This window comes from Excalfactoria chinensis, chromosome 6 (assembly GCF_039878825.1).
Source record: "Excalfactoria chinensis isolate bCotChi1 chromosome 6, bCotChi1.hap2, whole genome shotgun sequence".
NCBI lineage: Eukaryota > Metazoa > Chordata > Aves > Galliformes > Phasianidae > Excalfactoria > Excalfactoria chinensis.
Window position 1 is genome coordinate 24060506 of NC_092830.1, and position 60779 is coordinate 24121284.

Sequence of the window (60779 nt, forward strand, 5' to 3'; positions counted from 1 at the left end):
ACGTAAATAGAGCTGGCACACGTAAACTTTCATGTGATGAATTGAAAGCACAATCACAGATATTTTTTTTTTCCCTTATGAGTTATTCATAAACTTGCATAAATGCATTAATTTGCATTGCTCTATAGGGTGAAGTCTTCATCCGCAGTCCCTTGAGGCATGCACAGCCCAACGAGCCCTCAGAGAAACATTTCTGCCCATTGCCAGCCTTACTCAGGAGGACTTTGCTTTTTCTCTATGGTAAACTCCCAGGATGGAATCATTCCTCAGTAACTTGCATACCCCACTTAGACACAATTCCATCTGCATCCTGACCACCGCTGTACTTTGTATAGTTCTGTAACAGAGACACAACTACATGCTACTCCTGGCACTCGTGTCCTGCCTGCACCTGAGTCCCCCAGGAAGGAGCCCCCACAGAGCACTGGGGAGCAGAACGGCTCTCCCTGCCTGTTCTGTCCTTTCCTTTGGAAGGAGATCGGTGCTGATGAGGAATAGATGTTGAAAGCAGTGATTCCAGAAGTACCAACCACCAGCAACGTGAGTCAACCAGAGGCCCCACACCACAGGGCGTGGCCAGAGCAAACCACAGGCTTCATTTTCTGTGGCAGAGACAGTTTTTTGTCACAGTGCTGTGCTCAGTGACCCAGATAAAGTCTTCCCTCTTGCAGAGCTGAGGTAAGAACTACCTTTAGGTAGTACACTATACATCCCACAGCAGAATATAAAGAAAAGCACCTCTAGCTTTAGGTGGAGGTCAGGAACCTCATACTGAAACACTACTCCCAAACTACCCATGCCTCCCACCCTGCCATCAAAGAACCAATACATGTGCCTCTCTACTCCCAGAACCAAGGGCTCTCTCATGGTGTGTGTGAGTGCCTGGGTCCCAATGCATGACCTGAGGTACACAACACCTTCCCCTGTGCATATGTGACATCCAATGGTGGGCGCTTGGTATTCAGACACATGATGGGGAAGAGCAGTGAGGAAGTAGAACAGAGAACAGCAAGGGTAAGGGTGGATGTTTTTCTTGTATGTTGGATGCTGTTGACAATGATGTATATAGCGAACATCCTGAATAATATTTCTGCTTCTGTTTAGCCAGGAGCCAGTAACTGTTCTTTCCTGCCATGCATGTTAAGGAAATGACCCTCAGGTGCTATTTCCAATATCTATGCAATTCTAGCATCCCATTTCCAATATCCACGTAACTCTAAGATCCTATATCCTCTTTAGGTTCCTTAAAAACATGTTATGCATTGTTCTAATAGTACCCATCAAGAATGCTATAAAATATGTTTTGAACAGCTCCATAGTAGTTATCTTACCTCATAAAAAGAAGTGCGAGGAAAACACTGGTGATGGGTCTTACAGACTGAGTACTTGCTGAAATAATGATAAACCACAGTCCATGTGAAACAACCTGCAAGAGACAGAAAGAATGATGTAAGCATTGTGGACTAAAACACAATTCATCCAAGTTTCACACCATATATTTTAATACTTTGATGTGACATTTATGAAAAGTAAAACCTTTACTTGACTGTTCACCTGTATCTTCAGTAGTTCAATCTGTATCCTATATATTATATTATATACCAATTCTTCTTTATTCATTTTTATGCAAATTATTTTTGCACATTTGTTCTATTTTTCCTCATTTTTTTCTCAAGAAATAGCTACACATTCTTTCCTGTTTCCATCTGTGTTTACTAGAAGAATCTGCCCTCTTTGTCCTTTTTCTTTTAATATGTATTAAAAGAATCTCCCCTGTGTAGATCTGCTGTGTGCCAGTATACTTTCTCAAATCTCTTCCTAAATTAGATGGAACTTAGTAATTTCTGGTTTGGTGGTGTGTTTTGATCACCATTTCTTGCATTGATCTCAATTATTTTTAGTTTGTGTGATCCTCCTCCTGCCAGCTGTGTCCACTTGTGAACTTTTGTTGTTTTCTCTGCAGTTTGGCAGCATATGAAACTGTCTTATTTACCAGGTGTGCCCACAGAGTCTGGGAAAAATACGGTGCAGTCTTCAAGTATTCTAGCTGTGCAGATGGGAGCTGAAAGCAGCGTTGCTGGTGAAACCCCTCCAGATTAGGATGTGACAAACAATATTCTACATATTCTAGACTTCTAATTTCACTTTTCCAGTTGACTTTTCTTGTCCTGAAAGTCTGTCTTGCTTAGGATCACAGCAACCTCTCTGTAACTGTAGGTATGACATTTGATACCTCCTAGTTTGGTAGAAACACATAATTGCATAGAATTATAGGATCATTGGAGTTGGAAGGGACCCTTAAAGGCATCTGGTCCAAATCTGCAATGAACCAGGACATCCACAGCTCCATCAGGTGCTTAAATCTCCCTCCATCCTGACCTTGGGTGTGGCCAGGGATGGAGCATCCACCACCTCTCTGGGCAACCTGTGCCAGTGCCTCACCATTCTTACTGTAAAACACTTTACCTTTAATTTCTATCTACCCTCTTTTAGTTTGAAACCATTTCCCCTTGTCCTACAACATCAGACCCTGCTAAAGGGTCTGTGCCCTTCTTTTGTACAGCACCCTTATAGATACTGGAAGACCACTCTCAGGTCTCCTGAAGCCTTCTCTTATCTAGGTTGATCAGCCCCAGCTCTCTCAGCCTGTCCTCACAGGGAGGGTGTTCCATTCCTTGTGGCCTTCCTCTGGATGCACTCCAACAGGCCCCTCCTGTACAATTTTCTATTTGCATGTATTTTAGTGGCTTTCAATTTGTTTTTTGTATTCTCTTGAAAATATTGTCTGAATAAAAGCTAGTATTGGATTAGTTGCATGGCCTTCCTCAAAACCTCCTCAAAAAGTAGCAACATGCACACAGCCCTCCTTTGAGGTCTTCACCATGAGCAAAGGCATCATACCAGAGACTGAATGCTGACCGATAGCTCCTGCAGTCCAAAAGGTGCCTCAGAGATACCCATGAAACGATCCCTGAGGGACATCCTGACAGGTACTACAAATTAGGACATTGCCATGCACAACATTGGTGAAAAAAGTTTGAGGCATTCCAGTTCCTCAAAATCAAACAGCATTATAACCAGTCGTTTAGTTAAAACCATCAACACCCAAAAGGTTCCAAATGTCACCACATTTACATTATGAAATCCAATGACTTAACATTCATTTACACACTTCATATCTATCATGTGGAAATTTCTCATTTTAGTCTAGCTGATATCCATGCTCCTGTTTTAAACAAGCATTTAACATTTTGGGTAGCTTCTTGTTCCTATTCCATGGCTTTTAGGAAATAATCTAACAATTTCATATAGCCGCTCTTTTTTTTCCCCAAAAGCCAAAGTTTTCCAAAAGCTTTATGTTTACATTTCAATCTTTCCTCTTTTTACCTCTGTCTAAGCAGTGTAAGTAGTAACTATATTGCCTCCTCTGTCAAGAAAGTGACTGAACTATACGTACATTCACTAAACAGTGCAAGGTTTGTTAACAGTAGTAATTCACATAGATATTTAGGGGAGCAGTGAGCTCAATTTATATAAATAAATGTATGCATATGCTTATAATATACATACATTTAATGTGTACACACACATACATATATGATTCATGTCCAGAACTAAGACTGACAAGCTCCTCCCAAATACCTGTTGGTTTGTTCTGTGGGATTTATTGGAACAAGGCAGCAGGCAAAAATGAGCCATAGAGTCAAAGAGAAATGGAAATAATATGGTCAAACTCCTATAAATCTGCAGGTCTTTCTACATAGACCTGTACACACAACATGAAAGAAACAATACTAGAAAGAGACGTTTTATTATGTTCTTCCATTGCATAAGCTTGTGTAAGTTTTGTTCTGTTTAATTTAATCTTAGTAGTCAAATTTCATTTATTTTTTTTTTAATTAGATAAGGCAAGAGGGACATTATTCTGTGCAGTTTAAAAAGGAAAAAAAGTGCATGTAATACCAGTGTGCACAAACTGAGTACAAACAACATAAATAGAAAAGCAGTGCTGTCATCAGTGATGTACAGATGTAGAAACATGCTGTAATGCTGACTAAACAAGAACAGAGGTTTCACATCTAGTCTAGCTCTTTCCAAAAGCTGTTGCTTTATAAAGATAGAAAAGAAGGCTTATCTGTAGGCATTGTCACAAGTTCTGCTACAATTACTGAGCTTATATTAGATTTAAAAACAGGTTGGGTGAATACATCCTTTACTGTACCAAATGACAGAAAACAGTATTTTTCTTTTAATTTGTAAACGCTTCTTCTCAGAATATACTGAGGCCTTTTAAAGATTTATGGTGTGTAACTATTGAAAATCAGAACTCACCACACTATTAAATCACTCAACATGATGTGGAAACAGTCCACTTGAGACAGGATTAACAGTTAACGTTAGCCATTATCAACATGTAGTCTGTTACCTTCTCCTTAAAGAGTTAATGTTGTTTTATAGGCTTTAGCTTGGCAGTATAACTTCCAAAGTTAAAAAAATCTCTGTATTTATGTTAAAAGAGGTTGTTTTGAAGAACTGCATGAAAGTCATTGTCATCTGTGTCAGCTTTTAAGTATATTTATTTTGGGGGCTCTTTCATCTTCCTTTGTGGAACATTCAGGCTTGAACACTGCTTACAAAGAAAGAAAATGACTCCTGCTTCCAAGTGGGAGTGTGCTGGCTTACTTCCTGTCCTTGGTGAAGCTGTTGCTTCAAATTTCTATGTTACTCTAATTCATAACTGTAAATTTTATGCAATACGCACAATTACAGTAACTTTATGGTGCATTTTGATATCACCCTTGGAGCGTGCAATAAGTCAGCTATACACTTGCAATATACAAGTTGGACTGGATTCTCAAATTCAAACAATGAGATTGTTTTCAATGAATGAAACAGATTTGTGGCAGTTTCATATCTGATTGTCTGAAATTCTCACTGGATTCTGGAGGGTGTATCTTCAGGCTATCATTCTACACCTAGATTATATTTAAAGCTTAAAGGAAAGCTTTAATTAGTTTTAATCTCCCACGTGAATTTGTTGAAGGATTAGAGGCCTGAATGCTGCTGTGTTTGGTAGCTTACACAGGCAAAGTGCTCACGCTGCTGGAAGACCCAGGTAAGAAGTTAGTAGGATTCTCTAGTCTGTGTCCACTTCTTATAGCCAGCAATCTTTCACCAGCTTTTCACATGTACATCTTTTGCACATTCCCTTCTCTCACACTGTTAACTAGCCACCTCCTGACATTTTCCTTTTCACTCCTCTGTTCAATTTTCTCTTTTTAGTTATTTTCTGTCTGTCCTCCCTTCCCCCTCCCCATTGCCTTTTCACCTCAAGAAAAAGGGCAATATTGTGGCCTACAACCAGGTTACTTTCTCACCTGCTTCTCTGGTGACTGGAGCAGAAGAGAAAGATCTATGGGTTTGGTGCTTGCTAGCCACTGGGATCAGGAAGGAACACTCCACTGACAGCTGAAGCAAATATGAGTCAGCCTGGAGAGGAATCATATACCAGTAGTTGGTGACAGCATGAAAGCAATTCCTTTTTGTATTCACCTGTATGTTTTGCTGCCTGATGAGAATCAGGCTGCCAATTAAATATTCACTTCAGGGCAGTAACAGAGAAGGAAGTTTTATATGAAGTCAGGGTTTAGTAGTTATTTATATTAAAACTATTACAACTTCTCTTTTTCTTCAAGATTTCTCACTTGATGCCATAGGAAAACAACACTGTCCATCGAAGTCCTACTTCTTATTGCTATGCCATATTATAACAGGTATTTCTAGGTTCCCTGGGAAAATCCAAAGATGAGGTCAACAACATTTTATGATATTTTTGTAACACTATGAAAGATATAAGAAAAGAAGGAAACCTATTTTAGTCAGTGCCACTGAAATACAATATTCAGCTAAAAAGAACAAAAAGCATTCTACTTAATTCCAGTTTCCACCATGTGGATCAATTAGTAATTGAATACTACAGAGATTAATATGCAGTAATGACTCAGCTGTGGAACGTGAGATATTTTCAGTAATATTTTATGTGGATTTAGCTCTGACAAATTCTGTTAAGAACAATGGGGAGGGAAAGCCTTGTCCTAAGCTCTACAAAAATATTTATAAAACCACCCTTGGTTATTTCCACCTAGTCATCACAAAGCCCTTTATGGAAACATCACATCTATTAATTTTGCTTGAAAAGAGGAATCCGACATAGTTATAAAAGTGGTATTTATTTTATCAGACAGCAGGAGCTGCACTCTGTGACTGTACCTATAGTACTGAGCTCTGGAGTGCTTTATATCCTCCTCACATGCCAACTTTCAAAGGTTGGGATAAGGACATGTCTTAAATCCATTGCAGTCTTTATGGCTGGTCTTGAAAGGGCACTGCAGCCATCACCGATTCCATTATATTTGTCCAAGTGAACATGATTATTCACTATAAATTTCAGTTTCCACCCACCTTGGGGAGTCACCATAGGCTGGCAGTTCATAGTTGGGTAACTTAGTGGCAATAATCATTTGCAAACTGGTGTGGCACAAGCATCATCTGTACATTATCATTAGCCTGCCTTATCAGAGTCCCGTTTGAGTTACAGTAAACTCCTGTTGTGCTTTGAGTGATGAGCACAATTGTTAAGTACTGCACCAGGGCTGCAAAAACATCTTCATATCAATACTGAAACTATACCTGCCTACAAGATGCTCCCTGACTTCAGAGGCAAGTTGCTCAGGGTCCTGCATGTTGTCTTCTACAAAACATCCTGTAGTTTTAAGAGTTGCCAGGAGTATACAAGTCCTCATTATTTACTCTAGGGAAAATGACTGGACCAAGAAATACCAAGCATCACTGTAGAATTACAGAACTACAGGTTTTTGCAATGTTTATAACCAAATCATTTTAGACACTAAAATAGTAACTCCTTATACCAGCTACAGTCTAGAGGGAAAAGACACGCTTCTAAACAGTTTTCTTTTACCTGCTACATAAAGCAGCCAAAAAAAAAGTAAATCCTAAATGAGATCATGCATTATTGTATTGAAGAAGAATATCCTTACTGGTTACGTTTTTAAGCCTCTTGCACCAATGGCTCTTAATCTGAAGGCCACTCCATCAAATTATTAATGTTCACAGTTTAACAGATAATTTTTATTGCCAATGCTGTGATTGCATTTACAGCTGTTTTAGGCAGCCTGGGCCCAGCCATTAGGTGCAATGGAAGCAGTGCATGTGGCATGGAGCTGATTCCATGTAGAGCCACTTCAGATACATTTACGCATAAATTTCCAAGATTGGGAGTACCTAGCACATCATTTCATTGAACTGAGCATCAGTTGTACTCCTGCCAAGCCACTAAGTTTTGACTGAAGGTAGCCAGCAGTAGGTCACTGACTACTACCAATTGCTACGTGGTGAGCTGGGAGGCTTTCTGCATTGCAGCACCACAAACAGACCATGTGCATTTGTTATAGCTTTCTGTGGGTGCTGTATTTGGATTGCTGGAAATTACCTGCAATGGTTACAATACTAAGAGCCATTCTCCGTACCTGAGGATGTCTGCTAATATCAGTGCATTCCCTGGCAATGGAATAGGATCTTCCATGCTAACCAACTCAGGAAGGTTTTAATCTGTGCCACTGACACTCTTTTAGCAATTCCTAGCATACTTCTGGAGGTAAGATACATTTCAGGGACCACTCCCAAATGGAAACTATCAAACAGTCCTGCAGGAGCTGACTAAGGTCTACTAAAGGCTATCATCCATCCTAATTCCTAATGGAGCTGCCACATTTCTCACTGTATGAAACCTTGCATTGCACCAGCTCTTCAGCCATTCAGCAGCCCTGGACTGAAGCAAGAAAAGATTGAACGTAGGCTCACTTCAATCCTAAAGATTTTCTTCAAATCCAAAAACATAAAGAGCAAATATTTGCTCTTTATTCACTTTATGAATACTACATACATAATGTAAGAAGAGAACAAATGCTTTAATACCAGTCCACAAATCTTAATTCTCTCAAGGAGAGCACCACAAACATTTTTTTGTGTGTGTGTTTTGTTATTATTTTACGAATCTGGCTATATGGTACCCCAAGTTTCAGATCTTCCTTTCCCCTAAATAAAGAAGCATGGATAAAGACTTCTGTTCTACTCTTCATTTTAAAAGAACAAGTGAAGGAAGAAACGTTCCTTTTCCTTTACATTTAGTACTCAGTTCCAAAATTGCATTACATTGCATTACAGCTTCATTCCTGAGAATACATGAGTGAGGCTCACAAAGCTAGATTTAATGGGAAATACTATTGGCTAGTTGCTCTAAAAATGAGGGAACGATTTACTTTGTATAACGAACAAAGCCAAAGTTGTTCTACCAGTTGCACAGGCAATGGAATATTTGCACTTTGAATTTATAAGCGTGAAATCCTTTGACTTTTAGAACTTTTTGCATGTGTTAAAAATCAACAAAAGTTGCCAGAGGTTCCGAACTTCCTAAATCTAGTCCTTATGTAGTAGAGTCCTAGTCCCTTGAATTCAGAAATCTGTTTTCTGCTGCTAGTTAAAAGGCAAAACAGGTGGAGTTCTTGCTATGAACACTGCAGAGTTCTAGTGTACGGTTATATCCTCTTGCTTTGCTTTACAGCCGTGTTGCTTTAAGGCAGTTTCTTAACTGTTTGACTTGAGCTGCTGCTGTACATCTGCTATTTTTGTTATTCTACTCTCCTGAGGCCCAGGTGCAGTGGCACTTCAGAAGAGACTGTTGCAATACACCACTCTAAAAGCAACTTACCTGAGGAAGTTACTCTTCCATTCTGATTGCTTTGCTCTGCTGTAAAAGGAAGCCAGTAGAAAAGAGAACTGAAGAATGAGACACCTTTGGCTGACAAACGTGGAATTGTTAAGAACACAGATAGAAGCAATCTTGGATAGTTGAGACAGGCAGTCTGTTAGTATGTGAACTGCCTTGTTTGGATACATTACTAAGAAAACTGTGAAATTCACCTGCGTTGGGCTATTCTGAAGCATTTATAATTGAGGGGATTAGGGAAAAAACCCAAACCAAGACAGCACAGAATATTCAGGTTGCTGAAAAACAAAGTTTGACATTCGCACTGTTACAAATCCAGTCACTTCCAAGTTCTCAGCAGTCTGGGGAAAAAAAAAAAATAAAAAAAAAGATTGTACACCTAGGTCAGTTCAGTTGATGGAACAGAAAAACTGGAATTAAACTGCAGTGTTGCAATAACTGTTAGCAATAATAACAAGCTGCTGTTATTAAAAGATGAACTTGACATAAATTTGTTTCATTCATTCCATAGTACTTTTTTCTATAACCTTAATGGTAGTTTACCTGATGGTACATTATTTTATTATGACTTTAGCATCCTACTATTACATACATTTTAAATAAATGTAAAACAAAAGACAATTATAGTCACCCAATCACTCAGAAAGTTGTATAGTTTAGAGTACATGGCTTCAGTTTTGCTAAGAGGAATGACTACTTTCATCCATGTATACCGAGACCTGGTCTCCAACTACACTTAACTCATACACCCTAATAAATATAGAAGTAGAAACGAATCTTACAGTAGAGATCAGTTCTCTACTACTGCAGTTTGCGTTTTCCCATCATATAAAAAAGCCAAAAGCAAAACCAACCAAAGAACTGTGGCCCACATACAAAGTAGAACTGATTGATGCAAGCTCAAGCTGAGGAAACAGTGCCTTTTGCTTTTAAATTATTTAGTTCCAGCTGTAATGCTCTCTTGGAGGTACATCATAAGGTGTTCTCTCTTCCTCTTCAGGTCCATAATTTAATGGGAGACCGTAATTGTAATCAACTGTTACAACTGGTAATCTTCTGCCTTGTTCCATCTCTCTAGTAGTTTCACCTTCAAAAGTTTTTATTTCATAGTCTAATGAACTATCTTCCTGGTGCACAGATGAGGATGGATGCATTGCACATGAAGAATATGGTGCAAATCTGTTTTTTCCCTTGTTAAATTCATCTGAAGGATACACTCTCCTACTGTCTTCAGGACAGCTTGCTCGATTACTGTAGGAAGAGTAAACACGAACAGTGAAACCATTAGAAATTAAAATTGCCTAGCCCGAAAAGAACAAGAAAGCAGATTTCTACTTTTGTTTTTATCCTCCCAAACTAAAATCTTCTCTACTAGGTGTTAGAAATATTTACCAATTTAGTAGGTAAATTAACTAGAAAATGCTTTGTGCTCCAACTGCTGTTTCTAATTAAAATTAAAACCTATTCACTGAAGGTTTCTTTACTTAGGAACCATTTTTGTTCCTGAACCCATGTTTTCATTTTGTGAGCAATACTTAACAGTGTCTGTCTGTTACACAGTCTCAAGCAACAGTATACTTTGTATTTGTATTGCAAAATGTTTTCCTATTCTTCTGCAACAGATGAATCTACAAAATATCATATATATTTACTTTTTGTAAGTGATTCCCTTTACTCTCAAGTACAGTATGCACTTCATAAAATAAATGGCATATAAAGCTGATTGAGAACGATCTTTCCCATTTTAAATGTTTGTCTTCACTAAACCATAGATGAATGTTATTGTAAGGGATCTCTAGTAGTGTCTAGTCCAGCCCCTGATCAAAGTCATTCTTATCATGAGGTCGCACAGAGGCCACATCCAGCTGAGTTCAAGTTATTTGAAAGGATGGAGATTCCACAGCTGTTCTAGGCTATGCATTCCTGTATCCTCAAAGAAATGCCTCTTTCCATATAGACCATCAAAAATTCTATAGCCTAACAAGAGTCTGTTGCCCTTACCCTATCGCTGCATACCATGAAGAAGAGCCTGCCTCACTCTCCTTTATCCATGTTGTTAGACATCAGCTAAGAGTTAAATATAGTATCAGCACTTAAATTTTTTACTTACCAAACATGGGCTTTTTTTGTATTTTGTAAGTTAGCTAAAACGCTCCTTGTCATACGAATGGCTTAATTGAGGAACTCTCAAACAATTTCATAACTACTCTTATCCATATAAAGCCTGATACAGATGGACTGCAATTTAGTCACGTTATTTGCTCAGTGTTCAAATTCAATGGTTTAAACTGTATTTAAGCAAAAAACAAAACAAAACAAACAAATTTTTACACCACAGTTAATTTGTATTTTTTTAGTTGGATACTGAAAGAGTAACATTGTAAGTCAGAAAACAACATATAAAACCAGATATTTACCTATAGCTTCTGCTGAAGTCATCATTATCAGATCCATAATCTCCGTGAAGTGAAGGAGATGAGGGGAACTGAGGTTCTGATACGTTTTCATGGGAAGAAAAAGACTGACTTCTGAAGAAAATCAGAATAATTATACGTTAAGAGGAGTACAAACGACTGCAGGCTTTTGAAATGTACCAATTAAAATTACTTCAAATAATTTAATAACAACATTTCTTCAAATGACATTTTATTAGGAATATCTTAGTTGTATTAGTTTAACACATCAAGAAGGTGTGCCTCATGGTGATTATAGTATCTAGTTTCACCTGTACAATGAAAAAGATTAAATTAAGCTCTACTAGCCCTGCAAATTTCCAAACTATGTTCTGAAAGATCTAATAAATATTTTTAAATGTATTTGCAAGAAACTTAACTACTGAATCCAACTTACTAATAAGTGATATATGCTTCTGGGAGAATGACACATGTTCAGAAGCAAAGGAATTCCTAGCAAATAATTTATCAAATAAGAGAACATCAAACTTCCTTGTAACAGTACTGTTATCTGAGTTTAGATGGGAACATAAACAAAGATTTATATCTTCCGTCTTGATGAGTGCTGTTTAAATTTGTTTTGCTTCAAGCTGAATCTAAAAAAGGTGAAACATGAGCTTTAAAGAAGCACAATCTTTTAGTTTAGGCAATGTGCTTTCATATTTGCAACACTGAAACTTAAGTCAAATACATCCATAGTTCAAAATAACAAGTTAACTGTTAATTAACTGACCATTCATGTGTGATTTTAAACAGATGACTGTTTCAAATAAGTGTATTACAAAAGAGCTTAAAACTTAATTTAGAAGTGCTGCTAGTTCTGTTCTTACAGTTAAAGGATAATCAAAAAAACTATATACTAAGAGCAAAACAAACTACTGAAGGCTTTTGAAAAATATCAACTAAAATTAGTTCAAACTGTAGTACTTTCAATTGTACCTGTCTGAACACCATTCATGTGGCAGGTCATCTTGAACAGGATGATCATGGAAAGGTCTTGACCTTTTTTGTCCTTGCCCTTTGTTAACATAATCAAAATTTTTTAACTGAGGCTGCTCCTGTAAGTCATCATAAGGCTGACGGTCGTGAAAAGATCTGCGCCTTTGCCTAGGACCTTTATTATCATAACCTTTTAGATGCATCTCTGTATGTAAGTCATTGTGAGGTTGGTGATGATGGAAAGGTCTCGATCTCTGACCACGGCCCCTATTAACAAATTCAAAACCTTCCAGTTGCATTTGGAGCTGTAAGTCATCATGTGACTGATAGTCACGGAAGGATCTCAGTCTTTGGCCAGCACCTTTATTGACACAATCTAACTCTTTCAACTGCACTGGAGCCTGAAATTGATCACAAGATGGATGACTGTGGAACAGTCTTTGCCTCTGGCCACGGCCCCTGCTACTAAAACCAAAATCCTTTGACTTCTTATCTTCCTGTGAATCATTGTGGGATGAACCGTCAGGAAAAGATCTCTGCCTTTGCCCACGGCCTCTGTTAAATTCAGAGTTCCTTGATGGTCTCTCTGTCTGTAAATCACCACGAAACTGGTGTCCATAAAAAGGTCTCAGCTGTTGCCCACGTCCCTTGTTACTGAAGTCTCGGTCTTCCAGATGTACATCTTCTTGGTAATCATCATAAAACTGGTGATCACAAAATGGTCTTTGCCTCTGTCCTGGTCCCCTGTTGTAGTCCCAATTGCTCATCTCCATTGGTGCTCTTAAATCATCCTGAATCTGATGGTCATGAAACGGTCTTCGTCTTCGTCCAGGTCCCTTATTAACGAAATCAAAATCTCTCAGTTGTGTTTGTCCTTGCAAATTATTATGAGAGTTGTCATCATAAACTCTTAATCTTTTCCCAGACCTGTAAAGAATTTTTTTTATCTTAAATAGGACATCTGTACTTGTAAGTACAACAAGTTATTAATTAAAGCTTTTTTTTTAATCCAGTAACTGATATGAAACACATTGCAAATAAAATACATACGTATCAAAGTTGCTAAGAATCTAAACTCTAAGCAAAACTCTAAAACTTTCAAACAATATCAAATCAGAATCTATGACATACATTCAACTATAATTCTATAGTGCTTGTTCAACAAGCAAAACTGGTGATATGAAATTAATTAATTAATTGCAGAGTGCTGTAGAATAATAAAGAACAGCAGGCAAAGCTCTTTTTCCCAAAAGAGCTTACTGCTCACCAGTTCCTAATAGCACATGTTCCCTGTCTTCCCTTTATCTTCTCATTACTTTTTCTAATGCCGTAAATATACTTTGCATGAGTTGGCTACATTAAAATCAAATCTCTTTTAAATTAGAATATTTCAGTGCTGCCAGTGTTTCCAAACACTGCATCTAATTGTTAAAGTCAGCTGATGTGCTCCTGTAACATTGTAATGGATTGCTACTGTAAAATCATCTCATGGTAAGGAAAAATGGAGTTTTTGGCTTTTCATTCCAGGTTTCAACTTCTTACCCCTGAAAATCTTCATTTGGGAATTGTTCCACAGGTCCTTCAGTTGCATTTGGTGGGGGAATGATATCTTCATCCGAATCCCATACATCCATTCCAAGGTTACTATGAAGAACAAAAACATTTCTCATAAGCTTCCCTTTATTCCCCAAACATACTGAGAGAGGAAAAAAAAAAAAAAAAAAAGAATCAGAAGGATCCTTCAGTTGAGAAGACTGAGTTTTGTTTTTTTTTTAATGTTAAGTTAAACTTACAAACATTCAAGATTTTCATAGCAAATTTTAAACTTGTAAATCTAGTTGAGGAAGTGCTGTAGGGAAAGGCTTCTTCATACATTTGGAACAACATCAGAAATATGTGAGACAAGTACCGTACTTTAGAAAGTCCAGCACAGAGGTAACTTACTTAACCATACTCAGTCTCTAAAGCAATTAAGGCAGTTAAACAAGAACAAAGGGCACTCAAACTAAAACGAACAAAATCAGATACTATTTTAAAATCAATGTGATGCTACAAGATGTAATTGGTACAAATAACTTACTGAGATGTAAATGCTAACTATTCTTAGGTACTCTGGGGCATGAATATGATAAAGACAAAAGAATCCATATGCATTAGTAATATAAATACTAAAAGCAAGAGCTTTGAGAAAATCTTCCACCTTATTTTCTCCACTAGGGCTGTTTTTTGTTTTCATTTTTATTTTTAAACAATCTAGTTCCACCACACCATCAACAGCAGACAGAGCACAGCAGAGCTTATAGTGAAATCTTTGCAGTAGATCTTTTCAATTTATAAGAGAATTCAAACTAAATACAGTTAAGATGGTAGCATACAACTGCACCAGTGCTCAGTAGTATACGAAGCCATATAAATTCAAAGTATAAACAAAGGTACTTCATGTTATTCATATCAGAAGTCTTGCAGAATTTATGTAGTTGTTTACAAAATGTTTAAGAGGAACAATTTTGGCTTACAAATCTAACTGAACTTTTAAAATACATCCTGGAAAATCTTAAGAGTGCAACTAAAAGCCTTTGCTTACCTTCTCATTGGTTGTGTTCTGAGATCTGTGAGATATACAAGACCATCCATGCAATGACCTCTAGCATCACCAAAAGCTAAGGAAAAAGAGGAATGAGTCCAATAACATACGCTTAAACTGAGACACAAAAATGTGAGAAAGCAGTTTTCTGTTCATCATGAGATATGAAAAGAAAATAAATAGCATTAATACAAAAGCTGCAGCAAGCTGTGACTGCTGAAGCAGTTTTACTACTTCTTTTTAAACCAATGGAAACTAGTAGTGGTAGCAACCTATGAATGAAAATTCTTCAAAGTAAAAGCCAAAGCAAAAGAAATTAAGCAGCTGAAACTTCTTGTCATTCAGTTTGCTAATGCTCAAACCTTGTTTGAAAGAAAAATCAGCAGAAAATCTTCTATGGAGACTACCACAAGGTAACAACATGCAACAGAACACCACGCAAGCAGAACTGCAGTATTTGTGAATACAAATATAGTTAAATGTGAATTACAACTAAATGTTTGTCCGAGTTCAAAGCACGTAAAATACCTTGAATTGCTGCCTCTGGATCCCAGCCTTCAACATCGATAAGATATCTGAAGAAAAATTTGATTAGACTGCTGTCCCAAAGGGATTATAAAGATTATTAATATATATATATAAATAACCTTTAATATTATTTCATATTATTAAAATATTTATTATAATATAAAGCCACTATCTTTTGTGAACACTGATTTACTTTTTTTCCAACCCTTACCTACATATAAGGTAGCCAGTTCTATTTATTCCATTAGTACAGTGGACACCAATGAGTTTTTCTACAAAAAGATAAAACACAGGCTTTAGTAGTTCAGAGAACGAAATTAGCACAAGACAAAAAAAGTGCTGTACTTTTTAGTGAAACCATGATAAATCCTTGTTGTTATTTATAGAATGATATTGTCATGTACTGTCATGCTTGTAAAATAACAAACACATCCAGACTTAATCTTCATGCCAGATCTCTAGCAGCAGTTAACTCACTACTTCCAAACCCGTGAAGACTGAGACTAACTCTGCAGAACATACAAAAAAGGAATGATATCAGTGAAAGCTGTCAGCCTTCAGCCAGAACTGCAGTAACAGGAAAGAATACAATATGGTTTTGAAAGCACCCCTTACCAACTAGCAAATGTAATAATTAAGTTAATGTACAAATTCTTTTAAAACTCATGAAAAGGAGAAAAAAATATGCATAATATCCTTAGTATCTCGGAGTATGAAATGCATTACAGGAATAATTAATTTAACTGGACTGAAAATTAGGGTGATTGCTGGGACAAATCATAATGACGAAGTATTCAGGTTCAGACATAGAGAAGGACTCTAATGGGAATCAATTATGTCAGAAGAAAACATCTTTTTGAAAAGATCATGCTAATCAGCTGAAGGCTAAAAGGAGAATAACTTCCTACTATCAGGCTGTTTCAACTGAGATATTGCCAATAAGGGAAACAGTGATGTGGTCATGCAAGGCACTGGTAAAAATCTCATCCAGACTATCTCATACTCATACACATCACAAAAAAACCATCAAATTAAAATACATAAAGGTCTACTCTGCTTGTCACACAAAAAAGTGCATATTTATTGAGAATAAATGATACATAAGGGCAAAATTAGGCAGAAGAATATTAACTGGTTGAGAGTTTACATCTAGATTTAGAAGACAAACTTCAAACATCAGAAGTGCAAAGTTCAGGCAGGGACAATGTACTGACAGAAGGTCTCTGAAATGGACTTTGATAAATTTTTGAATGAGACCCACTCTCACTGTTTGCCATAAAACAGGCCAGTCATGTTATCACGTAAGCTTATTCTAGGTTGGTGTTCTAACCTTCCAGACAGTAGAAGAACAAATTTATTGAAAATTATTTGTGAGAAGAATCTTGATTAGTTATCAGGGCAATCTGAAACAGAGGGCATGTTACAATGCATAAGTTAACAAAAATTGAAAGCTCACACCTCTGAATTCACATAAACTGCCAAAATAGTCTCACTAGCTGGAACAGTGGGTATTCGTCCAGTAACAAATGAGGAATTCATTCTCTTGATTCTGAGAATAAGAAATAATTACACTTAAATACAGACTTCTTTATCACATTAAAAAAAGTCACTGGATAAAAAACAGATAAAAACTAATAATTCCTAAATAGCTTCCCTAAGCCAAGATAGTGCAGAACTTGCACACTAGTTTCCTCAATAAGGACAAATGCTTTTTGTTGTATCTTTTTTTTTTTCCCACCATTTCCAGTTTAGGCTCTTATACCTGAGACTTGGGTCAGAGCTTTTTCATTCAACAGAGCTGACCACCCACACCAGAACCATCATTACATTCTGCAGCAAGTGGGAAGTTAAACTCTACTTTCTCACAGAAAATGCCAAAATAATCACAGCTATTAGCATGAAAAAAAGCCTGAAGGAATGGTTCCTCAATAACAGATAAATCAACAGCAAAAATCTGCTTACAGAGCTCAGTAGCAAAAAAAGTGAAAAGGTAAAACTACAAACAAACAGGCTGTGGCAAAATATTTTCAAACTCATTTCCCTGAACACGTTTCACCTTGTACCATTCCAGGGACAACTGCGCTAATGCAAAAACACAAAAACCAGCAACAGATCCACACTGTGGACATACTGACACTGCATCTGCAAAATGACCTTTAAAAACTGCTGGGACATGATGGCAACAATTCAGAAAATTGCTGTGTTTGACTAAGTGGGCTTGATTAGGTTGCATATCAGTGCCCAGTGCCATCACAGAAACACTGTACTATTTTCAACATCCACAAAGGAGCAGCAGCTGCAACACTGAGTTTATGGGGAACAATCTGAGCCAGGCTGATGAAGGCTTTGTTTCTATTGAGTATTCTATATCAGCTAGATGGGCGCAACCGATTTTAACCTTGTGAAAAAGGTGGAGTTCAGATGGGGGCATTCAACAAGCACTGGATAGAGAAGACATCCCCAGCACAATTAGAAAAGTATAATAAAGAAGCTTAACTACAGTGGAATCAAAGAATACAAAAATACTTGCAGTTATACAAAAAAGTCTTTCTCAGCCGTGGATCTGTAAGCTGCCAGAAATTCAAAACAAGTTTTTCTCACTTGGAGCTGCTTTGCCACATGACAGATACAGGTATATTACTATTAAGAAGAGCATTCAAGTGAACTGTTACTTTTGAGTAAGGTTATGGTTTAAATACAAGAGCTATAAGGTATGCTATGTTTACCAGCACATAAACTGGAAAGTGCTGTGGAAAGTCTGAGATCCCAGATGTCTTAAAGGACCTATTGTAATTAATAAATGATGCAGCTAGCACCAAAGGTGGGTTTTTTGTTTGTTTTTTATCTTTTACAGCATAAGATGCTGATATTTACCATTTCTTGCATTTTCCCATAGGAATTTTCTGACCCATTTTTTGAATTGTAGAATAGTAGCATTATCAGGAACTTCAAGTCCAACAGTATAAAGTTTCTTATACTGCACACTTTTAGGTAAATCCTAGCAACAAGAAAAACATGGTAAAAATTACTGAAATCTTGCATCAATGAAAACCCTTAAACAGTACCTAAAATAACAGTGATGCAAAACAGTTGTTCCAGAGGAGCATAGAAACATGACTCTACAAAGAGACACACTCTCAGAAACCAATATTTACATTATTGTTGCAAAGACCTTATCAGAGCAGAAAGTTTCTGTACAACATTTACTTATCCTTAATAAGACAGCACATGAATTAAAGAGCAGATTCCTGTAATTCCATTTTAACACATTTAACAATATTAGCAGTGTCTGCCCTGCAGAACCACAATCATGTTCACACATCTGCCCCCTTAATGTATCAAGCCAATGTACACTGGGAGATCAACATTCAGTTACAACACTGCTACTTATTCTCCTTTTCAATTGGAGGCAGTCAAAATTCTATCAGCTGATCAACTAGTAACAAATCTATCATGAAGGACACAATTTTAAAGTGTATCCTTTTTTTTTTTTTTTTTTTTTTTTTTTTCTTTCAGTGGATTCCACTGAAAATGAGTGAAAAAAATGCTAAAGAAAAACACCTTTAGACATAAATGAGAATGTGTTCATGGCACAGGCCACATGTCTCCACTATCTTTTCTATACTGCTTAGCACTGAAGCCTCTATCCATTGTCCTGAGCTACCATAGCACAAATGGCATGTAACTAGCAGGTAGGAGTAGTTTCTTCCTGTCATAAAGCATTTTGTTGCTATAGAGACACAAAATAAGTCTAGATGGTTCAACTTGTCTATTCCAATTCAAGGTGAGTAAATACAAAAATACTTTAAAACAATTATGGCAGTACCTACTATAAAATTTGCTGTAATTCTTACATTACCTTAACTTCATAGTATCGCGTGGTATACGTTAAATCAATAATTAAACCAAGCTCCACATTGAGGGCTTTCATTGCAGCAATTAAATCTTTTGGTGTAAATTTCTGGGTTGGGGTAAGCCTCTGGTTAATTGCCTACAACAACAATAGAAAAGGATCGTTTGCTTTTTGAGTTCTAATAAGAAGACATTTGTTATTTTCAGCTTATTTAAATAGGAAAAGAGCAGTTTGCAAAATGGAACATTTACAGTATCAAACATTACAGTATCATTTTATATTATGGCTGAAAAAGAAAATAAAAATTTATGCCTGTTCCAATGAGGAGGTGAGAAAACGTGGAGGAATTTCCACTTACACAACATGAACAAAAAAGCACCAAGTTGATTGACAAAAACCCTGCAGAATGCAGCATATATATATAATAATGTTATATACATCCTGATTAAGTAACTAACAAGGAAACCCCAAAACACTGCAATCCATCCCCCTAAAACTTCTTTTGTCCTGCACAATAGCACATTAACAGTGTATTTCACATGAAACACCGGAAGTTGAGATGCTAGAGTTCACTTACTCTCAAGGCTTTAACTCTCTCCCTGCAAATGTTAAGCAGGCATTCTTTTCCCTGGTTCAACTCTTGGCAGAAAGTACTTGCATGTCATCTAGCACTGGGAAATGTTAAACAAGACTAAAATACAATGGCATGTTGGTGGATAATGAATAATTCATTTCATTTGACAGACACAGTGTGAAAATTGTTTACTCACCCTATTGTGGCTGTGGTTTCTGAACTGTGTTCTCCACTCTAGGTATGAAAATGCCTTGTGCACAAAACCGGATTTTCTCTGAATAGCGCTGTCCACTGTGAGAGCCTTTTGACACAGGCTCTGTCACCACCAATAGAGTGGCAAAACAGATGCAGCAGCCTCAGCCACCTCTCAATTCCTTTCTTAATAAGAAATTTAAGTAGTCTGGACTCAGAACTAATGGAAAAGAAGGCAGCCACAGACCACACACCTCTCAGAACCACAGATGCTATAGGGTAACTAACTATTCCATCTTTTGACTGTATGGATTCCAACCTAAGACACTAGCAAGCACTTTTATTTGAGCCTGGAAACAGAGAGGAATTCTAATTAAAGAATGAACAGTGGGCCATTCCTATCTATCAAAACACTATATTATTAGAAAGCTTGTGCTGAAACAGTAGAGCTGAAAGTATTTACTGCTGAGTATTTCAAATATTGATGTACTGGAAAAGAACAGCAGAGGTTGTCTAAGCCCAAATATAACAAAGTGTAGTCACAATTATCTCAGTTGCTCAGAGCTGATTTTTAATAAAATTTGAAACTGAATTTATAAACTTTGAGGTAACAACTACTAACCTACAGAAGCCTATCACAGACTTTGTAAGAATTTTACTACATGAACTCACATTTAAAATCAAGGGGAAATACATCCTACAAAAATAAGATAACTGCAAGCATTTTGCTTTACTGTGTGAACAGTGAACTGTGTAATGAAAAGCTATTTGCAATCTGTGCACAATAGCTTAGACAGAATACTTACTTTTAACTGCTATGGTTATGTCTAGCCACTGAATATTAAGAGAACTTAGAAACTTTTATTTCCTGTGTATCTGAAGTGAGAACTTGTATGAATTAATTTGTACAGCGCTTGTATTCTTTTATATAAAAAGACAAATTGCAATTGTGTACCTCAACCCACCAAAGAACTGAAGTCTCCATACTTCATTCTGTCACAAAAAAATTTACACATCTAGCTTAGTGTATCTAGTGGATTAAGACTCTATTCCACGTTATTAAGGAACTAATGGAGTTACTAACACAAAAGTAGAATAAATCTATGAATACTGTGTTTCTTCATATCACTGAAGCTTACCAATAATCACAGAATCACAGAATAATCTAAATCTCTAATTTAAAAAGCACTGCAGTGATAAGTGTATTTTATTAAGTGCTTCATCTCTGAAAAATGGTATTTTTGCTTCTACTGCCTAGACTGTTATTCATATTGCAGCCCCCTCCCATGCTAATAATCAGACTTTTCTTCTAACAGTCATGAAAGGATGTTAAATAAGATGTTGAATTTAGGCCACTAAATTAGCAATCAAATGACTTTTCTGGTTGGTTAGAGACTGTCTGATTTACAGAAGATAAAGAGTAACATCAAACACATATTTCAAAAGAATGAAAAAATACAGACTATTATGTAAATAAAGTCATTGGTAGATGACTGGGTTGATTATCTGATCACAAAATATTTTTTCATAAATCTTTCCTGAAGTTCATGTGAATATTAATGCTATTTTTCATTACTTTTGTACTGTATTTAGTAAGGGCAATGTGTAGTTACTGTTTATACATACCCCTTTTAAAGGTACTTTGAATGCAATAAATCTCGTTCCTGGTATGGGCTGCCCAACTGGTGTCAAACTCCTCCATCTGTAATAAAATTAAGATTTACTTTAAAATATTTTTAAACAACAGATGTCAACAAAAGACACAGGTAGCTCTAAGTAAAACTTCTAAAACGACGCATGTCCTCTTCGGATTAAAACTTCAGAAAAATAAAGCACATGAAAAGCCCTTTTCTTTAAAATTGTAATAACAGTTGCTTCAAACCATATGAAGTATCTTACAAATATCAGGTAACTCTGCTGTCATGTTTAGCACAGACTTAATGTAATTACTATTTAAAACTTCAAGCATAAATACACAGTAGTTATCTCTTTCTGCCTGCGATGGGCACCTACTAGTGTAAACCTTTAAGATTTACATTTCCAAAAAGTAGAATCCAGTAGTTCCTAAATTGCTTGGTTACATAAAGAAGCAGTTGCAATGGATATATGCAAAAGCTTGAAAAAGATGGCCAATTAAATCCTTGTATGTATGTAAAATCAGCTTTCTAAAAATCATCTATTAGTAACCTGACTGTCTCACCAACAAACTAACAGCTTTTTGAAAGCCATAAAAATTCATTGTTATGATCTTACACATTGGAACACAACTAAGAGCTTAGCATTCTTCTGAGATACATGAAACAGGGAACTGCCTAAAAGATGATAGTATATCAACAGTGTTACCACAGGACTGGTATGGGAGGAAGCTTATTTAGCACTCCACATAACTTACACAAAGACATTCCTGTTGTCTGCAAGCCTTAAATCAGGAGTCATAATAAAACAAATATTTATTCTCCATAAAGCACTATGATAAAGAAAATATTTTTTACAGATAATGTGCATGACTATTGCTATCACACAGCAGAATTAGGTCCCCAAATCTGCAGTTATTACACAAAATTGTTTTGAGGTATTAACAGTATATTCCAAATAGTCTTTTTCCTTCTTTTCTTTTTCAGCTTCCAGAAAACTCTGTTCCCTCAAAACATTTGGAAGCGTTTACAGGCAAGGAGCACCAACGTAAAGTGAAGCAGAAGCAAAGTGCAACAGGTAAAAAAACAAACAAACAAAAACCACTTATTACGTTACAGTTGCCAGAAGGTTTTCAATGGCTGAATCAAATTTTCAACTTGGCTGAATCAAACAGTCTTAGAAAGTTGCTACAGCCTCACTTAATTATTTGGATGGCAATGAAATACTAAGTTTATTTTCATTAAAAGGTAGAAAGCTTTCAGATTTTGCAAATACATTCACTCTAGTATACTTCCTTTTCAGGGAAACATTTTTCACTGCTCATCTTCTTGATACTCTCAAAACCACAAAGAATATTTGATAGGAGAAAAATTAAGCAAAAGTCACTTTAGTAATATGAGGATTTATGTTACAACAGTCAAATTCTTAGTAATTCCAAAACCACAAAGAAATGGTATTCACTAATTTTACACAGCATTAAAGGAATTCTTCGTGTAGCACATTTAAGAGATGCCAGTGTAAGAATATGTTCCATGCCCAGAGGACACATTCCATGTAATGTGCCTCCTAGTTTAAGATAGATAAATTCAATATGAATTAAGATCTCAAGCAGTATAAGCATACAGAAAAAACTACCCAACCTAACAAAACCCACGTGTATTCAGACTGCAAGATGCGGTCAGTTAAAAAAAATTAAATAAACTGTACCAAAGAGAAGTTTAATCAAACCCATGCGTAGTTTAATTTTATGTCGTTCACATCACAAACCACTGTGATCATCTTAAAAAGATGCTAAATGCAGCGAACCATTATTAGATGTACATTTAATCTGAACTATTGCTAAAATTAATGAGAAAATCAAGCTTAACACCAACTCCAGCCTCTGGCTATTTTTAATAACTCAGGAAATTAAAAGAGTTTGCTCTCGAACTTGCAGGCAGAATCAGAAAATGGGCTGCTTCTGGGAATAGAGAAACTAGTACCAACACCAATAAAACATACAGCATGCTTTACAACAGTGGGATTCATTCATCAAGCAGCCAAAGGCCATACTTGCATATACACATTTAGAAACATTTTAAAGGAAGGCAGAAGTAAAGTATCCCAAGCACAGAAGACCAGTCAGGTCATGCAGCTGGATGCTGTAGGTTAGAAACTCAAGTTGCCTTTAACCAGCTTTCTCTTAGAACACTGTATAAGTGGAAATCTACCGTAATCAATGTAAACTCCAAAGAACTACCAATCAGCAAGAAATGATTTTTAAAAAAGCTTCTTAAAAATCCTATTTACAAGACTCAACACCATCACCATTCCTGTAGCAAAGATTAAAAGGTTTGAGTAAAAAACACTGAGCTGGACATAAAGCAGCTGAGAAGATAGTAGGAAGTTTTCTCAAAAAGCCAGCGGTATCTCAATGAGACACAGACATAATTTGTGCTTCTAGGCATTAAAAACAGCTTCTAGGCATTAAAAACATTCAGGTATTTACATTACAGTGGGGACAGCTCTGGTCATAGGACGGTCACATTACAAAGACATTGTGATATGAGTCTAAGATGGAACTGTAAATTCAGTAAAATGCTGCAGCTTAATAACCCAAGCAATAATGAAGTAAAGATAGACATATCAGGCAAAAAAAGAGAACTTCTGTATGAAACACAACAGCTGTCAAAACGCAGGCAGTAAGTCATCATACTCTAAGGCAAACCTGACAATATGTGTAGTTTCTGGACTTTTCATAAAATGAGCAGCCAGGTCAAACACCTTTCAGAACCTACATGTATAAAAGAACTGCAAATCAAATTCTGCTTTAAGTTTGCATCAAAACAGCTGAGAGGCTTTTATCAACCCAACATGGTGATTAATTTTTTTCTGGTCTCTATATAAAACCACAACCCCCAAACTTATTTGATAGAAAAGTACTTAAGAGAGAATAGCACTCAAATAGAAAGCGACATATTGCACACACACAACATGTTTTTAATTATGACTTTATTTCTATAAGTTTTCAAATAAGTAAACAGTCCATGGAATACATGCAGATTAAGATCTGAAATGTATTGAAACAGATATTAATGAATTGCTTAATTCTACCTTTTCCACTTCCCTATCATGTTTTGTCTTCATCACTTCCCAACTATCATCAACTATCTCAGAACGCAGGCAGAATTTTACCAGCCATTCCAAATAAGAAAATCACATCTCAGTTGAGAAGTGTGAAACTCTAATTAAACGTCATTTCCCTTCCCTTTGCAATTTCTGTGACTCCTTGATGGCTTCCAGTTAAATGAGTAAAATTATTATTGCTACTACAGACTGTAGCTAGCTAAACTATAAGTGGCTTTATATCTGGTTTACATTAAGATATATTATTATGCTTATCCATTTTTGCTTAAGTGAAAAGCATTGTTTTACTGTCTTGCTTTTTGTCTAAAAATTTTACATGTGCGGTAACAAATGGATTTGCTTCCTTGCAACAAACTTCATGCATCCTGATAAAAGTATGTTCACAACACATAGGCAGAAATCACTCAATTTTGTCTTTATAATGAAAATACTCCCCTCCTTGGACTATTACTTTCTCTAGACTCTAAGGGAAACATAAAAATAAGGTTATATTTCTGCAGATACGATTCAAGGTAGAACCTGAATTGATGAGATTATACCCACAGTAGGGTCTGGGATGCTGATGCACCACGTGTAACCCTGTAAAACCATTGCAGAACTTTGTGAAAGCTCATTAAATGGCTTGAATAAATTCTACTGTCTGACTCCCAATAAAACACCATAGTATACAACCACCAAAGGATGGGACCATTTCAGACCCTGGTGGAAAGTGCAGTAGAGCAGGACACTTGCATCCTTCTGTTATATTAAATCACATTTTGTTACAAAATCACCTCTACAGCACTATTCTATAGGCTTGAGGCTGCAATGGATATTGCACACCCTAGTTTTGCTCCAAGACTTTACTGGGAAAAGGGAGACATGATTTTTGCTATGAGGGAATAAGGAAAATTGTACTTCCAGACTACTTCCTCTCCTCTTTGCTGGAGCAAAGGCTGTGCAAAAAGCATAAGATCAAGCTTTCAGGGCTAGGGGAAAGCAACAGGTATGCAAAAGCAAGGTACGAGACACGTACTGCAGACCCAGTGGCAACATCAGCTATTAATACTTCTTCAGGTGCAAGTACACTCACAGTTCTGATTCCGGCAAGGTTGCACAGTGCTGTAATACAACCCTTTCATACAGGCAGTTTTAGTTCTGCTGCAGACAGTTCTGTAAAGAGAGACACTAAGTAGCTGACCAATTTTTAAAAATACACTTTTTTTTTTTTTTTTTAATTTGTACTATCTCCAGCTGAAGCCCAACTGAGCCTTCAGATTTATCATAACGCTTTAATTAGCAGAAAGGAAAGTGAATTAAAACTGTTAAGAACTGCATAAAAAATGGAGGCAGTAACAAAGACAAGCTAAAAAAACATTGTCTGTTGCTTATCTACTACCAGACTTCTCATGCATTATTGTTACAAAACAGAAATGTTAGTGTTATGTTTACAGTTATTAATATACTGTGATATGATGGAGATTTTACTTCCATAGTTAAATACCATCTGGATTGGTCTCCATGTTATAGTGTATTTCAATCTTACTTCTTCCAGCAAGCTGGGAATACTTCAGTGTCATGAGCGTTGTCAGACAGTAACACTATCTTTACAAGCAATACTCTACAACAGATGTTCCTCTCTATGAAAGATTGTCAGGTGTTACTTTCTAATCAGAGTCCAGGAGCACAGTCCACTGCTTCTTCCATATTTACAGAAGCAATGCATGTAACCTAAAAGCACCTCAAGCTCAAATACCATGGGAAAAGAAGGGAAAAATGAGTACCTGATACATTCACATTAATTTTTAAGTATGAAAAAAACAAGCTGATGTTATTCTTACAGGTTTCCTTTATTATCCCTTGCAAGCCTAACCCTCTTTCAGAATAACTTTTTGTATTCAAGTTCTAACTGAATTTTCACAGAAACTTTCAAGCAAATAAATGCATCCATAGTATCTTCTTAAGTTTGATTCTAATTTTGGTCTCTGAGTTTGTCTGCTATTAAAATAATCCAAGTTTCTAGAAACTACTTCTAAAAGTTACTGTTTGTTTCTATTCATTGCTTGTAACACTCTTTGTATGTCACTGTTCCTCTTAAGAATGTTCTAAAGTTCCTCTGCTTCGTGTTCACCTTCCCCAGAATATCTACTAATTCCAAGTCATTGTCCCGTTACAACTTGCCTTTATATCTCAGCACACCCTCCTACTACAAAGTTTGTTCCAATATCAGCAGTAAAACAGGGGTTAAGCTTTTAAACTTGGACTTCCTTCAACTTTATTTAAAAACAAAAACAAACATAAAAACTGAATAGCAAGACTGCAATTGTTGTAAATCAGAATACTCATTGGTGCCCATATGCACTCCCACTCAAGCCATCAGAAAGCAACTAGAATAATATGTTGGTTTATAGGTTGTTTTTTATTATTATTATTTTTATTTTCACCGATAGAACATTTTTTTGGTCATCCTATTGTAAAAACAAAAACTAAAAAAAAGAGAATAATGTGTTTCTGGACTTGTGTGTTCTTGATTGGGTGCATGCAACCAGCTCTCTCATATTATTTGCTCTTTCCTTACTCTGAGCAGTCAGGATGGGCTACTCTCTCATTTCCCCAGCTAAGTATGCATCTGGGGGTGAGTAAGTTAGGAAGGCAGGACTGCATTTGGCTGATGAAGGAGAATATTCAGACAGGCTGGAGCATCATACTCACCCGGGGGTTGAACGGCTGTGTTGTTCCTGTCTTGGAGAAGATACCTACCTTACCTGGCAGTACATAGTGAAGACGCTTGTGGCAAGAAAGCGCCTGGGGCAGTGAGTGCTCCTTTTCTATGGGCAGGGCTGTGCCCGCTCCTGCCTCTCGCTTAGTGTGAGGGATACTTACCCCTCAGGGATAGTGTTCTTCTTTACCATGCTGAAAGCAGGAGCAGGCAGAGCAGGAGACAGCGGTGAAAGTGCGCACTGCAGCAAAGGAGAGAGAACCGCGCAGTTAACACGGTGCCTATCTCTTTCTCCATCAATGGGCATTTTCACAGGGCTGACTCAACTGAAGCAGTCAGCCGCGGCTGGAAGCCATCCTGAAAAAGTTCTGCTGCTTGCAAGCTACCCTATGTTCTCCACTGCAACTGTACAAGAGGGAAAGACAACAACTCACCTCTCCTCTCCAGGAGACCAAAAGAACCAGAGAGGAGAGGCAGCGGGTTTCTAACTGTCGCAGCAACGCTGCAAAGGTGAAAATCTTCCAGGCAGACCCACAGCAGCAGCAGTCTGCTCAGCCTTCGTGCCCCCACGGCCAGAACTCGTCTCAACTAGAAGCTCCGAGCATCTGCAAGAGGAGAGGCCGGCAGCTCAGCGAACGGGAGGCCCGCCTGCCCCGCGCTAACCTCGGCGGGGCCGACCCCACGGCGGCCCGGGCACCACCAGCGGCTGCCGACCCCAGCGGGGCGCGGAGCTCCCCCTGCGGCGGAGGGCCCATTGAAAGCCGCTCCACAGAGAACGCCTGAGGCCGGGCCGGCTCGGGGCACCCGGCGGGAAGCAGCCGAGCTGAGGAATTAAAAAAAGACACGGGGGCAAAGGGGAGGTCGCGGCACGACGGCTGGGGGCCGGGCTGTCTGCGGGGGACCGGGCCGTGAGGAGCAGGGCGCGGGCTGCTGCAGGATGCGGTAACAGGGAAAGGCCCGGGCACCGGGGCGGGGAGGAGCGGGGCTGCGGGCGGCCCGTACCCTGACAGGATCCCCCTTGGAGAGGAAGGCTGGAGCGACGGGCGGCACAGAACCTTCCCGAAAGGGTCCCGACTGCGCACGCTCGGCTGCCGGCCAGCTCGCCGGGTGGGGGCATCGCGCCTGCTCCTCGCGGACGGGCAGGCAGGCGCCGAGTGCGCATGCGCGGCGGCCGCGACCCGTAGGCTCCGCCGAGCCCCCGCTCAGCGTGCGTGACCAACCGGCCAATGGGACGCGGCCGTGCGTCTGCGCGTGCGCGGATTGCTCGTGGGCACGGGGGAGCCGTGGGGCGCGTGCGTGTTATGGAAATGGTGGGGGGCTGCGGCGGGGGTGGGGGGGGATGGTTGTAGCGTGGCGCTGATTTGTGTGGAGCTGCTGCCTCGCATCGCAGTCAGACCTGCTGCTCAGTGAGTGGAAGGAGACAGGCGTGCTTTCCGCAGCGAAACGTTTTGTGGTTGCGGAGCTGTGGGAGCTCTGAGGGAGAGCCTGGTCCGAGGGCTGTCCTCGCCCACCCCTTCCCTCCCGTGTGCCTGGCTGCCGCTGTGGAGCCGCGGTATGGCACCTGCACCGCCAGGAAGGAAGGGAGGATGCGGGGGAGGCTGTGTCTGTGTCTGCTTGCACCGACGGGCTGTTCTGAGATCGTAGTGTTGTATCTTTAACTAGACCGCTGCTGGGGCGTGCGAAGCAGTTGTTTCTCAGATACAGTTACAGCTTGTGTGCTTGCTGCTGTACAGCGATGGAGAAACACGGTACCCCCGGTTTCACGGGAGCTTTCTACGGGTGCTGTTTTTGAGTACAAAACATCCCCTGAGAGTAGGAGAATCCAGATCATGTTTTGGGTTTTCTCCAGATTCCTGAGTGATGGCTGTGAAGGCTTTTCACCTTTCAGCCATCACATACAACGCAGTGAGCAAGGTGTCATGGCAGTATCAGGAGCTCCTGCAGCTCTGGGTGGTGCTGTGCTGTCCCTTTTAGTTCTGCAAATGAACAAAAATCTGGTGTCTTCAAGAAACAAAACATGAAACTTTTAGCCCTAAAGTATTTTATTCTGAGGGAAACAAGGCCATGGAGCAGCAATCTAGTGCAACCCTGAGGAGCTTTTGGCTTCATCTCTGAAGAACAAAGGAACATGAATTTCTTAGACTCGAGCATAAAGCTTTCCTCCTAAGCCTAAAAAGCTTTAAATTACAACTGGTATCAGCTGTTTAATATCCCTTTGTTCTTCTAGAAAGCCACCCTGCTCCTGAACAGGAGCCTCAAGCTGTGCTGGTAAGCAAGGCCTGGCTCAGTGGAATTAAATGGTTACCTAATAAGTTGCAAAGCCACCTTGAAAGGAAAAAGATCTACTATGTGTAGTTAGGCTTAAAAGGAGATAGCTTTCTTCTTCTAATACTATGAAAACCAATTCATTTGGTCTGGCACAGCGTTTTTAACAAAGAAACTTCTAGATTCTGACTCTTTTGAATGTTTTGGATAGGGCACTCCCAGGAGTTGCCACATGGAATTAAGTTCAACAGGCAAACTATTTAGCGGTGGTTCTGCCTGATTTCTTGTGGGGGGACTTCTGAATTGTTACCCTGTGCACCTTGCCTAACTGATACCAACTTTGCTGCGGTCTCCCAATGGTGATATGCATTCTGTAGTCGGTAAGCATATCATCCATCTCTGCGGAAGCATTTTCAATTAGCTAAAGAACATAAAGAATGCTGAGGGAGAAAAAGAAATCTTTGAGAGCTTAAAAAAAAACGTTCTGCTCCTGTTACTATTTAATATTGTATTATAAGACTTCATTGTATAGGAAGGCAGGAATGCTTCGTCTTTTTTATTTCTCAGGTGATTTAGATGCTGTAATTCATGCATGTGGTTTCAGAAAGCTTTGCTGTGGATCAGCGTGCATGACAGCAGTCACATGAACAGTACCGATAAGCGGTGTTACTCTTTGGAGTTATGTAGCTTTAATGAGTTTGTAGGATTGAAATGTAATCTATCAGTGTTCTTACACCCAATTTTAAACTGGTAGTAAGTTAAGAATTACTAAAAACATTAATACAATTAATAGATACAACATGGATACTTCTCAACAAAGTATATAAGTGTGTACCAAAAATAGGAATTGGTACTGTTAGCAGAACAGCCCTGTAAGGATCTGAAGATTCAGAGTTATATTTTGCAAGGAAATGCTTTCGGACCCTTTTAGAAAAACTTTCTTGAAAATGGAAGTTGTTCTACTTGTGTTTTTAGTGACCTTTATTTAATTGTTCATCTTCAGTTTTTGCTTATTTTGAATTTAAGCCGTAGTCTCAATTTGCATTTCTCAGGAGGCAGAAAATGTGCTTCCTCCTCCTACAGTCTATACCCACATTTAATTGCTATTACATGTTAATGGTAGTTAATTGAATTTATTGGTTCTTAAGTTATTTTTCTATATGAGAGTAGTTATTCTGGATGTAGCAAGTTTCAGTGTACCCAAGCAAATTGAAACATGATTTGGATCATACATAATTTATTGCAGTTCTCAAATTCCACTAAGAAACTTTTCAGCCATGTAAAATTACTTTAGAGCTTTAGAATACACTGTTTCTTATTTTCCTCTGTCATGTTTTAAAACATGGCCATCCAGAATGGGATAAAATGTTGGCTAGGTCACTACAATATAGATCTACAATCCTTTGGTAAGTTCACACTGTTGTTCACACAGACATTATGCCTGCTCTTTTTGCTGTATGTTTACAATATACTATGCAATATCCCTGATTAATTAAATGTTAAATGTTAGTTTGAATGTGATGTATACATTACAGCAGTTCACCAGTAATAAATCTTTCTTCCTTTGCTGTACTGCAATTGCAACAAAACTGGAAGCTCACATTGAAGTTTGATGTTATGAACCTGACATCTTTTAGGAAGTAACTGTGAATCTGAAATGTTGTGCATCAACAGAAACTTCGTTATTTTAATTCCCCTTTAATAAAATGTGAGTTTCTATTCAGAAAAAAAAATATCAGAAATGGGCTTTGTTGTGTGAAGCATAAATTTGAGCTGTAACCACCAGAGGGAGCATATTGCATAGTCAGGACTCTATAAGTGCCTGCTTGTGGCTGAAAGATTAATTCACATTCCCAATTATTTTTTCATTCATCTGGGAATTAATGATCAGTGTTAAATCTTGGGTGTCAGAAACATTGTGTATTCACTTTAGTTTGTCAGTATTTGTTTTTCATGTGAGTGGTTAGTTGATCAGTTAAAATAGGGGGGTAAAGAAGTGGGATTTTCTTTTAATTTTAAAACATTTTAAGCTTTTTCTGATCTGTTTTTCATAGCTTGCTGAAGATGCTGGTAGGCCACAAATAGAAGAACCTGTAAATCAGGACCTACAGGAAGGTAGTACAAGAAAAAATACTTATTTACACACTTCCTGCTATTGTGCAGCAAAACTTGAGCAGTCAGCTAGAAGTCTACTAGTTTTTTATTTTTATGTGCTTACATTGAATAGTCCTATTGAACTCTATGGCAGTTCCCATGGTTGAAGGTTCCTACATTTGATTTCCTTGTATTCACTTAACAGCAGTTACACCATCTCCAAATGATACGTGAGGTCTTGTGTGTGAGGAGGGATGCCCCCCAGACCTCTGTACTTTCACATCCTTAAATGAGAAATCAATGCTTCTGCTTTCCATTCCCATTGCTTCATGCTCTCTATTTTGCACCTACCCAAACGGTACGCTGACTGGAGAATGCAGAAGGGACACAAGACCTGTTTTGCTGTGTACAAAATGAAGCTTGCATGATGAACAGAAATGGCTTATGGAGAGACCTACTATCGGTTGAGTTCATCACTTTGTACAAGCAAGACTATAAACTTTAAATATGTGACAATTTGATGTGGTTTGTACATGATCTGCACCTGTTGCAGACAGGCTAAAAGAGATTTATTTCTGTAGCCTGACTTATAGCAGTCCTGAGCATGTGAGTATGGAGACCAGTTATCCTAATGTTGATGCTTGTGATATAAAACCAAATAGTGTTTCAGGAATGTGTTGATTTAATGCATGTAATTGTCATTAAAAAACAACAACAAACACACACACACACAAAAAAAACCCCACACTAATAAATTGGTATTTCTGAATGTATTTTTGTTACAAGGTTTATTAAGTTATAATGCTGACCAGAAGGGACTGGGAAAGCTTTAATGGAGGGACAGTATTTAGATGAACTGTAGATACTTCCACTGTCAAAGCACAGAGCAAAATGACTGACTTAAACTGAGCTACATCCATTTTGTCTCAGTTCATCTAGCATTGGTTCAGTAAATATAATATGTTCCAGGGCGTGTATTGTTGTGCTTCATTAGTCTTGATTCAGTGTGAAATCATCTGAAAAGCATAATCTCATTATCTGCAGTTAATGCCTGATCATTAGCTTGTACTTAAGTCTTGTCAAGCTTGAATTTCGAGACTTGAACTGGAGTTGTTTCTCTTATATTGGCTTTTCTAATTAGAAAAACAATGTTTGTTAGATATCTTAAAGTTGTTAACCTGTAATTCAGCATTGAGGCTGCTTGAGTTCAAGAAGCATTTAGGCAATTTAGGATTTGAGTTTTGGGTGGTCTTGTGTGGAGCCAGGAGGTTATGAGTTGTTTGTGTGGTGGTGGTGGGGTTTTGGTGTTTGTTTGTTTGTTTGTTTTTTCAGCTGTTGTACCCCTTTTACTGTATCATTAAGATAAATTGTTCTCCTGCTAACTGGAGTGTTAACTGTTAATATACATGAGATGCATTTAGAGTGACATTCATCGCTCTACACTTAGTGTTATTGCCCTCAACTGTAAAATCTTAGAGAGTTAAGGTTTCCTTAGGACATATATATATATATATATATATATATATATATATATATATATGTATAGATACTTTGCTTGACTGAGATGAGAAGGGAAACCTGTATTTGAGAGTGTTATTGTATATGCAACTTTCTGGGAGGAAAAAATGGTGTATGGTTACCATTGTCAGTAGCTGTTGAAAGTTAGAAAACGGTGTGTCCTGGTTCTGCTGGAGTGCAATGTGTGTGACCTCACGTTAGATTTTAGTTAATCCAAGTGTGAGTTTCACACATGAATCAACCTTCACAATTTCTCTGCTTTCGGAGCAAATCAAGGACTACAGTGCCCCCTACAGCAGCTCTGCGGTTTTTGTTTTTCCTTTGAATCTCGAGTCAAACTAGGTGCAGATATTTGCCAGGTATGCTACCAGTAAAAATGATGGTGGCTCAAAGAAGTTGTTTGTTTGTTTGTTTGTTTTTAGGAATGGTCTTTGGTTTCCAGTTGTCTTTCTCCCCTGCTGCTCAGAGGTTTTCATCTGTCCTGGAGATACTTCTGTTTTATTAGCACTGTTGCAGCATGTTGGAAATTGCTGGTTGTGGTTCTCCTGAGCAGCAACTTAAATCTGAGAGCAGCTGTGGCTAGAGAAGGGTATGCTGAGAGGGCTGGGGTGACTGTGATTTCCCCTTCTTGAGCACTGCTTACTGAAGCACATGCTCCTGGACATGTGATGGGGATGTAGCTATGCAGCTCTTCCCTTGTTAATATAAGTGGAGCAGGAAGAGAAACCCAAAACAGGAAAGACTGATTTTAAATTAGGACAGCACTGGCATAAGAACAAGTGACTGTAAATATATTACAGCTGATAGACTTGAAATCTATGAGCTTTAAGTCTTGGAAGACCAAGGGTTCAGAGCAATATAATGAAAGGACTTGTATCACATATTTGTGTATGATAAGTTTTTGGACTTAGTAACCTGAATATCTCTTTCAGTCTTGTGTCTTTAGTGAACACTTCAGTCTGTGAGGAAGTTCTCTTAAAGTTTTAATCAAAGATTTCATTCCAAGTGATTTCTCTTGACCTGTGGAGTTCTTTAGAAGTCTGTGATATATAAGTCTCTGCTTTTATTCCTATGGGTTTTTACAGAGACTTATGTGGGTTATGGAGGTGGTCGATCTTTTTCTTAAAGAAAACAGATTGAAGTGAAAGTAGTAGAGATGTCCATGTCCATGACTTGGAGGTTTTCAGGAAGCTCGGGGCAACTGAACGTTTCTCCTCTACTGTTTTTTGAAAGCATCCTCCTTCAGGAAAATGCTTAGGCATGTGCTTGTCACCTGCTCACATAGGTGAGGTGTCTATGAGGTAGAGAAATATAAATTTTGTTTGAAAACTGTAGTTACTATGGCCAATTAAAATCAAGTGTATGCATGGCTTTGCTTTGGGATAGGGAAAGGAGATGACCTTTCAGATCCTGACCATTCAAATACATTTAGATAAAAATGTTACATTGCTTTTCCTCTTACATCAACAGATTTGGACTGAGACGTTCCTTTCTTTCTCTTGATGAAAAGGAGAAACCTCTATCCTTTGATGTCATGCAAAATTATGCATGTTTTATGCTGGGCAGCTGATGAAGGGAGCATTTTCTTGTCACACCTGTTTCTCAGCCAGTAAATTCTCCTTGATGCAGGTGGTAATGAATGATATTTTTCAGCTTTATCAGGATTCTCATCAGTTAGGATTTCATGTTCAGAACTGTGGGAAACTTTAGTGTGATGACTTAAGATTTTCTGGTGCTTTCTAGTTAATTTTTCATGTAACAGTAAATCAGACGATGTGATTTCCAGAATTGGAAGTATGTTCTGAAAAATTATATACATTTTAAGAAATTTCTGATGCCATAACCAGCTCTTCTTTTTAGGTGTTCTGCAGTTAATGCTAGATGACTTTTAGTGCACCAAGAAATAAAAACACAGAAATAGCTACTGGAGTTTGATGGTTCAGTGACACACAAATGTACTAAATATGCCAAAGAATTGCAGCCTAATCCCAAATATCCAGAGCATTCCTGTATGATGGAATTGATTATGGTAATATTTAACAGACTTTGTCGGAGCATTTTGACATATTTTCAAGGCATTGTTTCATACTGTCTGTACAATGTTGGGACATAAAATACTTGTATGTGCTATTTATATTTTTCATTCAAGCTCTTTAGCCTCAAAGTTATAAATAAGTGACTGAGTTAAGACTAATTATGTTTAGAAAAAGTAATAAATAAGAGTAAAGCATGAGAACAAAGCTGATGTAGTTATAATTATATAAAAACCCCAGTGCAAAGCTGTTGATTCAGATTACTTTCCTGGGACAACAGCTGAAACCAAAGGAAGAAAGGGTTGTTGGTTTTTTTTTAATGTACTTTTGTGAAGGTTGCTTCTTTGACTGGAGTAAAAGTCATTCCCTTTCCAGAATGCACAGATGGCTCGTGCATGCTTTAACTCTGAGATGTTCTGTACTCATTAGATCCACTGCAGTGTGCAGAGTAACTCTGGAGAATACAGGCTGGAATTCCCATGTGGGTGCTGTGCTGATCTTATGCTGTGAACCCCATATGGTTCATTGACTGAGTTTCAAACACCTACCTGGAACAGCAGATATCTGTTAATCCAATGGAAATATGGAAATAAAACAAAATGACTTTTGCAGGAAACATCTTCAATTCAGAGCACTGCTCAGAAAAGGTCAGTTAGATTTTTGTGCTGCAGAAAAAAAAAGATGCATATTTTTGAAAAATAAAGGAAACAACAGGAGCAAAGGAAGCAGAGCAAGCATTAATGTGTCCTCTTACATTTTTTACTGGAACACAATTTTAAATACGTGTTCAGATGGCTGATGCTATTGGGCCAGCCAGAACGATAGACAAATGCTCTAAAAGTTAATTGAAAAGGAGTATTTTGAAAAGGGGTTGATCTGTGAAATGCCGTAGCCTTGGTCTTGCATTCTTTCACAGTATGCAGGGTTTGAGGAATAAACAGTTCCAAAATACTTTTGTCTTGAGACAGCTGCAAGAAGATTTTAAATTTGTTGCTGAAGAAGAGATTAAAAACTGTAAATGTTTCCAGCTGCTGTGATTTAGGAGCACTATGGTTAAACTTCTGCTGTTTTCAACATGTATACTTGTGTTTGTAGGAAGATTTTTACAGATATGGAACAAAATGTATTAATGTTATTCTCTTGCTTTTTTTTTAAAGTGACTAGAACAACTTTTCTGCTCCTTTATGTGCTACCAGAGAATTTTGTTCATTATTGTGTGATGTTACTGAAAGTCAGGCTTATGCCCTGACTGTTTTGAATGAGTATCTTCATTATTATGCAGTTCAAAGTAAATTGATTTCTCTTAAGCAGAACAGATGTTTGTAATACTGTGTTTTGAACAGCATTGCTACTGACATCTTAGTATTGCTTTGACCTCAGGGAAAAATAATAATAATAAAAATAAAAATCATGTTTTACTATTCATAATTTATTTTCCCATAGATCACAGAATAGTATTTTCTTTAATAGTGCTACATGTCTCTATTTTTTGATCCTGCTTTAGATTACCAGTCCTCTTTTTGATCTTTAGAATGCATTTGAAATTAAGCATAGAATAGGAGGGGGAGGGAGGTGGAAATGCTGAAGACCTGGGCTTCAAGTTAATCTGCCAGAGACCTCACAGCTTCCTATTGCAAAGATAAGGTTAGCATGAAGAGACAGTAAAGAAGGGAAATTTTCTGTGAAATGCTCTGGAGAGTTTCAGTCAGCATTGTTATTTTAATGTAAGTTCTGTTGATGTTCATCTACAATACTTCCCCTTTCTCCTTTTTACTTTTGTAAACTCATGGTTTTGTTTGTATTTGTTAGGTGTTGTTTTTGGTGGCTTTTTTCCCCACCATGAAAGCCAGTGACAGAAGGAGTCACGAATAATAGATGTAGATTCTGTTGTGACATGGAGAATGAGTTCAGCCAACTTATAATGCAGGTTATAATAAAGTGATGGAAAATGTTGCCCTTTAATTTCATAATTTGAGTTTTTGAGATTTGTGAGAAAGTAGACTAGTAATTAATGTCACAGGGGTATCCATAGCACTTATTTGATAGCTGCTGATTTTCAGTCTGTACAGACTAGCTCTGAAACTCAGCTAGTGCCCTAAGCTTAAGCATCTGTTATCTGTTGTATTTAAAATGAGAAAAAGATGGAGGTGGAGGGTATTAACAGTGCTTTATAGGAGATAAGAGGACTTATCTCACAGTTTCCTTTTTTTATGGATCACATTATATATTCCATGAAACACTGTGGGACTTCATGCTGGGCTGTCTTTAAAGAACGATGAAATTCTGTGACAGAACAAGAGTCAACAAAAGCAATGCCACTCTATTTAAACATTTCTCATTCGGGAGAAAGTCTGGGTTCATCGGTGTTCAGCTTTTCAGTTACAGTTAGGAATTGCTAAGCAAATCTGAAATTGTGGGGAATATTTTTGGTGTTGAAAATATAGTTAGACTGCCTGCAATAAGCTATCAGATATGAACTTCTGTTTCTCTTTACTATTTATTTATTTTAATGAAGGAAAAGCTGTAGCTCTTAGTCATTTTAAGAATTGGATATCATGAAATATGTATCACATCCCTAGAAGAGTTCTAATAATTACTTGCAATGTTTTGTTTCTGCCATTTACGTCCAGTTCATCAAGTTTCAGTTTCCTGGAATTGTCTTTTGCTATGCCTGTATCTGCTTGTGCAGGACTTTATGTTAGATACGTTCATTTTGTGAATTTGGTTTTGTAACTCTCTTTCTGCTTATAATGTTAAATTGAGTTTCTTCACTCAGTCTTTAGAATCTAAGATTTATCGTAAATTTTTCTCAAAACTTTTTGAAGCTTTTCCATTCCTTAAATTCATAGTTTTGAGATATATTTTTTAATACATTAAATATTTTCATTGTACTTTGTCTTTATGCCAAGATTAGTGCTGACTTTCTTAGTTCTTAAACTTCTGTGCTGAGGATGGGTGTAATTTGTGAGTGACTAGCTTCTGTGGTCTATTTTTATGGAGTCTTTCTGTAGAGTTTCCTGCCACTGTATAAGTTTTTCTTTATTGTTGCTCTGAGAGCCACAAAATAAATAAATAAATGGATTTCTGAGCCAAACTGTAAACTTAAATGGAAATAAAGCCTGTGATGCCAACTGCTGCTCTAAACTGCTGATGCAGATGCATGAACAACCGACACACAACATTGTTTATTTACCTAACAAAAACATACTGCACGTGAAGTGTTTTGAAAAATTAAGTGTATATCTGTTACACTACAAAAATTATTGAGAATTAACTGCTATAATGTATAGAAAAGTCCTCTTTTTTCTGCATTTAGTCAGACCTACTTGCTGAGTGGAAGGCACAAGAAGTCCTTTCATGGATATCTGTTGACTAATTTGCATTAAGAGGTATTTCTTCTTTACCTCTATTAGTGTTGGCTTAAATCCTGAATGATTTCATTATCTACGTAAATGCTTAATCTCTTAAAAACCCTGCTAAGCTCTTGCCTTCACTGAAAGCTGTGATAATTTGTTGTAGTTCTTTCTGTATTTAAATATGTTGTTTTCATGTTCTGTGAAATGTCCCTCTGTTTTCCTTTTTAATAATAGAGAAGTACCAATATCGCCCTTTCTGTCATTTTACTTTGTTTTGCTGTTTGCTCTTAGTAGTTTCTTCAAGCCATTATGAGTGTTTGTTGGGTTTTTTTGGTTGTTGTTTTTTTTTTTTTTTCCTCTGTTTGTTGGTGCAGTCACTGCAATTGTATGTTGGGTAAAATTAAAAACTAGTGGAATTTGATGTATTTAATCCTTTTTTCCCCCCCTCAACATGCAGAAGTATTTCTGAAAACTATGATTTGTGCTGTAATTACTGGCATGAAAGAGTTCATTTATTCAGAATCATCTTGCTTCTTTTTTAAAGGAACGTGGAACAGTTTGTAAGAGGTCATAATGTGAAGTGCTGCTTTAAATCTAGATGTGTTACAGTCTTACTGCATATATGTAAGCCTTTTTAGTTTTTTTCTACTGGAAGTTTATATCATTGTCAATGCTTATTTTCTGTTGTTTTAGAGGGGGAAAAAAAGGGTATTATAACCAGCTCTGGAAAATGCAGAACGTTTCTTTTGGCATCTCATAATGAAGTTGAAAATACACTGAACAAGCAGTTCAGTGTTTTTCGTCCTCTCCAGAATGCTGACTGCTTGGTCAATAGGGAGGATGTAAAGAATAAAATTAATCAACAGGCAGATAAAATGGTTTCCTGTTAAATATTAAAAAAATCCCCACAACCCTAATATAGTAGAGAGAGGAATATATAAACAGAGAATGGCTTAGGGGAAAAAAAAATAGAGAAGATGGCAATGGAACTGCTTTGAAGTTGCTTCTGCGTGCTCGCAGTTGAGGTAATCCAGGAAGTGGAAAAATTTCTTGATGTATCTTTAGCCTTTGTGGTCTGCAGTGCTGCATGCTTGTTACCTTCTTATCAGCAAGTTCTCCTAAGTCTGAGGAGGCTTCACAAGAGATTCTCAGAACGAATTTACAATGATCTCGGTGATGAGGGAGTTTCTCCTTAGAGCCATGATCTGAACTCAGGTAAAGAAGCCTGAAAAGGAATTTTCTCCTGGTAGAGAGACTGTTTGCCAGCAGGTTCTTATACTATTTCCACTTCTGTCATTGGATGCTCTTTTGGATGCATGGCTCCATGCCCACTCCTTCATCTGTCAATGAAGATAGTTGTCTTGGTATTCATAACCTTTTCTAGAAGAGTATGGAATAGCCAAGTCCGTATGGATAACTATTCTCCACAGCAAGCGTGCACTAAGATAGGATAAGATGCAATACCAGATGTGTGAAGCCATTCTCTGTGATATGGGCACTTTCTCTGAAAACTGTTTCTGTGGCATTTCTGAAGAAATTGTACCTCCTGAGATCTGTGAAGAAGCCATCTGGAATGCCATTTACCTTCCTGCAAGATCTGTGCATTTAAGCATACTGCTACATTTAGCAAAACACTGCTGTAGTCACTGTTTAAAAACAAAGAAGCCTACAGATTTCTAATTAACACATTTGTAGTGTGACTACCAATGTGTAACGCATCATTTCAGTACTATGAAACCACTGTTAAATGCTGTTAAATTTCATGTAGGTTTGTTTTCCACTGCTTCTTCAACACTTAAATCTTGTAAGTATGTTTGTCTTGACAAGATGTTAGACAGTTTTGTCTAGGCCTGACTTTTGCTGTGTGTAGCTGGTCCAGGTGGTATCTGAAATCCCTTCCAACCTTTGCTTTTCAATGATTGTACACCAAACTGGCATTCTAATGGCTGTTAGACTTCTTGAAAGTAATGATCAATTAACATGAAAAGATTCCTACAGACATGTAGTCACTGTTTAGAGTGGTCATTTAAATGATTCATAGATTATGGAAAATGCACTTTCTCTCATGAGAACTTTAACAACATTCTTTGAAAGTGTTCTCGTATCTTACTGTTTCAGGAGAGTAAGTTCATGTGTTCCAACAATAGCAAGTTTCTGGGCAGTTTGAGAACACACACACCAGTGAATAGATATAGTAATGATGCAAATAACTTGCATGGTAGATGTGAATGTTACAACAAAGAAGCATACTGAATCTCAGGTTTGCAGTTTTAGTGCCTATAAGTTTTCCAGTTTTCCCCTTCCCCTTGCTAGAGGGCTGGGCCAGGAGCCTGCATCCTTGGCTACACTAAGAGTTCTCATAACTTGGAGCTACTTTCTATACACATATTTCTAGTCTTTGGTTATAAGTTTTTTTGTTTGTTTTTTAATTATGATTTCATTCAAGTTCTATAAACTTATATAAAACATTCAATTATAGGGAAACTTCAAAATTTGTAACTAGCCAAATGTACGTGCATATGCTCTAATTTCTAAAATATCATTGTAATGGAGACTTAAAATAGCATTTTATCTTCCTGTTGCCACTTAGGGTTTTAAAAATTTGCTTCTGACACTACTAAAATAAAGTAGGGCTGCAACTGGGCACTAGTGGTCAGTCAGATAAGGCCTTATCTGCTCTGGAGGCTAATGTTTTTGTGAACATTCGGAATGCACCACTGATGAGTTATTAAGGAAGCATGCCATATTGCTTGAAAAATATTTTATTTGTAGTTACATGCCAGCCTAAAAAATATGAACTTTGAATTTCAGCTTCTAAATGAAATTAATTTCTGGCAGAAATTAGGGCTATTTGATATAGATAATAAGCCCAGATCATGGGAAGCAGATGAAACTTGGTGTGTTACATACAAAAACACATCTTCACACTGCAAATTTAAAATCTCTTAAATTCTACCAGAACTTCTAACTATATTGTAGCTGTCAGTCGTTGTAGTCAGAGATTCATAAAGGTCAGGTGGTAATTATTGTTTTGTAATTACAATTAAAAAATAAAAATAAAAAGTCAGCTATGGGATCTCATGGAGAAAGTCTAGACAGAATGTTTGCCACCTTAAGGATAAAGACAAAATTTTCCAGAGGAAAGTATCAGTAACTCATACAATGTGGTATTGTACTGTTCATATTCCTTGGTGGAACAGAGCTTGCCTTCCCTACACAGCCTTCCAGAAGGTTTTCCAGTTACAGTTTATCCCTGAAGCAACGGATGCAAGCTAATAGAAACCTCAGAATTTCATTTTATAGCTTAATGGGAATGATATTCTGAGCAGCCCGTGTAATGTTTGAAGTTCTGTATCTTGTTTCAATTGTGAAATGTATATGTTATTAGTAAATTAATTAGTAACTAAAAGCCATTACCTTCTGCCCTCACAGCTATTATAAATAACCTAAAAGTTTGTGGCAATAGCCTTTTACCCAAAGCCAAGTGTTCTTCTAATTGAGTTGGAGTATTGAAAGAATTGCATGCATCACTTTTCTTTGAATGAGAGCAAAATGAATTAATGTCTTTGCTCCTGCAACACTTCTTTTGTTCTCAACTTCTTTGTTACAGCTGTGCACTAGATACAGGGTTGTTCAAGTGTACAATGTTGAACATATGCTGTGGGTACAATTAGTTCTAAAGCCCCTTCCTGCATGATTTCCTTCCCACCCAAACCCCCTCCCCCCAGTTATTTTTTTTTGGTTGTGTTAGTGCTCACAAAGCTGCTTACAGTGTCATAGAAATAAGGGGTAGTAAAGTGCAGAAAGTCCGTATAGCTCCAACCAGCCCACATGCAATAGTGATAGAAGACACATTGGCCAGTTTAAATATTAAAAGAAAATAAAACAAAGCATAATATACACTAGAAACTTCTTATTCAAAACTAGTTTTATTTTTAAAAATAAATTGAATGCATAGCACTCACAAAGATTCCATTGTTTTGGACATTTTGCATTTAGGAGCACCGTTTTTATTTATGCTATAGAAAACATTTTGGTTCTAGTAGTAAGACCAGCGTATCTTTAATGTACACTGGTAAAGCCCTTTTAAATAATACATCAAAACTGTTCAGTATACATTTTTTTCTGTAGTCACTATGAAGCTGTAGTGTCAGAAAAAAAAAAACCTCAGACTAAGTAATAAATTAAAAACAAACAGCAAGTAGTGGATTTCTTTACAGTTGAACTAATGCCTTAAAAATTGTCAAATAAAAATACCCTATTAAATGTAAGTTTGTAGTATTAACTAACTGAATAATCCCCCCACCTATTATAATTCCAGTGTTAAGTATTAGTTAAATTTTTATATATCAAATGCCTATGGAATAACTTTACTAATACTCCAAAAACAAAAGAAAAGCCTATACTGCTGCATCACAACTAAAGATGATGAGTTAGCTGATGGAGATTTTGCAGAAAAGTTTGCTACAGGCATCTGCTGTTACTTCAAGTCATGGTCTATCACTGTACATTCATAGTATCAGAGGTAGTTAAGAGTACTGAGGACTTAGATATAGCATTGCAACAAAATGAAACTGGTGGAAGGAAGTCCATTTCCCTCTAACATGGGTAACAATGCTGAATAAAAAGCATGGCATCTTATGAGGTGGAAAATCTCAACTTAATGCTACTTTCAGACAAGGGGAAATATTCATTAATAGATGGAGAGATGAGGAAAAAGATTTTACAATTAAAGGAAGTAAGAACTGACCACCCTAGGCCTATTTCAAAACTGATTCTCAACAATAAAACAGAGAGGGTTATTTCTTTTGTTACACTCCTAACCCCCTCTTGACTTACACTTTTATGCTACAAAAGCCCACAACAAAAATTGGGATTTATAGAGAAAACAGAACAAAAGGAACAGGATTTATTCTCCTCATCAATAAACAGGTTTTTGTAGCATGTTATCATTCAACTCCAGAGCGAATGAATGTATCTGTATCCTCTCCCTCCTGAACATTACAGGAAGGCCCTCTCTCCAGTGACAAAGTGGTCTTCATAAGATCCCCAATGGGATGGTACACACTTCATAAGTGTTGCGACTAAGATGAGCAGAAGATGGTAAAAGAACAAACAAAAAAGCCTTAAGCTTACATCCTGTAGAGACATTTTAAAGTAGTAAGAATCCTGTCATCCAAATTTCCTCCCATATTCTACTAAAGGAGAGGCTGGTATTTATTTTTTAAGAAGTATTTCCCTAGCATCTTCATTGCCATTTTCATGCAAGAGTTGGATGAGTGAAGCTTTCTACCCTCAGACTACCTGCTCCACAGGAGATAGTGTAGTTTCATAAAGTTATATGATCAACACCTTAATTGTGATAAAGCAGTTCACTCTGCAATATATTTTGACCCACCCATTTAGAAGAGTAGATCTCTGCATTTTCTTCTGGAATTCCCAAACAGACTATAAATTTGCCCCACTATTACCTGAGAATTTCCCTCTGCTGTAAGCCTGACACAGAAGTGGATTTCTATGAGCATTTGTCTGCCTTTCCCTGTACAATTGATACTGCCAGTATAATTGGAGGATACTTGGTTGTTGTGTGTGCACATATGTGAAGGAATCACAGCCACTGTAATAATTCTGGCACAGCACAATCTCAGATGAAACTTTCCCTTTTCTTCAATCATTAATACCTCACTGCTAGACAGTAGTTTGCATCTACATTCTGTGAACACTAATGCATCCCTTTGGTACTTGGTATGTAGATGCCCTGAAGAAAAGCCACTCCATTTGCTATAGTCTCTTCCCTTTCTCCCTCAGATTATATCCAATTAAGCATACAAACCAGCAGAGCAAAGTAATGAGTAGAAAATTCCCTGAGTTAGTATGAAAGAGTTACTTTAAACAAAAAGGATAAGAAAGGAGAAAAGAAGGAAAAACATAGTGTCTATCCTGTGAGGTACAAAACTTAAAGACTAGCCACAATACCAGTTAACTCAAATGCAAATATCTAAAGCAAATATCCAGCACAAGAGCAAGAGCATGGAGTTATCAAAATGAAATTTGTTTCATCCTCTGGTCCCTACATATTTGGAAAAGTCTGGCATTCAGTGGATTCTTAAGTTTCAGTAAATTTAAAGTAAACGTTAATACTGTATGGTGGTATTTCATAAATGTCTTCAAAAATAATACTGCGTATCTCCTTCATTAAACAGTAATTCTGTAGTTAGTCCACAGCCATTTTTCTTTTGGCTAATATTTCAAGTATGTGCGTTAGAAGCACAGACTATTCTGAGTGCCTGAGTAAGAAGCTGCTATGCCCAGGTATACACATTCTTTGAGATGTTCTGGGTGCTTAGTTTTAGCAGTCTGTACTTGACCTACAGTACTAATTGCCAATCCAGTTGCTTTTCTTTTTTTTTTCTTCCTGGAAAGACACAAAAACAAAATAATTTCCCCTCAATGCAACTTCCTGCCCCCCATAAACAAGCACAAGATCATTTTTGTACTTATCACCTCTCAAAGCAGGGAGTAACACAGGAATATCGTCCATTCACTTGGTAACTTCGGTTGTAGGAGACACTTATACATGGCTTCACTTCTAGAGGAACAGCTAGTGACATTGCAGCACCAGTCTGTACGTGCGATCGAGCCTGGACACTAGACTGTAAGGCAGCAGGGCAAGTCTGAAGTGGATAAGATGCTGTGTGATTAGCTGATACTATCTGTTGACAGTTTTGCTGTTGTGATGTCTGATGATGATACTGTAATGAAGACTGATGAGCTTGGAGATACTGTGGTATGTGTGGTTGAACATTAGCCTGCTGGGCAGTTGGACCTGGGGTCTGAAATACAGTATGTTGAGCAGACTGAGCATGTTGTCCTTTTTGCTTGTTTGCTTCCTTCACATCATTATCATGTGCACTACAACAAATTGAGAAGACAGAATGCATTAAAATACATATAAAAGTCATTTTAACTCTTGGATTAATTTGAGGGCAGTAACAAATGCTGTGGCTACTGGAAAGGATCCAAACCTTAAAAAAAGTTGTTTGTTTTTTTTTTAGTCTGCCCTTTAAAGTTTGTTTCTTTTCAGGATTTCTCTTATTTTCATAGCAATTCTAAACCAAGTTTTAGTGCAATACAAGTAAAATAGCAGTATCAAAAATAGTCTCAGTGCAAGAAGGTCTGCTAGTATACTGCAGTTGAGTGCCAGATCACCTGAAATTACACTTATGTGTTGTCTCTGCCTCATTTAAATTGGGTAACAGAGTACAAGGTTTTTCTTTAAAAAACACAACATTCTGGCCTGCTCTGAATTTAAACAGTTTAGTTCACCTGAGTTTCCTTTGATTTGTACCTTCCTAAAGTATATTTAGACATATTCTTTCACATGATTTCATGCTGAGATTAAGCAGCAGGTGTCAGCTGCGCACTGCAGACCTAAAGTCAGATGAGGTTTTGGATCTGTATGTACAGGGCTGATCACTTGAGCTTGGTATGGTTCAGCTCATCAACACTTTTAATTTAAGAGACTGCAAACTTTTTATGGTGCACTACAAAAAGGACTGTAAGGTTTCCCCGTCCTCCTGTATCAAAGCATTCCAGAATGATACTGAAAACACTTTTACAACACATTTTTGTGTGCTCTAGGTACCATTCATTTCATTACATTTGTCTCTGAAGTAAATAGAGGTCAAAGGTGATAACATCAACCTTATTAAAAAGTTTTGATTCTTCCAGATCCAGAATTTTCTGTACTTTAACAGTGCATTTAGTTGTGGGCAAGAACAAACCTCCATAAGGGGATAGCAATTAATGTGGGCACCGGTATAGATCTTGAGCTTTGGAATATAAGAACTCATTTGATACCCTTACCCAGCAAGGTTCATTTGGCATTTGCTGGTGTTTTATCTGGTGTCATCTACGTGGTAACACAAAACTGGATACAACCACACAGCTGTTTTTTCTCTCAGTAAGTTGGCTTTTCAAACAATCTACGTATTTGATCCACAATCAGCCTGGAGCCTCCTTTCAACTTCCAAGGAATAGTCTTCAGAGCAATCAAGAGCTCCTGAGCCTCCCATACTCTTTTTCACCTATTAATGCACCATAGAGATTGGGAACAATCTCTGCTATTTAACAGATTCTCTTAGCATGTTATACCTAATATTACTTAACACATAAGTATAGACAAACTGACACTAAAAAAACCAAACAACAACCCACAATGCAATTAGGAATACCAACAGTTTGGTACACTGGCCTGAAAAAAGCAGTTATTAACTTACATTAATAGGCGTTCAATACATGGCACTAGAAAATCCCAGGAGTATGCAGTAAGATGATGCAGTCGAGTAGGCCATGTTGGTGAGAGGCGCAAGATAATCCTTGAAGAAGCTACACATGCAGTGGCAACTAAAGAAGGGGCATAATTTAAGAATGCATGATCTAGAATGAAGGAAACATAAAGAAGATTAATTTAAGTTGGACATAATCTGCCAAAACAAAAAAAGAAGTAATTACCTGAAATATGTAACTCACCTTGCAGCGATACTTCAAGAAAGTAATCAGCATATTTTGCCATATATAACTTAGTTTTCTCTAAGCAAACCATTGGCCAGCCATCATGAAGATCAGTTTCATGGACAGCAATAGAAAGATAATAGTCGATGAAATGAGCAGCAGTTGGGAGGCACAAATTCCACTGAAATGTTTCTAGCAACAGTAACTCCATATGAAGCAAATTCTGTTTTGTTAGTACCAAATTCATATTAGTCATACATCCCAAGCTGTTCAGTTGTTCAAGTTTGGGAACGCTATCTTCCTTTTCTTCAAATTTACCTTCAGATGAACAGAAAGAGGGGGGAAAAAAAAAGGCTCAGCATGTGTAAACTACAAAACAGATTGCAGCTACTGACTGTTGTTGGTCATATTTCAGTTCTAATACAACAAGCAAGCTTTAGACTTTTCCACAGATGCAAAGCTCAAATGGAAGACTTATTTGGAGACATAAAGGGGCATGTACTATCAAAGGCTAAGTTTCAGCGGATCATGTCCTCGTGCTGGATGTTGTACAGTGCCACATTTCCTGTTGATTCATCTGCCCACGAACCAGTCACCATTTGCCAAGCGCAGAAGTAAGCTATGTTATGACATCTGTGGCACTGCACACATTAAGTTTTTGTCACCAAACTATCGTATTATGTGCTCCACCATCAGTGAAATACCACTGTCATGTGACCTGACATACATAACAACCCCGCATTTGACTTTAAATCACTCTCCCTTTCCCACAAACCCTGTTTGGTTCTAGAAATCATTAGAGTACACATTAGAGTACATCTACCTCTCTAGCCAATTTATCTGCTCTTATTACCTGTGCATTTTTAGGTGCATTTTTAGATTTCACAGCAGATATGCTGCTCCAGCATTTCAAACAAGTGGATTTCAGCAATGTACATTTGAAAAACCACATTGCCATATACACTGTTTCAACTCAACACTGCTAGTAGCTTCAGCTTTCCCTGGACTTTAACTTGTCAGGTCTGTATGCTTTTAGCCTGAAGCAGAATTGTATATGTAAAAAACCCATTAATAAGAGAAACAAGTGTCACATTTCCATACAGTTTGCCATATGGTTGTGCTATTTCAATTTCACTGCAAATTCTTTCCATCTTACACCCTCTATTTGGTACTACAGATATGTTGGAAAAGCACATTTTTGGAGACTTTTGCAGGACCAATCATTTGCTTTCCCTTGCCAACAGTGAGAGATATTTACACAGGAGTTAAGGCCATTCCAGCCCCAGCCTGCTCGTTTTTGTTTTCCATGCACAAGTTATTATAGAAATGGAAGCTTTTCAGGGCTCACATAATCATTATTATTTCCACAACTTTATCAGGCATACCAGTGTGATACCACACTGTTTGAACCAGTTGTTAGAGCCACACAGGACAGAAGTTTAAAGCAGCATTTTGGTTTGTGCTTTCTCTACTAAGTCACACAGTGCTTCTGGGAATAGCATGTACTCCATAAGCACTACTTGCAGTTTGTTACAAAGGCTAGTAGAAGTGATTAAGAAAAAAAAAAAAAATAATCCTCTTCAGAACATGAATTTAATTTGAAGATCTGGAATTAGTTAAAAGACTATCCACTTTCTTAAATGGATTAGACTGGTTTCTGAGGCCAGGTTTTTATACTCAGAGCCCCATCCTTTGCCAAGGTGGCTGGTGGTATCCAGTCAAAATTTACCCACAGAAGAATTCCAAAAGAACTCTTTTTGTCTTTTAACTGTCCTGTTGAATAGCTGTACTGGTGAAGACAGAGTGCAATGAAAGGAAGCAGTATACCAAAACCAGAAAACCAGAGCACTGAGGTGTTAACTAGCAGAGAGGGCCTACAATGTGACATAGTTTTGTTTGAGAAAATGAAAATAGAAAAATGGGTTAGCAGAAACTGAACCAGCAGTCAGCTCTGCTACCAGCACAAAGCTTGGCCATTTGGTTTATGAACAATTGCCAGCAAGTTTGCTGCAAACTACATTCATGTATTTCTGGGGACCTGTGAAAAGGCTCCAGAAATGTATAAATATGGACACACACTATGGGATTCTAGCTGAGCACAATGTAAGCAGCAGCACAGTTCTTAACGAATGTTTGTAATTAATTCTACCTTCAGAGTACTGTGTACTCACCATTGTATTCACCTATGTTACATTTTTTACGTGACACAGTACAGGATTTACATTAGCCTAGGCTTGCACAAAGAACAGCGCAATTTACGAAATCTGCTCTCTGCCAGCCAGACACACGCAGCACCATCAACAGGCTGCAAAACAGTCTACATATGGTTTATTTCATTTCTTCCTTTATCACAAGTACCTTAATTATTTTCAGCACTGGATTGCTATATATACTATTTTTGGGATGTCCTTCAGAAGGCAGCCCTTCCGTTACTGTAGCTTCCCTCTGAAAAATTCATCTTAGAATAATTTGTATTTCCAAACACAAACATTGGTTTTTTAATTGCAGTTCATTTTTTCCCCCTTTTTCTTATCAGGTGCCAACAGAGGTCCAAACAAAAGTCTAAAGAAAGGCTCTATCAACCAGGCCAGATTTAAGTACACAAATCTAACCCTCAGTCTTCTAAAACCACTTTGTTTCCCCTGCCCCCTTTATTCCCACCATGCTACTCCCTGCATTTGGCAGAACCACTTGTATTGATCTTGTTCATCTATGGTGCTACATACTTACTTGCTAAAAGTAAACAGGAAAGAGCAACCACATGCAGCTGCTGTATGGATATGTCATAGCGATCCATAAAGAGGTCCAGCAGATACACAGCGAGGTGTCGTGCAGCAGGACAGAGTCTGAACCGATTGCTCACAATGGCAATCAGATCTGCAAAGTATCTTCTCAGATGTAACTGGGGAGATTGGCCTTTGTAGGAGGGCAGCTTCAGCTCCTAGATGGACAGCAGCATGCGATTTTATTAAAACCACCATTTAGTGTACACTGGCATCAAACCAACATAGCTGGTATTCTCACATTTATTATGGAACTTGCAAACTATTTATTTCCCTGTCTTTTTGTCCTCATAGATTCGGTATCTCTTTTCACAGAGCAAAGAGTATATGTAGTATTACAGAATTATGAAATATTTTGGTTCTACAAAGCATTAATATAATAGTGTAAGGCTTAACGTATTTTCATCAATAGGCTAGGGCGACTGTAGATTTTACCTACTCTACTGCAAAGGCTTCCCCAGCAGGGAAGCACCAGCAGCATTCAAGGACTGCTCAGATGCTTCAACACAAAGTCCAATAGCTTAACTAAGCCCTCTCCTGCTGCAGACTGATCTGCACAACCAGACATTGTACTAAAGCGTTGGCATGTCCCAGTGCAGGTGCCATTGGGAGAGAGAGACACTTGCAGCTATAACTGAGGGTGGGAACAGGGAAAGGGGGATGCCATCACTTCCTGCACGCACTTCTGACCCTGACTTAATCTGATCTCACTGATGCTGCACTGTCACTGATTACAGCATGCTCTCAGACAGTTAAATGCACGTAAAACCTCACACAGTCTGATATCTGAAGAGGGGAAGGACACCAAAGCCCTACCAACACTACAGAAAAGAAAAGCCTTTGGCATTGTGTTTGAAATACAAAATTTGGGCTGATAGAAGTAGAATCCCTGGGCTCCTGCTCATATCCCCTTGGTGCAGCACAGCAGCCCTGCCATAGCCTGCTGTCACGCATACTTATGAGCTACACTGTGCACTGCAGACTAAGTAGGATTTTGACTACAAGTAGATTTCCAGCAGGACAGTCCGATGACATGAGGTTAGAACTAAGTCAGCCCAATTTTCCAATTCTAAGTACTGCAGTATTTTATAAAAACGGGGGAAAACACCAACCAAAGCCACTCGTGCCTACCAAACTTTGGAATTTCACAGTGCTGACTAAGCTGTAGTAACTCTGGGAGAACGCCCATTATCCTGTTTTGCTCGTGTTCCTCCCCCTCAACAAGTTACTTTGGCACTCACACCTTTGAGAACAATAATCCTCTCACCAAGTGCCACAAGGCAGCAGAAATAGGTTCAGTCACTATCAACTCCTTTTCCAGCCAAGATGCTCTTTACCACACCGAATCGTCCCCAACAAGCAACTTCCACTCGGAGCTGAAGCTATTTTTAACAGCCCCAAGTGCCTCTGATGCTTTGCTGGCGATGCAGTAACATCACTGCTTCCCTGAGTTTGAACTCGGAGCTGTTTGCACATCTGAGCAGAATCCTTTTGCGGGGCAGATAGCTGTCAAGACCGCGGGCATCCTAAGCTCACGGCACCGCGTTTCCCGCTGCAGAGACGCAGCCCAAGAGGTCTCGGCCATGCCGGGACCGACACCGCTCGCCCCGCTCCTCCCCGGCCCCGCACTGCCAACTCCCGCCGCCCCCCCCCGGCGGCCCCACCTTGTAGCGCAGCGCCTGGTGGATGTCCGCCGCCAGCTGTCCGGTCCACCACTGCGCCTCCAGCTCCATGGGGGGCGGCGCGGCGCGGCCGGGGCCTGGGCGGAGGGGAGGAAGCGGCGCCGGCTGAGCGCGGACGGGACGGGGCGGGCAGCGCCACGCTCGCCCGCAGTTAAGCGCGATCAGCTGCCGCTCTCGCCGCGGGGCCCCGCGGCCCCTCGGCCCAGCTGGCCGTCATACGAGCCGGCGGCACAACTGAGGCTCGTTAAGCCCCGCCGCCGGGCGAGGGGCCCGATCGCGCCCCAACAAAGGGCCGGCGGCGCTCCCCCCGCCCCCACTCACCCTACGCAGCGGCCGCGGCGGGGCCCGGCGCGGGGCACCTGAGCGCGGCGCGGCGAACCGACGGCTCCCCGGCCATCACGCGGCGCCGCCCGCCTCGCCCATTGTTAAAGGGCCGAGCGGGGCGGCGTGTGTACAAAGCCGGGCAGCGGCCGCCCCGCCGCCAATCGCCAGCCGCCTTACAGTGCGGCCCGCCCGCCACCCACCAATCGGAGCGCGGCGCTCACAGAGACACGGCGGGCCCCCGCTGTCTGCGGCCACACGCGGGAAGCCTTTGGGCCCGCGGAGCTGCCGTAGCCGCCCCCCGGTAAGGAGCCACGGGAGGGGCGGGGCTGCTACACGGGCCCGCCTTGGGGCGGCTTCGGTGGGTGCGGCTCTCGGCGGCGGCGTGATCCGGGTGCTCTGTGTATGAGATGGGTCTCAGGGTCCCTGAAGCGGGCGGTGCACGCCTTTACTACAGGCCTGTCCGCTGAGCGGACGCGCTGAGGGCTCTCACGTGTTTCGATTCCGCAGCTGTGGGATTCCTCGTGTTGCGGTGTTGGGACAGCATGGTGAAAGGAGCTTGGGGGCACCGCGGGGCTCTGCTGAGCCTCGAGTGTGACGTGTTCGGGAGAGCTAAAAAAGTATGCGAAGTTATGTCTCACTGGGTTAAATACCACTAGTAAAAGTTATAAAACTTCATCTTTACATGCAGATAGCAAGCATTTACCTGTTAGTGCTTTTTCTTTTCTTCCCTGGTTCAGCTGTGAGCTTTTGGGTGCCCCTTTTTACTTGTGTCAGTGCTGCACCTCGTTAATCTCTTGCACCTCAGACTGTTAGTGTGGTGGTGAAGGAAATGCCCTTTTTGGGCTGCAGAAAGCTGTGACCCTCAAGCGTGAGACTGAGCAAATCCAGGAGGAAGGTTTGCAGCTGTGTGGGCCCTCATTTAGTCTGCGCTCCTGCACCTGGGTGAATGGCCTTCTGCCCTGCCAGAAGCTGATACCCAAAGGAGCTCCTGCACCTGCTCCAGAAGAGCTTTTTCCAGCTGGTTTCCACTGATTGGCAATCTGCTCTAGAGGTCTTCCAAAAGACTCAGTTCATTATAGTGGTTTATGTCTTTAAGTTGTCCAACAAACACCTAACGAGGGTGTTCAACCTGGTACAACAAGACATGCAAAGCAATGGAGGATAAATGCTTTGGGTGCAATTTGCGTTGAGGTGGTAGATTTAAATTTTTATTTCTGCCTGTGCTTAGACATGATTCTTTTCTTAATTAGGAGAATGGAAACCAGCTTTTTGACAGAACCAGTTTAATGACTTTTACTGAGACTGGAGTAGCTTGTTCCCACATAAGTATATTTCTGACTCTCATGTCAGAATCTTATGGATTTCAGTGACTTTTTTCTTCTGGGAAATGGTGCTGGTATCTGGAAGACTTTGTTTTTTAGGACATATTTTGGTATATCTCGTTCTGTCATGTAGCATTGCTTCCTGAAGACTTTTAAGAGGAAAAAATGTTCCTAATTTGTGTGCATGCACATATAAATAAAGAATTGCTTCAGCTATTTTGATTGGCCATCTGAAATCCATGGGTTATTGAAAAAAAAAAAACAACATTATTTTGGTGTTCTGGTGGCTTTTAGTCTTATTTATATGCCTTGTTTGAAAGGCAAATGCACACTCAAAGCTGATTATGATATTTGCAGAGCAAATACAGAGTTTGAAAATTATTGATTCCTGAAGAAAGGTAATATAAAATTTGTATTCCAAAGGTAAATCTCATCCACAGGTTCCTAACAGGGTCAGTCATTGGCAGTATCTTCATAGTCTTTGAAAATGTGTTGTCTGCTTGAGAAAGAGGAAACTAATAAATGGTGATGTGCTGAAACCTGCTGTGATGGGCCCAAACGGGGACTTTTTTACTCTTACGTGTTGGGAGAAAATGCTGTTAACCCCGCTGCTTATCCTTAGAGCTTCCTAAAGACTATATGGATTAGTCTGTTTCTGAATTATTAGGTGGAAAAAAGGACAGATGCATGCCAGCTTATTTCTCAGTTGTCTGACCTGTATAGGAAATACCATCCTGATAAAGCTATGGGCTATTTTATTTATATGCCTTAAAAGGAAAAAAACTGACTTATGGTTGCTTGCTGTGCTACAGAGCTGAGCTGTGGAGCTCTGCATTTCAGATCCCTGTAATGCTTCTTCATTTAATTATTTTGAATTTTGCTAGGCACAAATAGAATATATTTCAATTAAACTGTTGATCTTGTAAACAGTTATGTGTGTCTCCTTTTCTTGCAGTCAGGAGATAGGTTTGGAAAGAGCCTCACAGTGCTGCCTGAGGCCAGAATTGCTCTGGTCATGCATTTTTCTGATCTCACAGACACCAGTAAGGTGAGATCACAGTCTCCATGAAGAGTGGATGACAGTGCTGCATTGTCCTTATGTTGGACAGTTTATTAATGTTTGGTGTATGGGTCAAGCTTTTTACTGCCTATAAACCACAGAGCTGAGAACTGATAATTGAAGTCTGTGTTGTCATGCCTCCCTTCCTTCATTTCTTTAGCGACAGTAATCGCTGATCTTTTTACCTTTCCTTACAGGCTGTATTTTCTAGACCTCCAATTGTTATTCCTCTCTGGACGTATTTTGATTTGTTCATATCCTTCATAAGTACATGGCCTAAGCTGGAATGCAGTGTAGTTAGCTCAAAGATGTTTTTCTCCTGAGGTGGCCTCTGTTATTTTCCCAGAAAATCATCCCATTGAGAAACCCAGAGCACTTCTGTTCAGCTACATTGTGATCCTCAGGACCTGCACATCTCTGCACCTTAACTGTTGACTAGAAGAACTGAGAGTCTTCTTAGAGTCTCCTGACTTTGAGGTAAGTGAATTTGCTGGTTGCTTTTGGGGTCCAGAGTTGTCAATATCAAAGTTTAGAGAGTTTAAATGGGAATAGAAATAGTGGAAATGGGATGTGGGTAGGTTACTGCAGCTTCTTTACGTGTCTTGTGACCTGTCCTAAAAGTGTTTTAACTGGTGCTGATTTTATCTGCTTTTGGTGGTCATTGCTCTAAGCAATCCCACTTTGCCCCCCATGTGTAAACCAGGTCAGAAGCAGAACAAACTTGGCAAGTTCTTAGAAAAAACAGGATATTAGTGGTTACTTCCATTAGGTATTCATCTGGTAGTTGGGCCTTCATTGGTAAGAAACTGGAAGTGTGAAGTTTTTTTACTTATGTGTATGGAATCTGTGAGAACAGAAAACTGTAGATAAATGTTTTTAAACCATTTTAAAATGCATATCCTCTTTCTGTGTATGGCCATGAATCACCGAAGAAAATACTTGTGTCTCAAGGGGAAAATAGGATTGAATGTGAGAGCTCCTCTTTGTGCTTTGAAAAAATGCTAGGTAACAACATTATTCTTGGAATTCACCAAGAAAAAAAAATATGACCTGGAATGACATCCAAAACAGCGTAGAACGGATCCTGTAAAGTCTGGGCTAAAATGCTTGTAACATTTTTGTGGAATCTTCTATTGGCAAAGTTGCAGAAGTTGTAGAATTTATGGACCAGTAATTCACAGATTATAGTCCTAACACAAATTCAGACATGATGGGTGAGCTGACTTGTCCTTGTAGCTACTGGGAAGTTCTGTACCTCACGCTGATTTCTGTGTTTAAGCTACTTTTCTCCCTATATTTTTGGCCTCTGGAAAAAGAAACGTGTCTTTTTAGAATAGAAATTAAGGATCAGCAAGCAATTGCCAAGTACAGCAAATACTCTGATCTTGAGAGCAACCGTCACTCTACATTAGAAACTTAATCCTCCTTCTAATATTAAAAAAGATCCACTTCTGGTATACTATATTTAATGTTAATGGTACATTAACCACAGAGTGTAACAGTTTCTAAAGACTGACACATTGTTTTACTTTCGTGCCTATTGTCTTACATTTGTTTTGATATTTTCGTCTGAATAAAAAATTGTAACACAGAAATGTTGTTTCTGAAGGACTGCAATTGCAGTGTAAGAAGACCTCGGTCTGTGGAACTTCTTAAAAAAAAACCAAAAACCTTCATTAAAAAGAAAAATGATCCAAGTTTCGTTCCTGTGTTTCTTAAGGCTGGGAAAGTTAGCTCTGTTTTCACTATTGTGTTTGTTGATATTTTCAAACAGAGGCTGCATTTGATGACATTCGTAGCAGTAACATTTCAAAGCCATTTAATTAAATAAGAATGAATCACTCTGAAGACAGGACTGTAGCTTCTGGTGGAGTTCCTTGCAACTTGGTGGTAGATGAAATGTAGCATGTCAGTTAAGTTGTAACGCTTTTGAGGCATTAGTTTGGGGCTGTTTCTTACGAAAAGTAATCCTGGGCGTGTATTGAATGTTAAAGGTACTCTGTGGGTCAGATTTTAAATGTTGTCTAGGGATTTGGATTCCCAGAGCAGCTACTAAAATGTGATTATTGTGTTTGAACATAACTGATAAATAACCATTGGAGCTCTTGTCTCCAGTTATTAATACAACTATTAAGAGGAAAAAGCACCTGAGAATTCCCTGGCTTGAATGATGCATGCTTTTCTTGAAGGATTTTGATAAGCAATTTGGCTTTAAGTGTTTTCCCATCCTCTGGGAAGCTCTGGCAAAAAAAGTGTGTGTCTGTGAATGTTTTCTTTGGCATTAAGATAGATGTGTACGTTTTTGGTAATGTGTTGGATGAAGAAAACAAGTAAGTGAAATAGTGCTGATGGATATCATTTGCACTGAAGGGTTCTTTATTATTATTATTTTATTTTTTATTTTTCCTGTAAGTCACACACGGTTTAGGAAATAGTAACTATAAAGACCCAAAGATTTTTGCATCTGAAACATATGTACATACTTCCTGCTTGGAAGGTTTCAGCTCATTTGACTGGAATTTAGGAAAGATTTGATCTTTGCAGTGCTCCTTGTTGAAGTGTTTGACTAGTTGGTTGTCAGCTCTGTATCCAGGCAGAAGAGGAAAACTTTACAAGTCTGGTTTCTGACTACTACTGAAAGTAACCATCAATATCTTTTTCTTTTTATTTCCTGAAGGCTTCCTGAGTTTGAGTCTGTTCTGATTTATATGTGCAGGGTGAGGCTGGAGTACTTAGAGCACTCTGCTTTCTTTTAGATGAGGGAAGCCTGCTATTAGGTCCTTCTTTGCTGTCTCTTCTGTGGGCTGAAGAAGCTCAGATCACTCAGCCTCTCTTTAGAGGGAATGTTTTAGTTCCCAGACAGCTTGGTGGCCACCTGATGGATTTTTTTGCAGTGAGTCCATGTTGTTGTACTGGAGGGAGGAGGGAGTACCAAATCTGAATGCAGTCTTCTAGATGAGGTCCAGTAAGTACTAAGTAGAGGGTAACGATCGCTTCTTTGATCTATTTGCTCGGGTCCTGTTAATGCAGATTGGGTTGCTCTTAGCTTTCCTGTGCCTCTGGCTGGCTTAGCACTTTCTTCCAGGATGCTTGCCAGGGTGAATCCTGCCAAATCCAGTAAGGTTTGTGTGTGTTTCAAGTACTGTGCTGCTTGTTACATAGCTTAGAAGTACTGAACCTTGTTCTGATGTCTTAGTATTGATGTGGCTATAGTTTGGTGTTGTAGTACACAGAAACAGTGTACCCTAATCTGATCATAAGTCACAATGATATCTGGGACCTTGTTCTGTAACGGTGATGGATGTGGTAAATTCTGATATATCAGAGACTCTTCAGGAAATCTTTGGGTCTTACTATGATACAATAATTCAAGACATATTTTACTGCCAGTCACATGGTTATGTATTGAGGAGCTGATTATTTGTATATCTGGTTGATGTGTGGATATGCCCTTCTCAAACTTTATGGACAAATAAACACTTCACCATTGCTCCTTTATGTCTTCTTATGCTATTCAATGCATAATTACCTAGTCCAAACACATCTAGTTGAGACATGTTTTCAAGAGACATGAGTCAGTACTCTGTATTATAACTCATTGCATTGTGAGTCATTACACCCACTGTGTCATTAAAAATGCAGAGACAGACCTCCATCTGGATAATGTTAAAAGCACTGTGATGACTTGCTTAAAAAGTTTATTAACTGAACAATTTGGTTGGATGAATATCTGAATAGAATGGTAAAATGAATCCTAACTGTTTGGGTTTCACAGTACATTATCACTGGTACTCCTGTCTAAGACTGTGACCCTATATTGTGTTAGGATATCCATTTGGTACTGTTTGATGAACATACCTGCAGACTTGTATAAAAATGATGCCCATAACAGGTGTTTTTTGGTTGAAACTAATCAGCACTGACTGTTCCTCTAACACAGAAAGGAAGCAGACAGTATCAGGATAGGTTTTGCTCTAGGAAGAAATGGACAGTCTTCATCCCCCTGAGTAAGAGATGAGAGGAATTGACGAGATGTTGCCCATTCAGCTCTGTAAAAAAAAAAAACAACTCAGACCTGGAGGAACAGAACTGTCTGTGAGCTCTCTTTGGTGGACTTGCACTTTGAACGGGGTTGGATGCACAATTCCATATAAACTCATGTATTTGCTTTCCTGCCCCATTCATAATTACTTTAAGAACAATGGATAAGAACCACCTCTTCATACTGTTGGCAAAACAGAGTCACATTCACTTAGACTTTTGAGTGAGAAACATATGGGGAAAAAAAAAATACATCAACTTCAGTCTGAAGTTACAAATATCAGTGTAGTAAATAAACACTTCTATGTTAGCATAATATTTAAATTTGCCCAAGATACTCTTTGGCAAGAAAATAATGCAGCCCTTAATGTTTCTTCTCACACTAATGGCTTCAGTCTGAAGAAGTGCCAGTGGTTCCTGTTTGTTTTTTTTTGTTTGTTTGTTTGTTTTTTTCTCCTAAGTAACCACCAGAATTGAGTTGAATTGAGTTCTGATCCCCTTTAACAGTTTTGCAAACATGAATGATCCAATTTAAAGCTACCCTGTTTCATGGTTTGATGTTTACATGCCCAAGGCTAGCTTTTTGTGAGTGTGTGCAGTGCTGTAGTGGAACAGGAATTCTGTATTGCATAGGGTGAATGGAAATGCATCTCGGTAATGTTGGGATGAATACATGGTTGTGTGTGATTGATTGGGGTGGGGAGCATGTTGGAATGGAAATGGGAAAGAGCAGAAGTGGTAACTAATAGGAATGACTGTGAACTGGTGAGTCCTCTGATGATCAGAGCAGTGCTCAGGTACTGATATGGTTGGGTGGGATTGCCATGGAAAAGTTGGCTTTTCAAAGTATGTTATTGTTTATATCTAACATGTTGTGTTAGATCACAGATTACATATAGGAAAAAAAAGCATGTTAGGCTTTAGTGATTTTTTTTTTTTTTTTCCAACAGTTTGATTTTTCTGTCTGACAATGTTCATTAAATATTTCAAATGAACTTCTGTGATTCTGATCTAGAATTGGAAATAACAAATGAGTAAAAAATTAAAAAAAGGTTTAAATTGATGATATGATGAAAATGAGAGGTATGATGAACCACACATGGTGGAATCAATTTGCATTGTGGTTTAATGAAATATTCAACTTCTGGATTCCTACAAGTGGTTTGAAAATGTGTTACTCCGTGACCCAAAGCTTTGATCTAGTATTGCATCACTCTGATCTTTCAGCTTTGTTTAAAACATTTAATTGGGTTGTGCTTGTACTGGTTAGAATTGTCTGTTGGTACTCAGTTACTTTGTGTAAGAACAGGAATCACCTGCCCTCTAAGCAGCAAATGTAAAGCTCAATGAATTGTAAAGCCAAGGTACTCTGTAGTTTATACTGCTGCCATTTCAATCAATTCAAAATGTGACTGGCATTCAAAATGTGATCAGGTTTCCACTACTGTCTGGCCCAACAGTGTATAGATCTGGTGTTAGTGACTGGAGTAGCCTGGTCTGATGGCTGGGTGAGAACATCTTGTGTTTCTGAGTTTCACTTCCCTGTTCTGCAAAGAATTCAGCTGTGGTCCAAATGATTGAGTGAGACTTATGCAATGTGATTACCAGAAAAAAATAATCTTGTAAAGTGTCTCCATTGAAATCAAATGAGTGATACAAGTTGAGATGGCATGCTTTATCTTAAAGAGAACATAAGGTGGAGCAACCATTACTGTAGTTACTGGAAACAAAAAGACAGTGGAAGCTTTGATTATTTTACCATCTGTGAAAAAGAATCAAATTATTTTTAAAAGATAGAATAGTCCCCCTTTTGCTTGGCTTTGTAGAACTACAACAGTTTGAGTTCAGAGAGAAAAAAGCCTCAGGAGAAGTAATAAAAGAATCTACTGTCTTTTGCCTCTGAGTTCAACTTAGGTCATGCTGAATATTATTTCACAGCCTTTCTCTAGTGGTTTGTCAGTGTTTTTCAAAGCCAAAACATACATTTTAGGCTGATTAATGGTCTGTCTTTAGATGAGGGCAAACAGTTAAATATTCTGAGGTTGCAGAACACAAAATGAATTGAGAACTTTCCAGCTTAGCTACAACATCCTCCTCACAACAGGAGAAGCTTTATTTCACTGTCTCTATTGCCTTTAACCAAGATTTTGTGTTTCCCTTGAGTCTACATCAACCATGGTGCAAAATTAAATAATAGCAATGCATATCCACATAAGATTTAGTTTGGAGCAACATATGATCAGAGAAATCACCATGGAACTGTAATGCTCCACAAACCATGTAGTAGGGAAACTGTAATGTAGGAAAAGTTATATGCAGTGCATGCATCTGTTTTCAACTATTTTGAAGTTGGATTATTGCAACAGAAATATGTACAAGTATACTGAGATTACTTTTAC

The 60779-nt window shown here is 38.5% G+C and overlaps 2 protein-coding genes across 5 annotated transcripts; both read right to left on the reverse strand.

The window, feature by feature from the left end:
• Positions 1–4149: 4149 nt before the first annotated feature.
• On the reverse strand, positions 4150–30050 carry LOC140254072 (uncharacterized). The gene is made up of 13 exons (XM_072340273.1): positions 29964–30050; positions 28391–28651; positions 27553–27629; positions 21556–21631; positions 19170–19301; positions 18185–18308; positions 15522–15582; positions 15311–15357; positions 14783–14858; positions 13741–13842; positions 12199–13125; positions 11224–11334; positions 4150–10057 (listed from the first exon to the last, which is right to left on the reverse strand). The coding sequence occupies exons 1-13, from the start codon at positions 30048–30050 to the stop codon at positions 9745–9747; spliced, it is 2394 nt and encodes a 797-aa protein (XP_072196374.1). The 3' UTR covers positions 4150–9744.
• A 12540-nt stretch (positions 30051–42590) lies between these two features.
• On the reverse strand, positions 42591–52265 carry CCNJ (cyclin J). Of its 4 annotated transcripts, none has more exons than XM_072340102.1 (7): positions 52158–52265; positions 51616–51710; positions 49899–50109; positions 47187–47486; positions 46934–47093; positions 45159–45566; positions 42591–45069 (listed from the first exon to the last, which is right to left on the reverse strand). In XM_072340102.1, exons 2-7 carry the CDS (start codon positions 51682–51684, stop codon positions 44916–44918), a joined length of 1302 nt encoding a protein of 433 aa, XP_072196203.1. In that variant the 5' UTR covers positions 51685–51710; positions 52158–52265; the 3' UTR covers positions 42591–44915. The 4 variants fall into 4 exon arrangements, with proteins under 4 accessions (XP_072196203.1, XP_072196202.1, XP_072196205.1 ...); XM_072340101.1 differs by lacking the exon at positions 52158–52265 and adding an exon at positions 51955–52027; XM_072340104.1 differs by lacking the exons at positions 51616–51710; positions 52158–52265 and adding an exon at positions 51955–52071.
• Between the last annotated feature and the right edge of the window lie 8514 nt (positions 52266–60779).

What these genes read in the sequence shown, in the direction of transcription:
- LOC140254072 (XM_072340273.1), bottom strand. Translation starts at nt 30,050, where the DNA reads ATGGATGATATGCTTACCGACTACAGAATGCATATCACCATTGGGAGA. An exon ending in TCAAAGTACCTTTAAAAGGG is followed by an intron (nt 19,302 to 21,555) that starts GTATGTATAAAC and finishes TTGTTGTTGTAG; the next exon opens with GCAATTAACCAGAGGCTTAC. An exon ending in GACTTCAGCAGAAGCTATAG is followed by an intron (nt 10,058 to 11,223) that starts GTAAATATCTGG and finishes CTCTTCCTACAG; the next exon opens with TAATCGAGCAAGCTGTCCTG.
- CCNJ (XM_072340102.1), bottom strand. Translation starts at nt 51,684, where the DNA reads ATGGAGCTGGAGGCGCAGTGGTGGACCGGACAGCTGGCGGCGGACATC. An exon ending in ACCAGGCGCTGCGCTACAAG is followed by an intron (nt 50,110 to 51,615) that starts GTGGGGCCGCCG and finishes CTGTCCATCTAG; the next exon opens with GAGCTGAAGCTGCCCTCCTA. An exon ending in TGTATTGAACGCCTATTAAT is followed by an intron (nt 45,567 to 46,933) that starts GTAAGTTAATAA and finishes AATTTGTTGTAG; the next exon opens with TGCACATGATAATGATGTGA.